The sequence below is a fragment of the Oryza sativa genome, chromosome 2 (assembly GCF_034140825.1).
Source record: "Oryza sativa Japonica Group chromosome 2, ASM3414082v1".
NCBI lineage: Eukaryota > Viridiplantae > Streptophyta > Magnoliopsida > Poales > Poaceae > Oryza > Oryza sativa.
In genome coordinates this window covers 3,694,941-3,761,308 of record NC_089036.1, presented here as the reverse complement: position 1 = coordinate 3,761,308, position 66,368 = coordinate 3,694,941, and the positions used below count along the sequence as shown (strand labels likewise).

The window sequence follows — 66,368 nt, the reverse complement described above, 5'->3', positions numbered from 1 at the left end:
GAGACCTTTTATATTAGATGGAACATAAAAATTATACTAACATGAATGAAGGCAAAAGGTATTGGTTTGACTCAAAAGTATTTGGGGCTAAACCGGTTGCCTCAAATTTGCATACCCCCCGGCTTGGCTTAAAGAATGATATTGAGGTAAACGAACATTTACCTCAAAGTACTGTTCAGAGGCTAACACATTACCTCAGAATTTAATTTGAACTTTGAAGGGAACCAACTTGTATGAGCCTTAGGATGCACCTCTGTTGTGTTCTTTGTTGTAGTGACATTTTTCATTATTGTTAGATTTTTGAGATTGTGCACACAGATATTTCTTGTCCATATGAAAATAAGCTGTTTGTCGCACCACTTGTAATTTGTTTTGTGATCTTGAAGTTTTATTATCTACTATCATCAGGCTTCAGTTTTCTTTATCATGGCCATTGACTATTTTCATGCATTTGACATGGCATATCAACAACCCAAATTTGCTTAACAGGTGCGATTCTAATATGAAAACAGATTATTTAAAGTAGGCCACCATATGCGGATTAAAGTTTCCAGTTTTACATGTAATTAGTTATCATGTTCTTTTGGAAAAGAACATATTATGCTCTAGATTTTCTTATCATGTTATGTCTTTGGTTACCAGACTGTGCATCAGAACAAATACCAGGAGGACCCACATGCTAAAGAGTTTGGCATTAAAATTGAGGAAAAACTTGTATCAATTAAATCTCGCATCCTACCTGCTCCTTGGGTATGTCTTAACAGTCATTTACATATGCTGATTGCGATGTCTGTTGCATGTGTTATGCTGTAGGTCTGACTTTTCTTTTTCTATCAGCTTAAATTCCATGACAGTGGCGAGACGACAGAATTCTTGCCACAACTTGGCATATGGAATATGATGCATAAGGTACTGAGGTGACATATATTGTGCATTTCTCCTTCCAAATTATTTGTTTTTCAGAACTGTTGTGATTATATTTTACAGAAGTTTCTATCTTTGGCAATATTGCATACAGCTGCAAATTAATTTTATGGTAATGCTTTGTTGTAGAAAATGATCAATGGTGGGAGAGTGAAAAGCTGGGCATGTGTTAACTTTTGCTGGAGTGTACGGGAGTATGCTGCTAGGAATTTCTGTTATGACCTTGGCTTTATGTGCCGAGAATCTGGGATGGTAGGTTCTCTATGACCCAAAAGGTGATTCCATTTTTTTTACCTCACAGTTATTCACAATTTTGACCTTTCATATTCCCTATGTCTCAATGTAGGTCTTTTCAGTTAAACCTGTGCTTCCTCTAGTGATTGCTAAACCTGGATGTGTAGAATCTGCACTCAGGACACTTCATGACGATGTCATGGACATACTTAGACCACAGGGCAGAAAACTTGACCTGCTGATTGTAATATTGCCTAACAACAATGGATCTCTTTATGGTATACCTTTTACTTTGTAACACATGTGGGCAGTTTCTTTATGTAATACATGTGAGCATTGACTGATCAATTAATGGTTTTTATTTAATGTACTTGTCATCCACAGGTGATGTCAAAAGAATATGTGAGACAGATATTGGACTGATCTCTCAATGTTGTCTTGCAAAACATGTTCTTAAGATGAACAAGTGGTATCTTGCAAGCGTTGCCCTTAAAATCAATGCTAAGGTTTGTTGTGCTGTACTATTTGCTTGACTGGTCATTCATCAGGTCCTTATTTATTCCTTTGGTTGTGTACGTAGATGGGCGGAAGAAATACTGTACTGGTTGATGCTTTAGAAATGAGACTCCCCCATGTTAGGGATACACCAACTATTGTATTTGGTGCTCATGTCACCCATCCACATCCAGGAAAAGCTAATAGTTCTTCCATTGCTGCTGTAAGTGCACATCTCACTATTTAAGACGCCGTTGCCTGGAGGCAGGAGTCCTGCTTATCTATAACTTTTAAGTGTATATGTGTGCTATATGTAGCAATTGCATGTTTTATGCAGGTTGTTGCTTCTCAAGACTGGCCCGAGGTTACCAAGTATGCTGGTTTAATCAGTGTGCAAGCGTGCCACCAGGAGTCAATACAAGGTCTTTTTAAAGTCCAGGATGATCCGGAAAGAGGAACCACAACTAGCGGAATGATCAAGTACGAATGATTGTGTTACCTTTTAGCATGTGAATACTATACTTGAAAGGTCTTTGTAGTCTATGTACATAAGTTTTGTCTTATATGCAGAGAGCATCTCATGTCTTTCTATCGAGCCACTAAACGGAAGCCCGGAAGGATTATATTTTACAGGTATTAATCTATGTCTGGCGAATTGCCTCATCTTTTCATTCTTTTCATTTTTTAGATAAGGGAGCTTTATTGATCACAAACGATTACACCGAGGTGATAGAATCATACAGAGAACACTCCTGGCCGGACTCATCTCTTCTATGTCTACATATTTGACATTATTCCACGACTGCTCTCTTCAGGGATGGTGTGAGCAAAGGACAGCTCCCTCAGGCTTTGATGCACGAACTTGGTGCCATCAAAATGGTGAAGTTTTTATCCCACATTTTCTTTCTGAACATTTTTGTGATGAGCACTGCATTCTATTTCTTTGAAATGATAAATTTGTGCCATAAAAACAGGCGTGTGCATCTATGGGACCCGATTATAATCCATTAGTTACATACGTGGTGCTCCAGAAGTGTCGCCATACACGTCTGTTTGCTGACTACTATAATGCGAATACTCATGATTCAACTGCAAACATACGGGCTGGTTAGTTGCCAATTTTTGTTTGCTGTACTGCCTATCTTGTCAAACCTAAAACCTTCTTCCTAACCCCTGTGAATTTGTCCAACTTCAGGTACTGTGGTTGATTCAAATATTTGCCAACCAAATCAGTTTGATTTCTACTTGTGTAGCCACCGCAGCACGCAGGTTGAGCTTAGTTCTTCTTTACCCAAATAATTCTTTTTCTTTTTTTTTCATTTGTAACACGCTCCTAGCTGATTCAAAATTTTCCCATTAGGGAACTAAGCGGCCCAGGTATTATCATGTTCTGTGGGACGAGAACGACTTCTTGGCTGGTTCTTTCCAAGAGCTCACAAACTACCTCTGCTACACGTAAGAATGCCACTTGTTATGTGTTTTTACATTTTTGAAATCCCTTGACCGGTTTAACGGACGAGTTGTCACCTATTATTGCAGCTCCGCAACTTGCACCCAATCCATATCAGTTGGTAAGCACGAGCCCCCACATTCTCCTACTATCATTTACTGTAGGAAATGTGCTTTTCCTCTAGCAAAAGCATATATGGTTACGATATATATTCACACCTTTTTCTTCTTTTGCACTCTGCAGTGGCCCCTGTGCACTACGCTCGTCTTCTGTCATCACGAGCTCGATGTTACATTAAACCACGCTCGATTGGCGATTCAACGAGCCACACCTCCTTGCCTTCTGAAGAAGATAGCAGCGCAGCCTCAGAGACTGGCAGTCTTCTTCCTATAAAGGATAATTTGAAAGGGGCCATGTTTTTCTGCTAGAACTGCTGCCAGCAAGATCTGCTGTCATTTTGTACGTGGTCTGTACAGTCCCACAGTTCTTGGTAGATTTGACTGAGCAGTCAAAACTCATTATCGTTCAGCGAGATTCAGGTGTAGCAGCTGTAGGATTACTGATAAACATTGTTCCTGTACCGATACTTTAGAAGAAATGAATTAATTATATCTTAGAACAGCATGAGTATGTTACAGATTAGTGGTTTCACATTTAACATTTTGTGAGTCTATTGATTTGTTATCTTTTTTATGTAGATGCGTCCTGTTGATTAGTTTTCCTTTTCATGGACTCAAACAAGCAAAAATAAAAAATGGGTTTGCCAAAGAAACACAAAAGTTTTCCTTTTTAATATAATGATGATGTGCAGCTACGCAGGATGCCCGTTCGAGAAAAAAAAAAGTTTCCCTTTTTATTTGAGGGAGAATGCTGATTAGTTTTCCTCTTTCCCTTCTTAATATTAATATATAATGATGTGCAGTTCTCATACGAGAAAAAAAAAGTTATCCCTTTTATTTGAGAGAATGCTCCTTCTCCTTGTACTAACATTGGGGAATAAGTTCACTTTGTGACCCTCAAAAGCGATCGAAATCTAATCCGTGACCCTAAACTACAAAACCGGTTATCTCGACCCAAACTCTTAAAACTGGTGCAATTTGACTCTCTCGGTGGTTTTGGAGAGTGGTTTCGTTGACGTGACGCCTACGTGGTGATGTTGACTCAGTCTTGGGTACACGTGGAGTTGACGTGGCGCTTATGTATACTAAATTGAAAAAATATATGCGGGACCCATTTGTCATTCACACCAAAATAATAATGTATAACTATTGACATGTGGGGCCCATATGTAGTCCTCTTTCTTTCTTCCTCTTCCTCCTCCCTTCCTATCCCTTCTCTCTCTCTTTCTCTCTCCTATTTCTCTTCTTCTTCGTCTGCAGGCGGCGGCGGGCGCTCGAGGGTCCGAGTGGCCGCGGCGGCGAGCGGGAGGGGAGGGGAGGCGGCGGTAGGAGGAGACGCCGATCACCGGGTGATGCGCCATCCCGGAGTACGACGCCCTTGATCTCCTAGTCCTCGGTCACCACGACGCGCTCCACCTGCGCTCGTCGGGCGGATTCATACCGCCGCCGCACGCCAGGTCGCCGCCGCTTATCCTCAAAAGAATCCTACCGTCATTAATGGCATTCCCAGCCTTCTTCTTTTTGCTTTGACCCAGCAAGCAAGAAACTCCTCCAGCGTCTAGTCACCTCTAAGTTGCATGCACCAGTCAGTCAGTCAGTTGCACCTAAAAGCCTGCCTAAGCTGATAGGGAAAGGTGGACAATTCACTTTATACACTTCAACACTCCCCCTCACGCGAGACCCCCTCAAGTCTCAAGTGTGGAATATTGGAGTGGGCTGCAATTATTTTATTTAATTGCGCGCCAGCCAGGATTCGAACTCGAGACCTCTGGCTCTGATACCATATTAAGTTGCATGCACCAGCCAGTTGCACCTAAAAGCCTAAGCTGATAGGGAAAGGTGGGCAATTCACTTTATACACTCCAACAACCTCAACCACGAACTTGAATCCGCTGCTCTGCTGCTGCTGCAACTGTTGCGCTTTTAAGTGTGACTACAGTGTCTGCTACTACTACTCTGCTTTGCCACTACTTGGTTCGCAGGAGGGTGGTGAGAGGGAGAGTGTGAGGAGCTGAGAGAGGGAGAGGGATTGGGATGGAGTTCTTGGTGGCTCAAGCGCTCCTCCTTCTCGTCGCCGTCTCCAACTCCCTCCTACTCCCTTCCTTGGGTCTTGTTGGTAAAGGTGGCACGTCCGATTCATACCGCCGCCACACGCTGCCTCCTACCGCCGCACGCCGCTGCTGCCGCCGAGCCGCCGCCGGGTCGCCTCCTCCCCTCCCGCTAGCCGCCGCGGCCGCTCGGGCCCACCACCGCCTGCATACGAAGACGAAGAGAAATGAGAGAGAGAGAAAAAGAGAGAGAAGGGTGGAGGAAGAGGAAGAAGGCAAGAGGGCCCATGGCCCCACATGTCAGTGGGTCCCACATTTTGTGTGAATGACAAATGGTCCCACACATATTTTTTTAATTCTAGTACACATAGGCACCACGTTAACTCCATGTGGACCGAAGACTGAGTCAACATCGCCACGTAGGTGCCACGTCAGCACCAAAACCGCTAAGGGAGTCAAATTGCACCGGTTTTAAGAGTTGAGGGGTCGAGATATCCGGTTTTGTAGTTTAGGGTCACAGATTAGATTTCGATCACATTTGAGGGTCACAAAGTGAACTTATTCCTAACATTGGAGCTCCTAGCTAGTCCCTTCTTTTTTAATGTCAAGAAATCTTGGCCCATCTTGTACAGAGCGACCCAGCCAAGTCCAGTGGCACAGCATCAGATCAGGAAATCTTGGCCCATCTTGTACATTGCAGCTCAGCTCAAGTAGAGGAACAAAAGTTAAGAGGAAGGAATAAGTTCACCGGAGATCCCTCAACTTAACAACAAGATTTTTTAAGGTCCCTTAACCACAAAACTAGAAATATGTACCCCTAAACTTGTACCCCTTAACAGTATATATGGGTGGTTTCGCTGACGTGACATCCTAGTCAACAAAAAATAAATAAATAAGTATGTGGGGCCCACATGTCAGCTGCGCATATTTCTTTTCTTTTCTTTTCTTCTCCTCTTCTCTTCTCTTTTCTCTGTTCTCTCTTCTCTTCTTTAGTGAGGAGGCCGGCAGGTAATTGTCTGAGTCAGCCAAGTCGTGCAGCAACTTGTGGACGAGCTACTCGAAAGGAGGGATGTAGTCTCGAGCTGCTCAAAAGGAATGATGTAGTGTCATGGTAGCGGGTCGAGAGGTCAGTTAGTGTTCCAAGAGGTTGAGGCCCTAGTGTCCCGGTTCCCTCATCTTACGGTAGCTCACTTGATAGAGTATGTTAGATAGGATTAGAATAGGTCCTTCCCTCCATCTATATAAGGATATATTGTATCATTCTAATTAAGCAATGAATCAAAATTAGTCTCTCCCAACCCTAAGTCCCTCTCTCATCCCTAGTAGCCATGTCGCCCGGTTATTCTCCCGATGGTATTTATTTACTACCAGGAGGAAGACTAACAACTGAAGACAATATCATAATGCAACGATCTATGATAATCGTTGGTTTAATTTCCTTTCAAAATAGTAAAAGAATCCAAGATTTAAAAGGCTTGCATCATGTTAGGTTTTACTAAGGTAGTTGTCTGAGTCAGCCAAGTCGTGCTGCAACTTGAGGACGAGCTGCTTGAAAGGAGGGATGTAATCTCGAGCTGCTCAAAAGGAATGATGTAGTATCATAGGTAGTGGGTCGAGAGGTCAGTTAGTGTTCCAAGAGGTTGAGGCCCTAGTATCCCTAGGGAACGGTTCCCTCATCTTATGGTAGCTCAGTTGGATAGAGTTTGTTACAAATGATTAAATTGGATCCTTCCCTACATCTATATAAGGATGGATTGTATTGTCATTCTAGTTAAGCGACGAATCAGAATTAGTCTCCCATATCCTAAGTCCCTTTTTCATTCCTAGCGGTCGTCACCGCCCGGCTATTCTCCCGGTGATATTTACCCCTATGAACCCTAACCAATAACAACTATATATATAAAAAATATATCACATTTTCCATATGATCATATTGCTCTCTTTGGTGCCAAAGTCCTTCAAAATGTCAGAAGATATATGTCATGCTTTAAATATGAATAAAGGAGACTCCTTTATGTCATGCTTAAGGAACGACACTATGACGGTGAAATGTTCAGCTGACTAACTTATTACGTGTGTGGGTAGCACACAAGAATTTAGCGTGTGATCCACATCCACTGATCCATAGAAATTTGTAACATTAGTTATAGTCTTGCTTTGGGTAGCAGATAGAGAGAAGATATATCTCGTTTTTCACGCCCGCTTCCCAAATTGCTAAATGGTATATTTTTTTGTTTTTTTAAAAAATCTATAGGAAAGTTGCTTTAAAAAATATCAATCCATTTTTTAATTTAAAATAATTAATACTTAATTAACCCTATGCTAATAGCTCATCTCATTTCACATATCTTCTCAATTTTCTCATTTTCTTTCCTGTCAAATACAACCTTAATTTGCAGCTGATTCCTGGTTATTGATCTCTGCCCACTCAGTTTTAGCTAAGATCAAAACTGATTGCTGGAACTAAGCTGATTTATTGCTCGTTTGCACAACAACCTAAGATCAAAACTGCATCTCTCAAAGGAAGATTCATTGAGTAATTATAAATCTTGCAAATGCAGTGGTTAATCTTCAGAAATGATGGTTAATAATAAGTTCCGGCCGTACAGTCGGACAGAAATTAAGCAGGCGTCTTGGAAAGAAGCATTGACCCTGGCTGCATCCGCATCTGCAAATATATTCATATTCAGACAATTTCGCATGGTCCTGTCCAGCCAGGCCGGCTTCAATTCTCTTGTCCGATGTGTATGCAGGGCGTGACAGTAACTGTAAATCTGTAATCGTGCAGATGTCGTCATCTCTTGCCAGGTTCAGACAAATTCAGAGCCACAGGCATGAGCAGAGGCTAGATTCATCTTCGAGTAAATCCTAAGCCGATATGATTTGTTGCTGTCTCTCTGCATATTCCTCACATTTTCTGAATATTTCACATGCTGCAAATCCATGGTCATTAGTGAAACATTGTCATTTACTTTTTTGAGAATAACATTGTCATTTACTTTACATTTGGAAGCATCAAGAATTCAGATCATGGAACTAGCTAAACTGTTAATAAGTTGTTTCTCTGGCTAGAAAATAATCAATCATTTTGTAGAGAGAGAGAGAGAGAGAGAGAAGAAGAAGCCTTTCTTCAGGCAGTGATTATGCATGTGCATAACTATGTATGTTTAAACATCTCTAACACTGAACCTCAGAAAGACTGGTCAGTTTGTGTTAAGCTGGACAGCTAGCTCTAAGTTGTAGGATGTGATTAGACCATCATCATTAGCATTTAAGACGCTCTCAAGTCCTATTTCCAAGCTTCATGTTAGGTTGTTAGGCCATCATTGTCAGACAATTAGTCTAGTCCAATGAAATTATTGCCCACTAAAGCAAGATGATTGAATTCATGCACAGCTTGTTTGGGAAATTCACTGCTCCATTGTTGACCTCCTATGTTTCTTTTATAATGGTAGGCAAATTTGTTTTCTGATCAAGTAACATTTCTAACTAATGCAATTATGCAGCAGATATTTTGCGTGTTCTAAGAAAAGAAATTAAATTGAGCGATTGATAAGGATGGAGAAGGATTCAGGGGGTGTTCTTCAGAAAGAAGAACAGGTCTTCGTGGAAAATTCAGAGATGTTCGCTATGGAGTAGGCGAGTGTACGTCAGAATGCAGATTGGTACCAATTTATTGTGCTGCAAAATCAGTGTTTCAGAGCAGCACAAAATTGCTCCTGCAAACGCCATATACCTCGACATGTACGCTGTACTATCTTTCAGTTTCATCAATGTATCTGTCATTCTGTCCCTGGACAAATTCAGACGCAAAACAAGATTTGCATCGACAATTTTCTGAACATTTAGTCTGTCTAACACTCTACTTCCATTGCTTGATCATCAGCACATATAACCTTGTAAAAATTGACCTAAGAATTGCACCAAGAATACTATCATTTCAGGGTTTTCATCTCCACCTTAAAATTCAGATTGATCATCTGCAGTACTTGAAAGATTTTGCACCAATAAACATAATACTGGTATCATCTTCAGCCTTTTTCCAGCTCCAGGTAAAAATTGGCAAACAGCAACATGATTGATCACCACCTGCACTTGAAGAAAAAAAAATCAGATAAGCAGTACTGGGACAGTGAACACACCAAGCACTAGATACATACATACATGTATTGCAGATTTGCAGTAGGGGGCAGTGGTTGTGATGGCAAAGAAAGGCAGTGTCACGAGGTGTGAGAGGTAGGAGAGGGACCATGTATGTATGCTTGTGACAACCATATTGCACACACCTCGTGCCACTGTTTTTGTCTCTCTTCTTCCTTCTCCTTTGCCCACTGCTGCTATATTATCAGTAGTAGTAGTACATGCCAATGGCCACTTCTCCATTCCTCTCCTTCTCCTTCCTGTGTGTATTACTTGTCTGTCTCATGTTCTTGCAAGAACGAAGTTTTGCTGGTGTGAGAGAATGAAGCTGCCAGCATGATCTGGTTGTCAGGCATGAGCCAAATCTATCCATGGTGTTGGTGGTACTGAAATTACCGCGTTTTCGAGGTTTTTCGTCGTGTCAACTTGCGAAGGGAATTACGGGTTCTTGATGAGCATTGGTGATAGGAGGTGTGGGCTTGGTTAGTAGAGGTAGAATTATGATTGTTCTTGTGAGTTTCAGTAAGAGGTGGGAGTGATTGGAATTTGGCTCCATCAGATCATGTTGCAGCTTCACTCTCTCACCACCAACAAAAGATCCGAAGGAGATTGTGCAAGTTCTCCATTTCTTTGTTGTCCTATGATGGATCATGAAAACAAGGTAGATTTGCTATCTCTCACCTTGTTGTACGATTTCGTTTGTTTATTAGATCTTTATTTCATTATGGTGTTTCTCTTTCTTTTGAGAGTTTGATTTTGTCCTCTCCTTTTCATAGAACTGCGTGATTTTGCTTTTGTTCTACTTTGCAAAAGCTTTGCCTCATGCAAAATTCTCTCGCCTTTTTCACTGCATATAACATATGTATAATTTACAGAAGTATTGATCTGCTTCAGTTGCATGTAAACATTTTTTTTTGAAGTGTAAGTTGCATGGAAATATCTGTTTCTTAAGCAGCTTAACCCATTAAATCAAGCTGATCCTTAGTGGAATAGAACTATAGAAAGGAAGGAAAACCAGTGATCATTTGTCACATACACAGTTTCAAATGTTGTTTATTTCTTGTCCTCTTGAAATCATTTTGTGCAGTAATTCTGCTAAATGTCTTCCAACTTTGCTACAGTTACGAAATTCAAGTTCCTAACTTTTGCAATAGAATATTTTTATTGGATATTAAACCATTTTTTTTCTCACTTCAGAAGTAGAATTGTGGTACTTTTGTCTAAAATGTTAGCTTCTTCAAAGAACAAAATGTGTGTGGTGAATGCAATGAAAGTTAATCCATGATTTAACATACCATGAAGAATGTAAAGCTACCAATTAAATGGTGAAAGAACAAAATATAATTTTGAATTGGCAATAAACTTGCAAAGTACTATATCTACTGTAAATTAAGTAAAACCTGCACATTATTAACAGTGCTGATAAAATCTTGCGGAAAATTCCAATTGGGGACTACTGAGCATGCAAAATACTTAGACGACGCAATTATTGTGAAATACCTGAGGACACAGAATCAATGTTCATAGTCAAATAGCACAGACAAAAATTTGCAAAAATGATACATATATCCAAAAAGGCAGGTCATTTCCACAAGTAAAATAAGCACCCTGAAATGAGATGTCGGTAAATAGTAGCATGGAAAGAACATGCTGCTGAGCAAAACTACAATTAGGTACAGATTAACCTAATATGTTCATGTGCAATTATATTCCTTGCCTCCAAAAGGCCATGCAACTCATGGACTGCATTCACTAGTAAACCATAAAATTAGATTATGATGTTTGTGCTTGACAGAGACATACATCATGCTACTCCTTTAGGCTCCCTATTCAGTCACAATTGCACGCACGTTCCATGGAAGTCGACTCTTGCATTATGAGCTCAACTTGATATTTTTGTAATCACAATTTACTTCTGGTTCATTTTGGCCATATTATTAGCACATTAAATTGATACTAATATTGCATTATGAGCTCAACTTGACAATTAATTTTAATTTTCACAAATTACTTGTGGCTCATTTTGGCCATCTAGATCATGTTTAAGTGGTGGGGTAGCAATATTTTCAGCAAAGCTGTGCAGTTGGCTGAAAAAGTAACACAGTTTCCATTAACTTGATGCTGATTAATTAACTTTAGGGATTTGTATTGCTGAAAATGGATAAAAACATCACGTTGACTAAAAATATAAGAGGGCTGTAAAGCTTGATTTGGTGGTACATATGGTAAGGAAAATTTCTTAAAGACATGTCTTTCGCTGGTAAGTAAGTAGACAAAAAAAATGATATCGAAGTAAAAGAGCCATGGAGTAGGAATTTATGTAAGAATAATATCAAAAGAAAAGTAAAACTCGATGCTTTTTTTCTAAAAAAATAAAGGTCAAGCTCGATGAGAATAAAGCCCTTCGCAAGTGGAATTTGAGTAGCATGAAAATTACTAGCATACAAATCTTTATGTCGATTTGGAAATCTAGTGTGGAAGAGTCAAAGTATTTTTTATATATTACACGGGTTATGAAGCCTTTTTTATGGCAGATACTCGCCTTTGTTAATGAAGAGTCAAAGTTTGCAGACAATCGGATGGTGGGGAAAAAGATTTCAACTATACCATCAGAATTCAGAACCTGAAGGCAACACATTCCAGATACTTTTGTGAGATTTTACATTGAGCAGCTCGCTTTTTTTTTTTCATTTCTCCTTTTTTCCTCCGACTTTTGTGCATTCCCTAAAAAATGAGTTCACAACTCATTTCTCCTTTTTTTTTTCTCTCGGACTTTTGTGCATTCCCTAAAAAATGAGTTCACAAAACACAACAAAAAAAAACTTGATCTCCATTATGGTTCCTGAAGAGAAATATCAGAGATGAATAGTTAGCAGAGCAGCTAAATTTTGATAGTTTGGATCACCAATCACCAATGAACAATGGTTAGTTAAGCTCCAGGCTTCACCAAGTAGTAGTTGCTTGGATGATGGGCCCAGTGAGGGGGCAGTGTCCCTCAGCTCTTACCAACTTCAGGTGTGTAATCGACATTTAACTTATTATCTTCAGTTCTTATCAACCTCAGGTGTTTTTTCATGCAAGCATGACCTCAGTTGTCCATTTCTTATTCATTCAGGGCGCACCAGGCTTCACCTTCTGTTATAGTACTGGATATAGGTTAACCGGATAGGTTAAACTTTGTATTGCTGGATCCTTCCTGTAAATCCTTGGCATACCTTTGATTGCTTGCTCGAATAAAATTATACAACTATGATCGATAACAAACTGCAATTCAGCACAGAACAACTACAACCATCAATCACCATAGGTTCAGTCGGTGATCCAATAACAGAACAAATTAAATCATGCATATTAGAATTCACGTTGTCAACAATCGAACAAGCACACACGAACACACGGACACGAAAGTGGAGGGCAATCAACTTTATTGATGTTTCTCTCTCTGTTACAAGTATTACTTTGCCCTCAACCTCACTATTGTATTTATACCCACAATAGGATGTCCTATATGGATACATACATATATATTTAGTATAAGCCCACTTCATTAATAAGGAAACAGAAGAATAGAAGGAGGAGGTACCGTGATCCTCACGATCACGGTCCTACAAATCCGACTCCTTCGGGAGATCGGTTTCATAACACTCCCCCTTGGGCGAATACCGCGCTATACATATGCCTCATCAAAACTCCTTCCAAAAATCCAGTGGGAGAAAAATGAATAGGAGAAAGAGTACATAGTACACGCTACTTATATTGCACTGTTGTCTCATTAAAAACCTAAATGTGAGAAACTTCAAAGAAAACTCACTAAAGGGAAAAAGAGTACAACCATAAGCTAATCTACTGGATAACTCTATCATTCTTCAAGAATGATGTAATGATCTGCATGATCAATATCAACGGAACACAGTCAGGGAAGTGCTCCCCCTGATTTGTGCAAATCTCTCATCCTCCTCATACCGATGCCATGCACAAGCTTCTCAAAAACACTAGTTGGCAAAGACTTAGTAAATAAATCTGCGAGATTTTCACTAGTCTTGGTGAGAGTCACCTTGATTTCTTCTTTCTTTTGCAATTCATGCATATAGAAGAATTTAGGCGATATATGTTTTGTGAGACTCGTCTTCACATAACCCGTTTGTATTTGTGCAACACAAGCTGAATTATCTTCATAAATAATGGTTGGAGTTGGTGTGATATTCAGCCCACATCTATTCAGTACATGTTGTATCACCCTCCTCAACCACATGCATTCCTTGCTCGCTTCAAATAATGCTATAATCTCCGAGTGATTTGTTGATGTCGCGACCATCGTCTGCTTCGTCGACTTCCATGAGATGGCTGTACCACCACAGAGAAACACATACCCAGTCTGTGACAATGCTTTATGGGGGTCTGACAAATATCCAGCATTAGCATATCCCGCCATGGTCAAATCTTGATTTTTTTTCTAAAGAATAAACCGATATCTTGTGTGCCACGTAAATAACGGAAGATTTGCTTAATGCCATTCCAATGCCGTTTGGTAGGAACCGAACTGAACCTTGCAAGTAGGTTAACAGCAAATGCAATATCAGGCCTGGTACCATTCGCGAGATACATTAAAGCTCCAATGGCGCTTAAATATGGACATTCAGGTCCCAATAATTCGTCGTTATTTTCCTGTGGTCTAAATGGGTCACTCTCTACTGCTAGAGATCTTACTACCATGGGGGTTCTCGTCGGATATGAATCCTTCATATTAAATTTCTCCAATATCTTCTGGATATATGCAGACTGGTGTAACAATACCCCTTCATGAGTGTGCTCAAGCTGCAGACCTAAGCAATATTTAGTCTTACCTAATTCTTTCATCTCGAACTCCGTCTTTAGGTAAGAACTAGCTTCCTTAATCACCTGTGTGGTCCCGATGATATTCAGATCATCCACATATACAGAAATAATACAAAATCCATGTTCTGATTTTTTTTTATATAAACACACAGGGACAGTCATCATTCTTGATGAATCCTTTTCCTTCTAGGAATTCACTGAGCCGGTTGTACCACATCCTACCGGATTGTTTTAACCCATACAATGATGTTTGCAATTTAACACTGTATATGTTGCATTTTGTTTCTTCAGGAACTTGAATCCCATCGGGAACTTTCATATAGATTTCAGAATCCAATGACCCATATAAATATGCGGTCACTACATCCATCAACTGCATTTCTAAGTTCAAATTGACTGCCATAGATATTAAGAACCGGAATGTAATTCCATCCATTAAAGGTGAATAGGTTTCATCGAAATCGATGCCAGGTCTCTGCGTAAACCCTTGTGCTACTAATCTCGCTTTATACCGAACTACCTGGTTGTTCTCATCCCGTTTTCGGACGAACACCCATTTATATCCTACAGGGGATATCCCTACGGGGGTACGATCAACAGGACCGAATACTTTTCTTTTATTGAGCGAGATTAACTCTGCCTTTATTGCTTCTTTCCATTTGACCCAGTCTGAACGCTTTTTGCATTCTGCCATGGACTTTGGTTCTGGATCCAGATCAATGATCTTAGCGATCTTTTCGGCAAAGTATATGTCGACAATAGTAGTCTCTCTATTGTATGTTTCACCTGTATCCACATAACTGGTGGATATTTCCTCTATTCTTTCACATTCCTGATCTTCATTGTTTCCCGCAATGTTTAAGTCAGGAATTTCCGGTCTCCCAGTGCTAGTAGTAATTGCGCGCGCATTCTCACTGGGTTCATTGCCATCCGGGCATATCACTGCAGGTGGCTCATCTACCTGGTGAGCTCCTTCACTATTCTCTGGTGCTGTGGTATTCTATCCAATCTGTTGTTTCATAGGACGTCTCCTAGAAACTTTAGTTTGGTTGTGTGCAACCGGTGGTCTCCCCCTCTTCCTAGAAGTTGGGGTAGATGTAGAAATTAATTTGAAAACCGGTTCCTCTGCGTCATGAGGTATTTCTACTCTTTCCGGTGCATTCACAACAGGTATATGAGATTTCATGATCCCCTTTGGGTTAGTGAAGGCTTCTGGCAGATTATTTTCAATTCTTTGCAAATCAATTATGGTCTGAACTTCCTGGTCAGATTCCTTAGTACGTGGATCTAAATGTAGGAGATTTTTAGTTTCCCACTCAATTTCGCGGCATTCGACCTTCTGTAGGTACTTTCCTCCCCCTAATGCCGGGAAATGATCTTCCTTAAATATACAATCAGCGTATCGACCCATATGTAGGTCTCCTGTCAATGGTTCTAAAAATTTAATGATAGACGGAGATTCAAATCCTACATAGATTCCCAATTTTCTATGAGGACCCATTGACGTACGCTTAGGTGGCGGTATAGGGGCGTATACAGCGCATCCAAATTTGCGCAGATGGGAAATATTTGGTGCATATCCACGTGTAAGCTGCATAGGGGATACAGCATTGTATGCAGTAGGTCTGATTTGAAGTAACGCCGCTGCATGCAAAACAGCGTGTCCCCAACATGTAGTTGGTAGGTTGCTATGCAGTAGCAATGGCCTAGCGATAAGCTTAATCCTCTTAATTAATGATTCGGCGAGACCATTCTGAGTGTGGACGTGTGGTACAGAATGTTCCACTTTAATTCCCAAAGCCATGCAATATTCATTAAATACCTTAGAGGTAAACTCCCCGGCATTGTCCATTCTAATGGATTGTATCCGGTTATCCGGGAAACTGGCTCTGAACTGGATTATTTGGAAAATAAGCCGCGCAAAAGCGTAGTTTCTAGTAGAAAGTAAGAAAACAGTGCTCCATTGAGTTGATGCATCAATTAATACCATAAAATACCGGAATGATCCGGACATGGGATTAATTGGTCCACATATGTCTCCCTGTATTCGTTGCAAGAATACTGGTGATTCTGCGTTCACCTTTAGATTAGAGGGTCTAACGATTAATTTCCCTGTTGCACAATCAGTGCAAACAAAATCTTCTTGGTTTGGGAAATCGTTAGTTCGTAAATTATGGCCATTTGAAGTTGAGATGATTCTTCTCATCATCCCTAGACCTGGATGTCCTAACCTGTCATGCCATATTCTGTATGACTCAGGATTTTTAAATATTGTTTTCAGTGCAACATTTTCGGGTTTTATATGAGTGTAGTATAGGCCAGATTTCAAGGAAGGGAGTTTTTCAACAACAGTCTTACGATTTCCGTCTAATTTCGTTATGAGAAGAAATTCGAGTTTATTCTCATCTTTGGTTTCTACATGATAACCATTAGCACGGATATCTTTAAAGCTTAGTAGAGTACGACTGGACTCTGGATATAACAGAGCATTATTTATAATGATCTTGGTACCATGTGGGAGAACTACTGTTGCTCGTCCCACTCCAACGATGTGTGCATTGCTTCCGGCAATAGTAGCGATTTGACCAGTCTTTCTCTTTAAAGTCTGGAAATACGTGGTATCTCGAAAGATAGTATTGGTGGTACAACAGTCTACCAGACACATCTCCTCTTCCATTGCCATAGTACGTAACACTGTTCTATCATAAAGCATTTAAATATAATCAATTCATGACCATATAGAAAAAATTAACACTTTAAGATAGAAAAATAAAAATCTGGAAAATATATTAAACTAAAAGAGTTCACTCAATTATTAAGATAACCATTGCTCTGAAGGAGCTTACAGAAACTATAGTTCTGCTAGGAACACAAACTAAATGCACACTTGAAAAATCACCTAACTTTAGTCTATTACATAGTCTAAAATTTAAAGTAACTTATAATGTAGGAAGCTAAGATATAAATTGGAAGACTTAAATGTCCCCATATAACTGATCAGAGTCCATGAGATCATCTGAGAGCTTCAGCTCTGCGTCTGCTGCATTTTGTTCCATCTTATCATTGATGTGCATTGCAACCACTGCCTTCTCATCGACATGCTTGTCGATATGCATGGCAGCCATCTTCTCCTCTGAGTGCTGGATCTCAACAGTGAAGTGTGACTCATGCTCTGACTTCTTCTTCCCGTGCTTCTCTTGATAAAGCTCAATGAGATGCTTAGGGGTGCGGCAAATGCGAGACCAGTGTCCCCTAGTGCCACACTTGAAGCATACCTGATCTTGCTTTCCATATTCACCACTAGTAGAGCCTTTCTTAGACTTACTGTGATTTCCTTTCTTCTTGAAAGACATCTTGTTAACTTTACCACCATTTTTCCAGAAATTCTTCCCTTTGTTCTGGTTATTTTGGTTTTCCCCCTTCTTAAAGGAGCTAGCATTTGCTTCGGGTGTTGCTGAACTTTCATTGGGGCGAGACGTATGATTTTCAACAAGTGTCTCATCTTCTCCTTGCACTTCCATGAGCACGGAGACCAGTTCAGAATACTTCTCGTATTTAGCCTGGCGGTATTGCCTCTGAATATTCACATGATTGGCATGGAAGGTGGACAAAGTTTTGTCTATCATGTCAGCATCAGTGATTTTCTCTCCACATAGCTTAAGAAAAGTGACAATGCGGTGAAGAACTGAGTTATATTGCTCCATATATTTGTAATCCTGGAAACGTAAGTGAAGCCACTCACGTTTTGCTTTTGGGAGCAAAGCCTTTACTTGATGGCCATAGCGATCCTTCAGTGAGTCCCAAAGGACCTTCGGATCTTCCTCAGTCATATACTCATTCTTGAGAGTAGTATTCAAATGGTGCCTCAGGAAATGCAGTGCCTGATTTTTCTCGGCTGAAGTTGGTAAATTATTAACTCCTCCAGCTGATGTTGCAATAGTTGGGTCCTGAATGCAGTTCAGGAGTTTCTTAGCACCAAGCATGATTTTGGCATCCAGTGCCCATGTTAGGTAATTCTTGCCGCTGACTGCTAGTTCAGCAAAATCTCTCTTAGCAATATCAGTCATTTTTCTACATTAGTCATGCAAAATTCAATAAGTACTGCAAGTAAGAGCATGACAAGTGTGCAAATAGTAAATTGTCTGGTTATCCAAATTTAGTACTGTGTCAATATATTCCCATAATTCTCCCAACATTTCTCAGAATTGCTGTACTATTTATTTAGGTACCAAAGTAATTACTGAATTACTAACCCATTAAATAGTATCCTGAAAAAAAAATAAAACAGCTAGGAAAATAAACCATAAATATGATGCTCTCTGGTGTGTACTAAATTTCAAATTATGAGAGTTCATTTCCTAAAAACCATGTCTTTAGGATTCTATGGTTGATTCAAAAATTAACTAATAAACAGTTAATATACAGAAAATTGAAAGTACGGAATAACAAAAAATGTGATATTCTCTGTAATTTCTATAATCCCGAGGGACTATTCCGCTAAAATTCCAAATCCGCGTGTATCCTGAAAATTCAAGGACATATTCAGAAGTTTGCCTGTTTGGGGCCAAATTTTGATTCGAGCCCGACTCCTTTTATAGGCCTAATTTATACTCGGCCTACCTCTATGTACCGGCTATTCAAAGGTTAACCGGCCCGTCGGGACCGTCGGCCTGCTAATGGCCTTGGCCCATATGCGGCCCAACAAGGGCGCCGCACCTTATCCAATCGGGTGGCTAGGGTTGAAACCCTAGCCCCCAATTCCACCGATTCGATGGCGGCGGCGGGTATCCTGGCGGCTCATGCGGGCTAGGCGGCGAGGTTGATGGGACTCATCGGCGCGGCGGGGTTGACGACAGAGGCGGAGCGGCGGTGAGGCTACAAGTAGCACCAACGCCGGCGTGGCTGGTTACAGGCCATATCCGGCATCCGGCAAGCGCAGCTCCTTGCTGTGCGCCGGCGGAATTTGGCTCGGCATGCGGGCCGGCGAGGTGGACAGCTATCGGCGGCGGGAGGCCACGGCGGCTTCGACCCCCGTCCCAGTCGCGTGCGGTAGCGCGGGAGGCGTGCCGGCGGCAGGGGGATGCGGGCGCGGTCTCCTCAGCGTCTCTGCGGGCGGCGGCCGTTTACGGCAAGTGCGGGCGGTCGATTGAAGACCCGTCGGCTGGCTTTTCAAGGGCGAACCAATGACGGAAAGCCGATGGCACGATTCTGCGGCCATTGGTGAAGGGGGTGGCCGGCGACGCGTGCTGGCGGCGGCGAGGGCACGACGGTGCATGCGGGCGTCATCGACTCGGTTTCGTCGTCGTCAACTTCAGGAGGACGGCGGCGCTGGCATGAGGATTTGGGCCGATTCGTTCGGAATCGGCAATCACGTTAGCTAGGTACGCGATTCTTCTCATGTGCATCGCGATTACACCCTGAACGTAGCATCGCCCTTCGAGGCATCACTAGTTCTAAACCGTCATTCTTGCGGCGGCTTGTCTGATCCATTCGCGCGTCTAGGGCGTACGGTATCCGTGTATTTGTTTGCAAGAAAAGAAACCCAGCGCAAAGGCTGGGAACAGATCTAATCGGACTATAGCGATAACCGCTTCTCGTTTGATAGATCGGTTGTACAAGGGATAACCCCATACGCCTGTCGCGCATGGGGTGGAGAGCCGCAAACTCTCCTGCTACATGCGCCATAAGGGACAAATCCACGTAGTACAACCCATCGATCGAACGATTAGCGGAGAAATAAAAATAACAGAAAACGATCTAGCAAGTTTATCGTTATCCCTATAGAACGAGATTAGGACAGATCGATGTTGACAATATACCTTGGCTGAAGAGCACCTCGTGCTGATAACGTATTAGAATTCACGTTGTCAACAATCGAACAAGCACACACGAACACGAAAGTGGAGGGCAATCAACTTTATTGATGTTTCTCTATCTGTTACAAGTATTACTTTGCCCTCAACCTCACTATTGTATTTATACCCACAATAGAATGTCCTATATAGATACATACATATAACATATATATTTGGTATAAGCCCACTTCATTAATAACATATATATTTGATATAAGCCCACTTCATTAATAAGGAAACAAAAGAACATCCTATATGGATATATACATATATATTTGGTATAAGCCCACTTCATTAATAAGGAAACAGAATAATAGAAGGAGGAGGTACCGTGATCCTCACGATCACGGTCCTACAAATCCGACTCCTTCGGAAGATCGGTTTCATAACAATGTATACCATTTTCGTTTTATATTACAAATCGTTCTGATTTTTTATCTAGTCAAACCTCCCTAGGTTTAACCAAATTTATAAAAAAAATAACATCATCTACAACATCAGATTAATAGTTTCATTAGATGTAACATTAAATATATTTTGATAATATATTTGTTGTGTTAAAAATGTTGGCATGTTTTCAAGTACTCCCTCTGTCCCACAATATAAGGACTTTCAAGTTTTTGCTTGCGACGTTTGACCATTCGTCTTATTCAATTTTGTTTTGCAAATATAAAAAACAAAAAGTTAAGTTGTGCTTAAAGTAACGTAGATAATAAAGTAAGTCACAAATAAAATAAATAACAATTTAAAAAAATTTGAATAAAACGGGTGGTCTAACGTTGCAAGTAAAAACTCAAAATCCAAACGGAGGGAGTAATAGATTAGCAGATTTCTGCGTAAAAAAACAACCCAGATAAATGCGCACAGCAAACAATCATACGTAAAATCAAAGATAAACCACAGCGGATCGGGCAATATCAACAGATGATGCCATCATAGGGATGTGATAACCGCATATCAAAATATCGATCCATGAGAGTATGTATGTCAGTTCGAACCACTTCACTCGCGGCAGCGAGGAAGTCGAAAAGCTTATTCACGACTCATCTAGCAAAACTTGACGATAAGCCTATCTCAAGTTCTTCATACAAGCATTGACATTGCAAAGTTACACCGAGAGGTCTGAAACAAAAGTGCAGACTGCTGATGGAGACAAGCCGAATTAGCTTACGCTTCATCAAGGGCAAGAACACCTGGGAGGGTCTTGCCTTCCAGCAACTCCAAGCTAGCACCACCGCCGGTGGAGATGTGGCTCATCTTGTCGGCCAGCCCAGCCTTCTCGACCGCAGCAACGGAGTCACCACCACCGATGATGGTCGTGGCGCCCTTTGTGGTAGTAAGATCAGCCAACTTCTTGGCAATTGCCTGATGAAAGACGAGAATGTTTAGCGACAGAAAAAAGAAAGAAAATGCAGGAGATCAGCGGATGTGAGTCAATTGTACTAACATCAGTGCCTGCTGCAAACTTCTCAAACTCAAAGACTCCCATAGGTCCGTTCCAAATGATAGTGTTGCAGGTGTCCAATGCTTCGCTGGAAGTCTTGATGGCATCTGGGCCAACATCAAGACCCATCCAACCATCGGGGATAGCGGAGGCAGCAACAGTCTGAAAATGATGGTATAGTGGACATCAAAACAACGGACATAAAAGTTTGTAATAATTTAGTACTATGCACCATGAATATTACTGGATGTTGCCATCCACAGGGACAAACATTTTCGAATTTATGATATCATGATGGAGGCTGAAATGCCAATATATTAATCGATCATTACTTGTATGATGCTTGAAATGAAATACATCAACAACCACCTGTTATTTTAAATTTAAAACTACTTTAGTTTCCTAGTAAGGAGCAAAATGTAATTTGCAGAACTGTGTAAATGAACAAACCTTGCTTTCAGCATCTGCGGCAAACTTGTCAGCCACTACAACATCGGTAGGAAGTAAGAGAGAAACACCCTTCGCCTTCGCCTTCTCAATAAGTGAAGTTGCAAGCTCAAGTTTGTCTTCCTCCACAAGAGATTTTCCAACAGCATATCCCTGGGCTTTGTAGAATGTGAAGATCATACCACCACCAAGGATGAGGACATCAACCTTTGCCAACAGAGACTCAATCACCCCAATCTTAGTTGAGACCTTGGATCCACCAACGATGGCCGCAAATGGCTTCTTTGGGTTTGCAACAGCTCCAACAAGATAGTCAAGTTCCTGAAATAATTAACCATATCAGTACAGTTGTATTTTTTATTCTGAAATAAGCATTATGCAACATATTTTGGAGAATACATTGAAGATTAAAAAAATATTAATTTACTTATAAACTTCTCTCTAATATTCCATGTTATTTCCTACTCCTAAAGTAACAAACTCTTCGGTGGACTATTGGGTGGTTGCCAATCCTAAGGGTGGTATTGCTTCTTTGAAATGAATACAAACTAGGTTGGTTGAGGATTGAGGTGAATAATGTATATGAATTCAATTCCTAATTATGAGTTATTACCACGGGACCTATGTATTACTAGGAATATATATTTAAGCAAACATTGACCAGGATGGAGACTTCATTTTGGCAATACCTTCTGCATCAGGAAGCCAGCAACAGCAGGCTTCAAAAATTTGGTCACTCCCTCAGTTGAAGCATGAGCTCTGTGTGCAGTGCCAAAAGCATCATTTACATAGAGGTCAGCGACAGCTGCAAGCTTCTTGGCAAACTCAGGATCATTCTTTTCTTCCTCCTTGTAGAATCTAACATTCTCTAGGAGTAGAACACCACCTTCCGGCAAAGCAGCAGCCAATTTCTCAACTTCCTCACCAATGCAATCATTGGCCATCACAACCTATTTATGCACACAAATAGATCAGAGGAATACAAGAGCTGTTGTCTAGTTCAACAATAACAAAAATTAACTGTTAACAGCTATCATCCAATGGCATACATCGACTCCAAGTAGCTCAGACAAGCGTGGAACAAGAGGCTTCAAGCTGTACTTGGGGGTGACACCCTTCGGACGGCCCTGGAGGTTACAAAAGTGAATCATGTTAGAATGAAAAGCAACAGTTAAGAGCTTACAGTTGATTAGTAATCCATTCTGTTTTGTTCACAGTACGCACCACAAGCATTATAAACTCTTCTGCATATAAAAGCTACAACACAAAGTTGCTTATTTGTCAACTTGTTGTACAATATACAACATAACCGTTTTGGTTTGGATACTCCTGAAATTGATATATTCTACTGGAGGTTCTCATGGCACAAAACTTTAGCCCAAAAAAGTGAAGTTTTGGTTATCAGACCACTATGCCATCATGTTATCCAATCCATGAAACAACACTCACAAGAGAGAAATGGAACAGATATAAGTGCTTGTGAGTGAAATGAAACAGATATAAGTGCTGGATGAAATATACATGTGAAATGCAGAAGCACAAACTTGACATGTCTCTGTGATCAGGTTTAACCACTATTTCCTACCTAACAAACATTTAATGATCAATTATACAAAAATTTGATGATCAATTATAGACAAGGAACTTGCATTGTCTGAAAACAACAGAAGACAAGACAATCATCATCAAACCCATTAATTACCCCATTACACTAAAGGTCAAACCTCCATGCTGAATACTTTTAATGTTCATTATATTATTATGCTAGTACAACTCTTATTAGTCATCCAAAATTTAAAAACGTACTAATATAATGGAAGAAATAGATAGTCATGGTACCCAACCAAAATGGAAGGCAAGCACAAAGGTCAGCAAGAGCATTAAACAATGCACTGGTCCAAGTCATCACAATCAAAGTTCATTTCGGGCACTGATCACAATAAAGAACAAACAGTAGCACATCTGGAGTACCTCGTCTAACAGTTCATTAATTAAGTCAAGTCCGTTATGTCAGTCTGTCATAATGCAAATCTATTTAAACAACACAAACAAATAAGAGATCGATTTTCATTTTAAAAATTGGGCCGCCTTTGCCTCGATCATATCGAATCCTACGTTGATCACTACAACCCTGACAAAGTTACTCATATCTACACAAATGGTAGCTTCCGATCCGAATTCCTTCCAGTACTAGCGACCAAATATCATCCACCCCTAGAACCCAAAAAAATCTAAAGTAGCATGCCACTTTGCAGATCGAAAGCGCGGGAGGGTCAAGGATCGATGGCAGGGGGTGCTCACTGACCAGATGGCTGGCGAGGATGACCTTGGCGCCCTTCTCGAGGAGGAACTTGACAGTGGGCACGGACGCGCGGATGCGGGTGTCGTCGGTGATCTTCTGGGCGTCGTCGAGCGGCACGTTGAGGTCGGCCCGCACGAACACCTTCTTCCCCCTCAGATCCGCCTCCCCCAGCGTCCCCACGCTCCTCTTCGTCGCCATTGCTTCCCCTCCCCTGCACCAAATCCGGCCCCGCGAGCGTCAAACGAGATCCCGCGAAGCACACAGCAATCCTCCGCACCCGCGGATCCAAGATCGAGCGCGCGATCGGAGGAGGGAACTCACCTTGGATCGGATCGGATCGAATCGAATCAGCGGCGAGAGGAAGACGAAGACGAAGGTTTGGATTGCGATGTGATGCGGCGATGGAGGAGGGAGGTATTCTTTATAGAATAGAGGGGGGGAATATTCGCATCTCCGCGTCGCTGGCATGTGGGGCCGGGAGGCGTGGGGCCCAGATGGCAGTGGGTTTGGTTCAGGTGGGGTTTGGCTTGGAGCGGGGGTAAGAGAGAAGATGCGGCGCCTGCGGGTTTGTGGTGGGCCCACGGATTGGGGATCGACGGCGAGGATTCGACGGTATTGGGACGAGGGAAGGTTCTGGAAAGGTGGGGGCGGCGCGTGGAAATGGTGAGGTGGGCGGTCGTCTTCTTGTTGCCCTGATCAACATGGCTGAATTCTAACGAAAATGGATGGATGGATTAATGGACAATTGGGTTTTTTGGGCTCATGTTGTTTCGCAGCTTGCGTGCTTGGAATCGATGCTATGTTCTTCCAAACTTTTCCAGTCGAGACGCCTCTATCATATCTTTTTAGATTAATGTAGTAGTACATCATATGGAGTACATTTCACCGTGAACAAGGGGAATTCATGCGTTGAGGAAAGGGGATTCAACCCTATAGCAAGAAGAGGTTTAGTGTAAGTTTTACATCACTTGAATACATTCTTTGTATTAACGTGGAGTGCCATATCGGCAGCCATCCACAGTCAAACGAGGAATGGATCTGCTGTGATACGTTAAACCAACAATATACTCGCAAACATGTAATTTATAATTTCATATATCTAAGTTATATAATGGTTTAAATTTAAGGACTTGGTAATTTATTTCACATTTTTAAAATAAAATTTCTCCTTGATCATCTGATTGCCATGGCAAGGTGACTTCTAACACTTGCAGGAGCACGAGAGCTAACCCCGAACAAAAGTTAAAAAACAGTCTCACATAATAAAGAACAGGGTAACAACTGATTAAAAAATAAATTTAATCACCACCACACCACCTCCTGGTGTTTCACAAACCATTAAAGGAGTCAATTGGCATCGATTTATATTGTGGAAGCTTCGATATCTGTAGTTTTACTGTTGTGTTGTTCATGGATGAAAATCAGAATCGGGCTTCGGGCTATAAGTGAGGGCGAGTAAATGGACTTTCTCCGCCGAATTGAATCATGAATACTATGTTGGAATAAGTTCACTGGAGATCCCTCAACTTAACAGCGAGATTTTTTGAGATTCCTTAACCACAAAACCAGAAATCTCGACCCCTAAACTATACAAAACCGTTCAGTCAAAGTCACTAGGCAGTATATATAGGTGGTTTTGCTGACGTGGCATCCTACTTAGCAATTTTTTTTTAAAAAGTACGTGGGACCCACATGTCAGCTGCACGTTTTTTTCATCTCCTTCTCTTCTCTTTTCTCTCTTCCCTCTTCCCTTATTCAGTGAGGAGGCCGGCGGCGGGCGGAGCGGCGATGGCGGCGTGCTTCCGCTGCGCGCCGTCCACGACGGCGGCATCCGGCCCGCGGGGCCCAGCCATCTTCCTCTTGACGAGACGGCGCTGTCCATCGCCGTGCACGACGCCGTGGCCGCCTCGACGGCGAGGATCTCCTCCTCCGCCATGCAGCTGGGCACCTGGCCGACGAACAGCTGCACCCTCTCGCCGTCACCATCCTCCGCATCTCCGGCCATCACCGTGATCTCTCTCTCTCTCCCGTCTCTTTTCCTTTTCTGATGGCTATGCAACCTCATGTCCGTCCTCTCCTCGTTCTTGCCTACGCCTTTTGCCTTTCTATATCGGACGAGCACTAACCACTGATTGATTGATTGATTGATCAGTATCAGTGTCTTGAGTACAAGTTAATTAATCGATGAGTAGTGCCAAGTCTTGATCTCGAGTAGCAGTGAATGTTTTTTTTTACGGAAAGTAGCAGTGAATGTGATTGAATCATCTGATTGAGCGAAAAGCAGCAGCAGCATTGATGCCTCCGCCTCACCGTCCAGTGCGACGACAATGTCGTGCTCGGCGCCGGACTCCAGGAACCGCGCCCTCGTGGACCAGCACCCACACCCGACGAGGAGACACTTGGCCTTCCGCGTCCGTCCCTGACTCGGCGGCAGCGCGGGACGAGGCGGTTCCTCGCCACTGGCGACCGCCACGTCGACCTGGCGTGGGACCTCATCCGCGCGCGCTTCCCGGGCTCGGGTTCACCCGAGCCTTCCCGTGGTGCCGCCCCGCAGCTGCAACAGCTGTGCGGCTGGAACGGCGGTGCCGGCCTCTTCTCCTCCTCTTCCTCCTCCGGTGAGTATAGATGGACGGACTACGTCGATGTCGTGCGTGCATGCATGTTGCAATCTTGGCGACTCAGTTTCGTGCATGGATCTTACGAAGGTCAGGGGAGGACGGCGATGATGGCGTGCCATGACGTCGAGATGCCATTCCTGCGGGGGATCGACGTGAACTGGCCAACCCCATCGGGGGAGACGACGACGGCGAGGGGGGGCAGCTTCAGCGAGGAGGACGAGGAGCCCGGCGCGACCTCCCCCAACAGCACACTCTCCAGCCGGCAGCGACGACGAGGACTCCGGCGGCGGCGGCGGATCTCGTGTACCACGGCCGGGGCAGAGATGGGAGTAGCAGCAGCAGGAGGAGGGAGAAGAGAAGAGAGAAGAGAGAAAGGAGAAGAAAAGAGATGAAAACAAGATATGCAGGCATGCAGCTGACATGTGGGCTCCACGTGTTTTGTTTAATTTTTTTTTCTGACTAGGATGCCACGTCAGCGAAACCACCCATATATACTGTCTAGGGACCTTGAGTGAACGGTTTTGTTTAGTTTAGGGGTGGAGATTTCTGGTTTTGTGGTTAAGGGACCTTAAAAAATCTCGCTGTTAAGTTGAGGTACCTCTGGTGAACTTATTCCTACTATGTTGGACTCAAGGCCCAAGTATGTTCCGAATAGATGGGCCAAAAGGCCAGCGAGGGCCAAGTTTGTCGGCCCGGCCCATGTAAACCATCGTCGTGGTCACGTGATCTCGTCGGTCAGAAAGCGGCGCAAATCCGCCACAGGCGGCAGCTCTCCCACCTCCGCACCCTCACCAATGGCGACCACCGCCTCCTTCTCCCCTCCCCTCGCCTCCCCCTCCAGGTGGTCCCCGCCTTCCCGGCGCCTCCGCCTCCGCGTACGGGCGGGCTCCTCCCTCAAGGAGTGGGGGGACTTCGAGGACGCCGTGAGGAGCAGGGACCTCCCCCGCGCGCTCCGCTTCCTGCAGTCCGTCGACGTCGAGACTCCCCCGGCGGCGGCGGCGGCGGGCGCGGCCGTGGCGCGGGTGGCGCTCCCCGTGCCCCCCGGGAGGGACTGGGAGGTGCTCGACGCCTGCATCGACGCCGACGACATGCGGCTCGTGGGGCGGGCCTACCAGTTCCTCGCCGACCGCGGGGTCCTCGCCAACTTCGGCAAGTGCAAGAACATCGGTAAGCCCGAGTCGCGGGGGCCTCGCTTTCCATTGTTGTTGGTCATTTTTGGTGCGTGATTTGAGGGTCCTAAAATGTGAATTGGTTGCAATTTAAGAGATAATTTGGGTGCGGGATTCAGTTTGTTACTCCCTCCGTTTCATATTATAAGTTGCTTTATTTTTTTTCTAGTCAATTTTAAGTCTGGCAAAGTTTATAGAAAGATATGGCAACATTTACGACACAAAATAAACATATCATCAAAATGTAAATGTTAGTTTTCATAAAACTAATTTTGTATATACGAAAGGGCATATAGCCTAGTGGTTATAGTGACCTGAGTAGTACCCCAAGGTTCTGAGTTCAAATCTCCTGTATTATAGGTATTACTAATTTTTTCTATAAACTTGTTCAAATTTACTAGTTTGACTAGGGAAAAAGTCAAAACGATTTATAATATGAAATGGAGGGAGCAAATGGTTGTAGAATGGCACCCTAAGATTGATAATTGATGATATGATGTGCTTGTATTGAAGACTCGATCCCACAATCTCACTTGCATTTAGAGTTTATATGGATATTTTTTTTGTTATAAGATACCATATAATTCAGACTTTCTTTGGCATTGGTGTTAGTTACACTGACCACCGTGAATGTATTTCTTTTTTGTTGCAGTTCTGGAAGGGCCAAGAGAAGTCACACCAACTGTTTTGAAGGAGATGACAGGTTTGGAAGGTGAGAGTTGCAATAGCATCCCATTTCGTATGGATGTTTTTTCAGACAGTATTGGATTGGAGTCCTTAAATGAACTGCCACACTTCTTTTTCCTAACAAATGCATACTGCAATACCCCTTATTAGTCATTAGCAACACAACTACAGCATGTGATAGAGCAGCTTCATGGGACTTTTCTTTCTTCTATTATGAACTGTGGCTGTATTCTGTAGAGCTCTCATTTTTTTTTCTTTGATTACTTTTCTCAGCTATAAAGCTCGCACCAAAGAAGTGGGGTCTCTCAGGAAATTCTTCGTATGTTCTAATTGGATTTCTTGGAGGTGTATCTTATCTTCTAAATCAAGGAGTAGATGTACGGGCTAACTTGGCTGCCATATTGGGGTTAGTAGCAGCAGATGCAATGTTTCTTGGTGGTACCTGTGTTGCTCAAATCTCATGTTTTTGGCCTCCTTACAAGCGCCGGATCCTTGTACATGAAGCAGGCCATCTTCTTACTGGTATTATTCTCCTTTAGAACCTTTTCCACTCTTCTGTCTCAAGTTCATGTGACTAACACAAAACTTTAGATTGGTACTTTCTTCTTTCGTTTTCCTGTATGTGGTTTTTATTATTTCTGACTCATGAGATTCTATTCTGTTGACCTAACACTTCTCACTTTGAATGCACGTAGCTTATCTAATGGGTTGCCCCATACGAGGAGTCATTTTAGATCCATTTGTGGCATTACGAATGGGCATTCAAGGCCAGGTACAATTATCAGTAGTTTTCCTTTATTGTATAGGGATAACTATTACATTTGTTTTATTCTCTTGTCAATTATCTACATGTAGTAGTGTAACTTCTTTCACTTAATTTCCAGGGCCTTTTTTCATTTTTTTTCCCTTTATTTTTTTTAGTGGGATGTGGTTCTGGTGATTTCACTCGGTAACTTGCCGTTTCTATTATAAAAGCTCATGCTATCACTTTCGTGAGAAAGTGTAAATCCACACAGGCAGATATGAGAAAGTTGTACCTGCTAAACACTCATGTCTCTGTATTCTGCTACTCTTTGTTTTGTGGGCTTACACCTTTTGCACTTCATATATTACCTTATTGCTACAAAGGTCTGCAATAGAGTTTGGTCTCCTTGATTAATTATCCATCATATTGACAGAGCAATCAACAGTTCCCTTTTTCGCTCTAGGATTTGAGTTCAATATTAGAAGTAAAGTAAGGCGTGTAAGCTACATGGCATTACCACTTTATCAGATTTTAATAAATAGTAACCTGCCATCAGTGACTATGGCTAATTTTGTAAGTAGTAGCTATTCCATCCACATTTCATGCTTTCTGTACCTCCGGGAATGTTTATAAACAAGAGTGAGTTGTCATGAGGTGGTATGTTTCATTCTGTCTGGATTATGCTTTAAAGTTGTCCTGAAAATATATTGATATTCTACCATGTTAGTAGATTATTAGACTCTCTCTTTGCTTTGCCCTGTAGAGATGGGTTATCTATTCTAACCATTTTATTTCCAAAGGATCTGAGCTATGCTGTTTAATTATTATGTAGACCTTCACATGTTACTTAGAACTGAAGTGGCGGTGTTTCATACTAACGTTGCAGGCAGGGACCCAGTTCTGGGATGAAAAAATGGAAAAAGAACTTGCTGAGGGCCATCTGTCAAGCACAGCATTTGACAGGTACTGAAAATAGGTATCGTGCTTGAATGTCGTTACTTGGAGTTCTTCGATATAATTTCTTCCTCATCTAAGCTAAATTCGAATGCTTAAATTGCAGATATTGTATGATTCTATTTGCTGGAATTGCCGCGGAAGCACTCGTTTATGGCGAGGCAGAAGGGGGAGAAAATGACGAGAATCTGTTCAGGAGTTTGTGCATTCTTCTGGATCCCCCACTCTCTGTTGCTCAGGTTTGTATCACTCTGTTTCTTAATCTTTTATCTCATCTTGATTGAAACCGATGTAGTCAAACACATATTTCTCAATTTGCTTATCAGATGGCAAACCGAGCTCGTTGGTCAGTCATGCAATCTTACAACCTCTTGAAATGGCACAAGAAAGCGCATAGAGCTGCCGTCAAAGCACTGGAAAGTGGACATAGTCTTAGCACTGTTATCAGGAGAATAGAAGAAGCCATCTCCTCTGACAGATAGCTGGACAAACTGATCATCTACATTGTTCCTATCAATCAATATTTTCCACCAGCTTGCATGATATGCATAGATGGACTTGGTAATTTGGTTCTTTTGTAGCGGCAATGAAAGATTGGTAGACAGCAACTAGAATTTGAAGTTGTGAATATCACAGTGCTCCTGGCAGTAAACACTCCTTTGATGTGGGTTAAGGAGGCCAAATCATGTGGGGATTTATCAAATCACCTGCTACGAGGATTTTTTAGCTGGAGAGAAGATACACAGCTTAGCTGGTATGAAGCTTTATGAGTTGGAGAGAATTGTATGATCATGTGATTCAGCTACTATGAAATGTACATAGATAGGACATATTGACCCATCAAGAATGTAAAAAGAACACATAGGTGTGGAATATAAATAAGCTGAAATTGTACCATGACTGTTTTCTTCCATTTAACAGCGTGAAACTCCCTCTGCTTCATGTTATAAAATGTTTTGACTTTTATTTTTCTAATCAAACATTCTTAAGTGTGATCAAAGTCTATAGAAACATTTAGCAATCTCTATAACATCAAATTAGTTTCATTAAATCTAACATAAAATATATTTTGATGGTATGATTGTTTTGTGTTAAAAATATTGCTATGTTTTTCTATAAACCCGATGAAACTTTAATAAGTTATGACTAAGGAAAAAAATCAAAACATAAAAAGAGGGAGTAACTGATAACACGTTCGAACTCTCAACAACGAGGCCTATCTTTTGGCTCCATCGTTTGGGCATATTTGCTAACAAAAAATAATTTGTAAATAAAACTTTTATATATGTGTTCTTATCGATCTAAAAGCAAAAAGCAAAGGTTGAAAAACAAACTTAAAATATGATGGAGCAACTTGAAAGATGAAACTACTGGTGATATATAGGGCATCACATATATCAACTCTAAATTTAGATGAAAAAACCTCAAAATCAACTCTAAATTTGATGTTAAAAATTTAAATTTTGGCCGATAAGTATAAACATAAGCGATAAGCGAAAAGATGAGGCTGTTTATTTTTCGGATTTTCGCTGTAACACGTTCAATGCTCCATGTAGAGAGAGAGACTTGTTCACCTAGATGGGCTTATAGCGAAAAAAAAAGCCCAGTTGGCCCATTAGCTCAGTGTGACCACAGCTAGTCAGCAACCACGAGCCATGGAGCCAGCCGCCGCCGCCGCCGCCGTCACGGCCGCCGTCGACCTGTCCACGGCGGCCGCCGACCTCGGCAGGGTGCACCTCCTCCCCTGCGGCATCAAGCAGAACGGCGCCGCCGCCGTCTCCGACTACTTCAAGCCCAAGGACACAGGTCAGTCAGTGCCTCGCCGCAAACATCTCTCAGTCTTTCTCTTCTTGGTGGTGGCCGTTTGGTTGAGGAATCGATGCGCGCAGGTGTGGAGGTGGAGGGGATTAGGGTGGAGGAGGCCTTCTTCCGCGGGAGGAAGCTGCAGGGCGCCACCATCTCGCTCCCGGATGGCTACCGAGGTGTGTTTCTTGCATTGGTTTGATTCATTTTTTAAAATCGATTCATATAAATGTGCGTCAAATTACGAATCAGCAGCAACGATTGGATTTTTTTTAGAAAAAAAAACAGAACCAGATTTTGGTATTGTACCAAGTAATTTACACATCTAGGCACATCTAGTAATGACATGATGATCTGTAGTAGCAAGTGTAAGTTGAACCGAGTGTGTGCAGGTTATGTATTGATCAAGTTCGTGGTGATTCTACCAATTCTTGTGTAGGTTATGTATTGGAGAAGAGGAGTGGAGGAAAGGATATGAAGAAGCTGGAGGGGGAGGTTAGCAATTTCAAATCCCGTGCGGAGTTTCAAAACATAACATATTGGAATCATGATACCACACCATCGGCAGAGGATCCCCTACCGCGGTGCTTTCATTTGCTAACCGTTGCTAATGCTGTAAGTTTTTTTCTTTTTTACAGGATTTGTTGATCATTTCTTCAGTTCGTGCGCTTTGTTGTTGTGCTTGTGTATGCTACTCAATTTTTCGGTGGATTACGCAAACCACCTAAGCTAGGGACATAACAGAAATAATTGGTGAAGTTTGTTCGTTTGATGCTCTATATATCACCAGTAGTTTCATCTTTCAAGTTGCATTCTTCTCAATCTTGTCTAAATAATGACATGCTGGCCTCCTTCATTATCCAATGCCTCACTTTTTTTTTAAACAAAAAGATGCAGTGATGTTTGATTCTTTTCTGTAAAATTTAATTCTTCGTTTTTTTCACGAACGCCTTCTTCTGCTTGTCTTACATTTGATGAACATGTTGTTAATTTGTTTTGCCAATCTTCCTTTCATTTGACATGGTAATACGTAATAGGACATCGTAATTATTTTCTGAAAGGACGATTGTCTAACTAGAGTTTTTGCCTTTCTGTTCATCCAGATGCACAAGCCAGTGACCGCTGAAGAGATGGCTTACATGTCCGCAATGCAGAATCAGAGCAGTTAACAGAGATTCATGACATGATGAAGCTGCAATTTCACATGATATGACTGCAGCATTTGTAACAAAAAAGCTACTAGCTATTCAGTAGTTTCCATCAGCTGAACCATCCTGACTATCAACCAATCTAGCAAGCAATCTACTATTTCAGTGTCAAGTCCCAACTGAATCAGAGATTAGTAGCTGTGAGAATTTGAATGCCGGATACTCTGCTTCCGGTGACCAGGCTTATGTTACATGCAAGAAAATTCGCATCAAATGTTCTAGTACTGTTTTTGAGTAATTTTAGCTTAGGACTCTGAACCTGCATCGGTTACTCTGTACTAGTATGTCAGTAACCTGTAATGTTTGAACAGTGATCCAGACTGTACGCTCTACTTGACGTGTTGTAATGTTTTGGGGGAAAACACTATCATCCCTTAATATGTTGTTCAAATATTCTAAACATATGCTATATTTCATCTGAGTGCTATGTATCAGGAAGCATTGCGTTCAGCTCTGGTTGACAGATTGTATGTTAAACCAGACTTATGACTAAAGTACAACAATCAACAATTTCAGAATCAAATTATTTTGAAAACAAAGCATCTGCAAAATTACATCAAATTACAAAGTTACAACATAATTGGCCGCAAAAGCCTCTTCCAGAATTCATTGGAAATACAAGGGATTACAATAACCGTGGAACCACGTTCTAAATTCTAGCTCACCTTGCTAAAAGAAGCAAAGATACAGATCTGAATGAGACAGCTCAACATTGTGGTACAATCCTCTAGTAGAACTAGGGTACAAAAAAAAATCAAAATAATCCACTCAACACTCTAGTTGGCCAATGGTGGATTTCTATTTTCATTGCAAGCTATCAAAGAAGCCAGGGCCAGCCTTTGCTTTCAGCTCGTGGCCAGCATCTTTACCCATCTCAACCATGATATCGAAATCATAAGGTCCAGTTCTCGAAGTCTCATATACTGTAAGCAGCATCACACACCAAAAAAAAGAAAACATTTTAATTCCATGATAAAATATAGCTGTTTTGTATCATCATAGATTTTATTGAACAAAAAAGGGTACCTGTAGATCCATCAGGTGAAGCCAATAGCCCTCGGAATGAACAATTCCCATCCTTGTCACGAGAAGCATATGCCGCAATTGGAGTTCGGCAGTTGCCATCAAGAACTGACAAGAATTCTCTTTCACATGCAACAGCTAATCTGGTATCTTCATGGTTCAATGAGGACAAGTAATTCATCTGCAGAAGGAAGGACAAAAGAGCCTCATTATCTAGCTTCAGTGCATAAAAATGAAACAGATCATGCAAGCAGTTGGCACATTCTGCATAGCTGTACAGGAGGCCAGGCATTAAGAATATTCTAATAGATTTTATTTTTGAGTCTATCAGGTGTTAAAATATTCAAAATATGCAGCATGATCAGGATAAAGAGCAACAAACAAATGGATCAAGGCTGGAGTAGGTAAATGAAAATGTGAAGCGTTGGTTGACAAGGTCATCAGATTTGTGAACAATCATCTGTCATTTTTTAACAGCATGATGTGCCACAGCTGAGAACAGAAGAAAAAAAAAGGCTAGAGGTGCTTGAACTTGTCACCTTACCAGAATTAAAAGGTAGCACAGTTCAGATTTGGGTATGGCATTATGAATGCAGACTCTATGATTTTCTTTAATCTACTAGCAAATTAAAACATTAGATCCCTACCATTGTGTCATCACTGCTTCTGCAAGCTATTCCAATAGCACCTTGAGCAACTGCTGGAAGCATTTCGTCCACTGACAATACAGATGTCGCAGTTTCTGCCATGTTTAAGCGTTTTAGTCCAGCTAGAGCCAACAATGTAGCATGGACATCTCCTTCTTTGAGTTTCCTCAATCGTGTTTGAACATTTCCTCTGAAGTTAACAACCTGAAAAGCATTCACTAACATTAGAACCTAGACCTACATTAACCAATGTGAATCTAGCATTGCATATCCTGAACTAGTCATATTTTTACGAAGTTGAAATGGAACACCACCCTTTCACAATAGAAATCTACAACGCATACTGTAACTGTCATTAAAGTGGTCATTGTACTTACTTTGAGTGATGGATATTTGTAGAGAATTTGAGATTGTCTACGCAGAGAAGCACTTCCAACAACACTGCCAGCAGGAAGCTCCGCAAGGGAACTTGCAGTCAAGCATATGAATGCATCTCTCACATCTTCCCGTGGGAGATTACAAGGCAATATCGTGCCTTCTGGTAAATATGTTGGAACATCTTTCATCGAGTGGACGGCAATGTCAATCCTTCCCTGCAAAAGTGCATCATCGATCTCCTTGGTGAATAAACCCTTGCCACCTATATCTGCCAGGGGTTTGTCCAAGATCATGTCTCCTGTGGTCTTAATGATGACAATCTCAACGGCCCCCTCCTCGGCTAACTCTGAGTGTGCAGCCTTCAGCTTGTCTCGGGTTTCATGAGCTTGTGCCAGTGCAAGAGGACTGTCCTATACAGCCAATAATTTGAATTACATACTTGCATATCTCAAATAAGCTACTCTATCACAAGAAAAAATTGTTAAAAACAAAGAAAAGAAAGAAAGTCCCTTTTTCGCAACCATAAAGTCACTTTCAAGTCAATATTGAAAAGAGAGCAACCATAACAATTCTTGTGAATTCCTCATAAGAGTTTAATGTGGATGCAAAATTTACACGAGATCCAAGTTAAAATCAGAAAAAAAAAGCATCTAATGTCTAGAATCGTGCAAAGAATCACATGTAACTTCCAGCTAGCTCATAAAGCGCAAGAACAATACAACCTGTCGTGTTGACCAACAATCGTACGGGAAACATCTAAAAGTCCAACTTTTGCCAACTGAACAAAAGTCTATTCTTTAGCACTACTAATGTTAACAATGGCATGTTATCACTGATCCAAAATTCCATCAAAACGAAGCTAAAGGCACATATCTTGGTAAACGGCCTCAATTCTCTATACCTGAATTCTACCAGTGCTCGCAATGCCTGACATCTAACGACGCAATTGGGTCAGAGCCACATCTCAAACACCCAAATTCCCAGAGGAAAACAAGATCTCGCAGCCACCGCGACCCCAAATCCAAACCAATTCAGCACCTAAAATACGCGAATTTTACCGCTTATCCACACGAGCAGCACCCAGAATTAGAGAAGGAGAAGAAAAAAAAAGGGTTGGATCGATTGCGATCACCTCCCGCGGGTGCCAATCCGGATGAGCGAGACCTTGGCCTGCGCCTCGGCCTGGACGGCGACGGCGGCGCGCACGGGGCAGCACCGCCGCCGCGGGCGCGCGAGGCAGGTGGGCGAGCCGAGGAGGGAGTGGTGGGCGGTGGTGGCGGCGCATCTCGGCGGCGGCGGCATCTCCGGGGAAGATGCGAGCGAGAGGGAGGGGGAGGAGACCAAAGATGGGATTTTTCTCTCGTATTCTAGTCGAGCTGGGCTGGGGTGTGTTTATGCTGTCTTGGGTTGGGTGTTGGGATGGATGAGGATAATGTGAGACGTCCGGATTGGCCAACCGCAGCTTAACAAGTTCCTGTATGCTACTGCAGCTGAAGCACAGGGAGAAGGAGATGAGAGATTGGAGGGAGCCAGATTTACTTGTGGCTTATTAGCACTTTTTTTAAGGTCTATGGCCGTGTTTAGTTGTTGGCCAAAATATTTTTGACGTATGCGGACACATATTTTAAGTATTAAATATAGACTAATGAGAAAAACAAGTTACAGATTACGCATGTAAACTGCGAGACGGATCTATTAAGTCTAATTAATCCGTCATTAGCAAATGTTTATTGTAGCACCACATTGTCAAATTATGGTGTAATTAGGCTCAAAAGATTCGTCTCACAATTTACATACAAACTGTGCAATTGGTTTTTTTCGTCCACAAATATTTGATGTGACGAAATTTTTGAAAGTTTGAAGGGAATTAAATACAGCCTATGTTAACAATGGATAAATTTAGATTTTACATTGGATTTTATTTTCTAAAAGCTTTACATGGGAGTTGAAACAATAGTTATAGCTCTTTATATGATATTCGGTTTGCTACGTGTAACATGTGAGGTTGTATTTGTTTGCTCGATTCGCCTTTTCAACACCCTTTTACTGTAAGCAGCTTCCTAAGCTACTAAATAATACATTTTATTAAAAGAGAACTTTGTATGTAGAAATTTTTTTAGACAAAAAACAAAAAAAAAACCTATTTCTCAAGTTTGTAATCGTTAATACAGTAATATTTAATTAATAATACACTAATAGTATTTCTTGTTTGGCGTGTGAAAAAAAAAAGAAGCAAAAGCTAAACTAGCTTTCAAACGGACCCTACTAGTATGCACATGTGGTAATTTATATGGTTTAGCTCAACATATATTTAAGTGAATGTATGAGGTCAAATGTATGTTAAAATTCATTATGAGCTTGATACATCAAAACATACATGAAAATACAAAGAGAGCTTATATACCACTTGCAAAAAGCTTACGGACCTTTGATTTGTAGGGAAAATATAGAAAAATTACAGGATTTAAATTCTAGTGGAAATTTGTTTTATTTGGTCCCTTGAAAAAAAAGACTGGGATTCTAATAGTCATTATTCATGTGTTTTTTGTTTTTCATATTGTTTATAGGTAGAATTAAATGGAATAAGATTGTGATTAATTGAGAAGAGAAAGTTAATAAAGAATTTAAATGGTGAAAGGTTGTGATTAGTTGGGAGAAGATATAGGGGGGATAAATAATTATATTTTAGGATAAATTTTGAATGTTAGAAGTGGTTATATTTTGAGATGGAGAGATTACTTATATCTCTATAAGAGAAAATTCAAGAAATATCATTACCAAAGTCCAAGAAATATCATCAATAGGTGCGGGTTCCACGAAATATCATTGTATAAACGATTTTTATCCTATAAATGCTATCATTATTAGGGTTTGATCCATCCTGCTATCGTTAAATGTATTGTTCATCCTACCGCACTTAACGGTGCACTGCTAACGAAACCCTAGCGGCGAAGATATTTTTACAACAAAGTCACTTGTACAATGACATTGCATGAAGCTCACCATTTATTGATGTAATTTCTTAGAATTGAGCGCTTGTCAATACTTATTTTTTTTTCTCAATTCATACCTATTCTTGACTGTCTTTTTTTTTTCTCAACGTGCGCTTCAAATGTCTCCTAGGCCTAGTAGGGACGTCAAACCAAAATGAAGCTAAATTTGTATCCAGAGGAGAGGAGGGGAAACCTCGGTAAGTCTATGTAGAAACTTTTTTTTTTAAAAAAAGCACCATTTTGAAGATAGCCTAAGAATTAATAACGAAAAAAAAACTAGGGAAAAAAAAGATTTGCAAAAACCAACGACCCTCCATGGTCAGTCTGTCCGCCGCCGTCGCTCCGGCCGCCGGCGTCGTGCCGCCGCCTCAAAAAGCCCAAGCTTTCGCCGTAGCCGAAGCGCATGCCCCGACCATCCCAAGAAGGCACCTCCTCCTCGCCTCTGCTGCCTCCACACTGCCCGCGGCCGCGGCCGCGGCCTCTGCCTCTGCCGCCGCCGCCCCTAGCTTCGCCGAGATCCCCGGCTCCGGCGGCGTGAAGGCCCTAGACCTCCGGGAGGGTCCCGGCGAGGTCCCGGCCGACGGCGACCAGGTAAAGCCGGCGCCTTTCTGCGCAAAATAAAGTGATTAACCTAGTGCTAGTGGAGAGGCTGGAGACCTTGGAAATGCATACCTAGTAGGAGTACTTGGCAGTGAGATAATCATGGTATTAATGGATTCAATTCGCTTCTTATGATGAATCTCTTCCTCTAATGTGATGGTATTTCCAGTATGTTTGGATCTGTCTGAATGTGTGGTTGAAATTCAGATAATTTATTTTTTTTTGTGAAAAATATGTAAGGAAGTTTCTTATGTGTACTTGTATATATGAACTATGAAGGTTGCAATCCATTACTATGGAAGATTGGCAGCGAAGCAAGGATGGCGCTTTGATTCCACCTATGATCACAAGGACGAGACCGGTGATCCGATGCCGTTTGTATTCACCGTCGGAGCTGGAAATGTGAGATAATGTCACAACTCACGAGATTTTCATCAGAACTTCCTTTCCAAAGAATTGAATCGCATAGATTGCTGATACTACACTACAGTCTGCAATTTTATATGCCATATCTTGAATACTTCCAATGTGAAGTTGCTTGCTGAAATTTGCAGTTACAATATTTTGATATTACCTTGTTCATAAAAAAGTAACATGACGTGGGAGCAGTGTCAAAGGAATTCCTGAAACGTCAATTATTCAGACAACTGATATATTTTCTCATTATTTAACTTCGGTACTTTAAAATAGTGTAATTGACTCACAACTCACAAGTGCACGCATGTTATCAGTGAAGTAGAAGAGGTTCATGCTTTCATATGCAGAAAAAAAATCCAGTGGCGAAGTAACAAAGAAGAGAAACTACATCATCCTATGAGGCTATGATGTGCGTAGGTTTGATTTTAGGATGGTAATTTATATCCTGATTTGGGGTCTATTATCAGTTCATATTATTTGTAAAACTCACTTAACAGCCCATTAAAACCATCTGTTCTTAAGATTCTAGATGCTCCTTGCGATTTTTTTTATGGTATTGTCAACTTGGTCAATGTCTCCCTTTTATCTGTCATCCCTCCGGTATGTTTCTTGGGATGTTTGTTTTGTAATGTTTCAGGGTGGTGATGATTTGCCTAGATCTTATGCATGAGATTTGCAGGTTATACCTGGTATTGAAGCAGCAGTGAAGTCCATGAGAGTTGGTGGTCTTCGCCGTGTCATCATTCCACCGTCACAGGGATATCAGAACACATCACAAGAACCCATTCCTCCTAATGTAAGTATTGTTCTAACAAAGTCTCGTGCTATCAAGAATCCTGGATTTCTATTTTCTATTCTGGGCCACCTTTGCTTAACTAATTAAAGCTTTCCCAGTTTAGGCAATTTCTACATGTTCTTTATTAGTTGGACTTGTCAAATAGTCAAAACTAACCTAGAAGTTGTCCCTTTTTTCCTTAATAATGCAGAGTCGCAGACATATGAACGTTCATATTTTAATTCTTTATCTACGATTGAAGGATTAACTGAGAAGGCTATGGAAAAAAAAAACTAAACTTTTCTCTGCTGCTTCGTGTGCAGTTCTTTGATCGGCAGAGATTATTTACTACTATATTTAACCCAACACGTCTGGCAAATGGCGAGGGTTCCACTCTCGGTACACTCATCTTCGACATCGAGCTAATCAGCATAAGGCAGCATTCATAACTGTTCAGCACTGCCAAGGCTGTAGATTGATCAACACCCTGATAGAAATCTCAAGGAAGCTCTGATCATCCTTCTGTTCAATCCCTTCTGTAATATGAAGAAAACATAGTGATGGTCTCCAATTCTCCATTCCTTGAGCAAACTCAGGTGTATTATAACAGATTTTGTGGTACAGAAAGAAATTACAACCAGAAATCAAGTTGTACACATGCTTTGATTGCAATTCAAATTTGATGTAAATTTGGCTTTTGATGGATCAAAGAGGGAGTAATTTTGCACCCTACAGTGCAGTAAAAAAGGCTTTCTTTCCCATCAGTGGTGAACAATTTCTCCCATTCTTTGTTCACATGATCATATCATGTCTGCATTTCATCATCTAATGCCTTTTTCAACTGGCTGGTTGTTGCTCTTGAAGAGTAAATATTAAATGAGAGATGCCTCTACAATAGAACACATGCTGTTTGGTATTAGTACACTCTTAACTACAAATAATTAGTAGTAGTCCTTCTTCGATGCTGCAAAAAAGAAGATAGAGATTCTGTTCAGTGTGCACCGGTACTGATTTTAGATTTTCTTTCCTCTCCATTTGGTTGTGAATTGTGATTCAATCGTTTTCTTTTGTTTAAAAAAAAATGAAAACGTGGATGCTTTTCATAATTTAGCCATGTTCGTGCAGCTTGAGACCAAACACAGTGTGTTTCTCTGAAGTGTCCTAAAAGCATTAGCATCAAGAATCCTTAATCAAAATACCTCTCTGGCTGATGTGAAATCCTGTGGCTACCTGCAAGTTGGTTCGAAACAAATCTTGGAAATGAACCACATGGAACATTGTCAATCACACGCAACACACATGGCATGCGTACAAATATACAGTTACTCCAAATATAAAAAAAATACCATGATTTTACAGGGAAAAGAAATGCAGGTCCTTCTTAAAAAACAAAACAAATAAAAATCTTCCCTCTAGAACAATGCAGAAAGTAGCAGGAAGAAACGAAACAACTACTCCCTTCATCTAAAAAAACTCAACCACGATGGGATGCCCATCCTAGTACAATGAATCTGGACTACCATTTATTCACATCCCTTTTAGGTTGAGTTTTTTTTTTACGGAGGAAGTATATCTTTTAATGGCAAGTGCGAAATAATGCAGGAAGTAGGAGAGATGGTGACAATAGAAGCCGCCCTCTGACGTGAAGCAAGGTGTCCATCTAGATGGAGCGCTCCTTCGTTACATAATGTTTTGTGAGATAATCGGCCTTCCTAATCTACCATCCTCCTTTTCTCTTTTTTTACATACTTTGTTCTGTAGAATCACTTTTTTTTCTAATCTTAATTAAAGAAAAAGCACTTTGCATATCCCCGAAAAAATAAAAATAAAAATCCCAATGCAAAGCTATAGCCCTTGCAAAATTGTTGCTTTGACTCTACTGATGGATCACCAAATTTGACATTTGGAGTGCAAGTTATACAACTTGCAACCAGTCAAACACTCCTAGAAGTACATTAGGAGAATAGTTAAAAAAAAAAGGTAAAATGACCAAAATGCCCTCCTTCCCCTCCATTTTCTTCTGTTGCCTTGCTTTGCTTCTTTCTTTCTTTCTTTCTTTCTTTCCCGCATCTTCTTCTCCATCGCGCTCCTCTCCTCTCCTCTCTGCTGCCGATCTGCTGCTGCGCGAGCCAGAGCTCCTCCTCCTCCCGCGCGCGGCCGGCAAGAACCAGCAAGGTGCGGGATAGCCACCTGAAGTTGGATTGGTTGGTTCCTTTCAGTTAACCCTTCTAGTTTTCTGGATTTCTTTGATGCGTGCTTGTTCTTGTATTTGTAGCAGAACTAGCAGTTTCTGTTAAAAAGAAAAAAATTGGGGATTCAGTTGAACTCCCATGCTCCAATGTTAGGTCTACCCATCATCTGTACAACTTTTTTTGCCTTGTAGTTCCCGGAAAAATGGTAATTTTGTGGGTGTCCTTTTTGTCCGGTCAGGGAGTCCGTTCCAAGTTGCAAGCTCAGATCCATGGCTTCATTGGTACAGTTTTTGTGTGGTATAATTCTTGGACGGTTAGCTAAAGCTTGGGTATTGTTCAGAGAGTTCGTAGTTTCCTCCAGTAAATCGGTAGTGCAAGGAGGCGTGTGAAATTTTTGCTTCTCTGAAAATATCAGATTTATCTCGTTTGATTAGTAGTGTTGCCGTGTGAGGAACGGGCCTTCCAGTTACCCAGTTGACAATTGTCTCGTTTTCTTGGAAATTAGTTGCCTTATCATCTGGCATTCTGGTGCATCGTTTCTACTACTTCAGTTCTTTGCGTGTCCTTACTGGTTTATACCAATGAGACAATCAATGGCATTTGTAGCTCAGCGAGTTTATTTTGCAACAAATATGCTGGATACAAGAAATCATCTGGTGGAGCCAGATGTGTAATATGTTTTTTTTTTTGAGCTAGCAGCTGTGTAATATGTATGCTCCAATGTTGATATTAGAATATTTAGGTAGGTAATTCCAGCATAGAAGCCATTCAGTGTTGTGTCTGAACACTTTGCTGTTTGCTAGGAGTACTTGCCATCAGTTTCTTTAATATTGTACTTACTGTCCATGTTATTATGCAAATGTATGCTCTTAACTGTTGATTTTTTTTTATATTGCAGCACTGATTCTTTCCTTTGGAACCTGCAGCCAATCCATATATTTTCAATGCTCCCTCTGAGGTAGCATGTCTGAACAACAGGATCATGCTAGCAAAAGTTCTTGCTCAAGTCTTAGCACCAGTACTCAGGAGAGTGAGGAGGATGTGACAGTTGGTACCCTTTTAACTGAAGCAAAGAACAGTGGACGGAGTCTTGGAAAACGCCTTTCCCACTTAGATTCTATCCCGGTACTAGTCTATTTTTTTGAATATGTCTTTTTTGATAGTTTTGGTGTCTTTGACGGGAGTTATTCGGCTATTTAGCTATCTAGCATGAGAACTTGCCTAGTAACGAACATACTATTTTTGATATATGCTCCATATAACCTCCATGATTACTCTGCAAGTTATAGTGCTACTGTGCTAATTCCCCTGTACCAAGTTACTGATATATTCATTGGCAGCACACTCCTCGAGTTAATGGGCAAATTCCTGATGTTAATAATGCAACAATAGACCATGAAACATTACTGGAAAGGTATTTGTGTTGTTTTCTTTACTTTTTCCCTGATTCATGTCTCCTTCATTTACCTGACTTTCTTTTTTTTTTCTCAGATTGGGCACTTATGGCTTAGCTGAATTCCAAATTGAAGGAGACGGAAATTGTCAGGTTACTATTTTTTTACTTGCTTGTATAATTACCATAGGTATAATTTAAAAAAACTATTTAAAAGGCATTTCTACTACATTTGGAGAAGTCATCTATCTCATTATTGACTGTATAATATGATATTCTCGGCAAATTATATTATTTGGATTTATTCTGAATTTAGTTACTATAATAATCTAGCACATCTCCTTTCCTGTATAAACTTGCGTGATATATTTCCATAATGTCCTCTTTCAAAAGAGTGTTATGATCCTATTTCAGTTCATCTGCAAGGTCAAGTTTTCGATGTGTGTCTCCAACCAGTCCTTATTTCTGTCATGTGTTTTCCCCTTACAGTTCCGAGCTTTGGCAGATCAGATATTCCGCAATCCTGACTATCACAAACATGTGAGGAAGTCAGTCGTGAAGCAGGTAGTTCCATAACTCTTTCACTAATTCCTTAGCAAAACTTGTTTGTTTTGCAAATAAAGAAGTCTCTAACTTAGTTACATCATCAATCTAGTTTCTTGATATGTTCTATGCTGAATTACTATCTCTCTGGTTTAGCTAAAGGAATTCAGGAAACACTATGAAGGCTATGTACCGATGGAATATAAGGTGTACTTGAAGAAAATGAAAAGGTTCTAGTTCTTAACAACAACACACCTGTCATGTAAAACTTTTAACTTGCTGTTTATGTCCTTATTTAAAGCATTTTATTTACGCAATTGTAGATCTGGAGAATGGGGAGATCATGTGACCTTACAAGCGGCTGCAGACCGGGTAACATAGCACTTTCAAGATGGCTGATTGGTTTGTTATGAGAAAATACCTTCTAACTGTAGGTTTTGACATTATTTATCTTGTGACTTAGTTCTAACGATAGTTTAATCCGATGCTTTCTTGTTCACAAAACTCTGTCAAGTTGTAACCTAACAATATATTGTTCTAAAAAAAATTGTTTGTTTATTTTATAGCTATTATTTTTAGAGGAACCTGTGCTATAATTTTCTAAGTGGAATTGGATGATGGGGTTCTTTTTTTCCATTATTGGTTCCTTGTGTCTATAGTATAGTGATCTTTCTGAAAACATTTACGTTACTGTTCCATTCTTGTTGAGTAAAAGATACAAGTGCCATCTCCTATCATCTCCGTTCTTCTCAAATTCTCAATGAACAGCTCAACACCATGTTTTTCATATTTAGTTGATTATACTCCTGATGATTAAGCAATCCCTAAGCCTGCAATTCACATTTCTCTCTAAATTTTGAAATTTCAAATAACATGTTTTCAAAATCATGTTCCTTGACAATAACAAGTTGCCAGTACTCCATTGTTATAATATTAGTAGGCATCATGTACTAACACGGTTTTATCTGTTAAATTAGTTTGCTGCCAAGATTTGCCTGCTGACATCATTTAGAGACACATGCCTAATCGAGATAGTCCCCAGAGGTGCCACTCCCACAAAAGGTTAGAGTTGAGAACTTTGATATCTTGTTTGAGATCTTTGAGAACTTTGAGGTCACATTTTCTATTTTGTGTTGTCATGATGTTTTTTATATTATTCAATACTTGTGATATCCTTCATTCTGTAAATCTTTGCCTGCTTTTAGCAAACTAAATCCATGTACGCAGTATCCGCATGGGTTGGTAAATGTAAATCCCAATATATATTTTTGGTGTTTGATCATTCCCTTGGTTCCTTCTGCAGAGCTTTGGTTAAGCTTCTGGAGTGAGGTGCACTACAATTCCTTGTATGCAACTGAAGGTGAGTGTTGTTTTCTGTGATCTGTACCTTCTTTCTCTTCGGGCAAGAAAGGTTCCCTACTTGCTATTTTCACAAAACATTTCTATTCTTCTATTCGTTTTTCATTGCGCACACGCACTACTCGTGTGTTATTTTGAAGGGAAAAAAATAATGGTGTGGTTATTCTGCTAGTTGGTATCTACTATCCATGTATTTCAGCAATTTCTGCTGGGATAATTCTGCATTAATGATTAGTTCCCTCATGCTCATAATATATTCTTCACTTTCAGATCTTCCAAATCGCAAGACCAGAAAGAAGCACTGGCTGTTCTAAGTAGGTAGATAGCCTATGGCAATTCTTGGAATTGTACCTGCCATTGTTCTTCTCACTCAATCTAGTAGCAGCTGTAACTTCATTTCACTTCGCTCATTTTCTGTCATTGCTGATGCTGTAAGTTGTAACTCGGGAGCAAACTTTGTAAGCTTATGTACAGTGAAATGCTGTTTGTTCATCTCCTTTTCTGAAGGCCTGTTTCAGTAAAAAAAAAAAAGAAGAGGGAAAGATCCCAAAATGTATAAATATATACATCAGGTTTCAACATGCAATTCAAGTAAAAAAAAAGGTTCGACATGCAAGTTTTATTAATTTATGTTACAAAAAAACATCTACAGAAATTCACGCTAGAATCACTGGAAGAACAGCTCGATCATGCCATTCTGATACTTTGTCTGATCAAATAAACAAAATGCCCCTTCTCTTTAAGATGATAGACTACAGTTAAACCTGAAGTATCAGTGGTAGACTATTGTTCGAGTTCCAAGTTCCAACTCGTCTCTTCTCAATTCTAAATTATCCTTGATGAAAATGGGCCAAAATAAGTTTTTTCTTCTGTAACACCGAATATTGCTCATTTTCAAAGTTAAATCAATCTGGATCAACCAGCCCTCTTTCTTACCACAGTAAGATTTCAACTAAGTTGTGTTGAGACAATACTAACCCAAAGAGAATATTTCAGGGAAGCTATCACAGTACTCGTGATCAAGAGTTTGTTAAGTCGGAACACTGCAAACAAATAAATACACCTCATGCAAATGCGTGCGAAAAGTGACACCATCAAATTCCAGTATGAAGCTGCTCTTTTGAAACCATAACATTAAAAGTTACGGAGGAAGACAAAGTAACACACAACATTTAACTTTACAAACTAAAGACTGTTCAATACAAGTCAATGTTCTTCAGAGAACAGTTTTTGTATACACTCACAAAGGTCTGCAGACAATTCTTGGCCAAAGTCTCTCTCAAGTGTGGCAGCCAATATCAACCTTCTAACATGTTCCTCTGTTTGTAGCTAAAATTCTCCCAAGAATTATCCTTGTGTGTGTGATCGTGTTCAGTCAAGTGTTTTATGTCATAAGTCAGTGGCATGAGATATTGTTCGTTCCGTAACTCAAGTTTTGGAGGCTTGTGTCTGACATATCTGTCATCCATCTCTGTGGCCCGCCATCGTCTCCAATAACATTGTAGGCATAGGATGAAAGCCCGACATTCTCTCCACATGAGCTTGCCTCTCCCATGTTATATAGCCTTTGTGTTCTTGACAGCACCACAAGGTTGGAAAATGTTGAGAAGCTATTGCCTACAAACACATCCGCTCTCGCACATACCTCAAAGTCAATAGCGGACTTTATAAGATAAGGTTGCCTATTGTAGATGTCAGTAACTCCAAGTCTCTTCTTCTCAAAAGCAACCATACCCACCCTCCAACCGCTAGTTATTGAATCATCTTCTAGAAGGCTGTCAGCTACTGCAAGATAAACCACAACTGGCCTACGTAGATCAGTGATCTGTGAGACCTTATGAATGATCTCTTCTTTACTGCTGCAAATTTCCTTTGAATTGGAACGCTGCTCCCATTTCTTGCAATGGATCATCCAATCCTTTTCTATTCTCATGTGGACGGCAATGTATGGCACTGGTGGATTCATTGTACCATCTTTCACGTGCTTATTATGAGAAATACCAGCCTCATGTCTTGCTTTTATGCCTGCCTCTCTAATCTTGGATATGGCCTTAACCACTTCAGTTTCTATCTCCGGAACTAACGCAAGGCAATCGAAAATTCTGGCATAGTCTTTCACTGGCCAGTGATCAGGCCACAAAAATGGATGTTTCCCGATGATTTCAATGACTTCAGAGTCATCTGCCTCACCCCTTCTGTACTGTAGTAGCTGATCCAAGTCTTTCTCCACGGTCCACCTCCTACCACTTCCCTTTTGGAGTTTGAAAGGCTTGGTTTGATTAGAAACTTCTGAATAGCGAGCTAACCTTACGAACCCCTGGCAACGGGCGTTGAACTTGGTAAAGTCAAACACCTTGTCGAAAGTGATTGGTCGCAGCAAGTCAACCTCTTTGTAGAAAAGCGAAGCACTCAAACTAGGCATGAGCAGAGACCGGTTCAGGAATCTCGCAGTCAAGCACGCCCTGGCAAACGCAATCTTCTGATTGTTCAATCCCCATATAATCTGTGGAACCTCAATGAACTTGCCTCGCCTAATCCCAGGCAGCAAATCGGCTGTCGGATCGTAAAAACCCTCCTTCTCGGACGGGTTAACGGCGAGAAACGGGGATACGATTGCCCTCAGCACAATAAGCGCAATCACTATAAAAAGGCCTTTGCAAACGACAGGCCGCGTCGGCAAGCTGACCTGCTTGAGATGGTTGAGTTCTAGTATGATGTTCATTGAAGCAATGGTTTAAACCAATCTCTCCTAGAGTGAACCTTTTTACCACCCAGCATTGCATGTAGATTATCCCCTTACCACCTCATTTTGAGCATGACAAACACATATCTCCCTGAAAATGCAAACCACATTTAGGATGGATGAACCAGAAATCAACCAATCCAATCAGAATTCACTACTTTCTTCAGGGCCCACCAAATTTTCCTGGGATCAAAACTAAACTGGTATCAGTACGTACTAGGGTTAACGCAAAAGGCGAAGAGAAAAGCGGATTCCAGATCTACCAGACAAGCTAGGGCTAACGCAAATTCGACAAGTGCGGGGTAAAAAAACGGATTGGATGCTCACCAGCGAAGCGAGGATGCGTCGGAAGCAGCGGATGCCGGCGCAGCTGCTCGTCCCCGCGGGATGGAGATCGACGCAGGCGACCCGGGGAATCGAGAAGCGATCGAGCAAAGGACCCAGCGAGCGCAGGGGGGAAGGGGCTAACGCTGGGCGGGGGCCGTGGTCCACGACGTGCCGCCCACGAGGGCCCTCTCGCCGGCCGGAAAGCCGCCGCCGTCGCCGCGCGGAGGTCCGGCTCGGCGGCGCAGATCGGAGCACGATCGATGGCGGAGGAGGGTAGGTGCGTGCGTGCGTGCGGGAAGGAAGGAAGGAGAAAAATGGAAGCAAGAGAGAGAGAGAGAGAGGAGGAAGAAGGGTAAGATGGTAATTAGCCCATTTTTAGTCTTGACTTTTTTTTCTTTTTGAAAATTAAAAGATTGTACTGTAATGTTATTTGGCATTTAGGGGCGGTTAAGATTGATGCCATTTTAAACATACCAAGGTCTTATCGGATAGCTTGTTTGGCTGAGGCTTGGGCTTAGGCTTATCAACCAAACACAGTGAGGCCCGCAAGTAAGTTGGATCATTACCCACAAGTAAGTTGGATTATTAGGGGTGGCTAATTTGTGAACTCTCTAGTGGTTATACATACTAGAAGATAAAAATCCCAATACCACAAACTAGGAGATACAAGCACCAGACATAGAAGATTCCTCGTCCAGCAAATTAATCAATTAAGCCAACAGATGGAATGGCTTTGTTTGAATTGAAAAAGGCTTAATTGGCTGATCAGCCTACGAATATACTTACCGATGAGGATCTTTTTTTTTAAAAAAGTTGCCAAAGATGTGTATACACTTAGTTTCTTGCCAAACTTTGATAAATAGATAGGAAATCCTTAAAAAAAATTGGTAATATTGCCAATTTACCAAAATTTTGGCGCTGCTAAAATTTGGTAAGTTTATTTTAGCTACACTATAAACAACCATTTAACTATTTTTCACCCATACTCCCTCGATTCCTTTGTAGTTGGCAGCCATGACTACTTCATTTGTTCCAAAATAGTTGGCACTGCAACATTCCTACTATGCCATTTTCCAATTTTGCCCTTTGTGGGTCCAATCAGAAAGTCTTTCATTTTCACTAAGGGCTTGTTTAGTTCCAAACTTTTTCTTCAAACTTTCAACTTTTCCATCACATTAAAACGTTCCTACACACATAAACTTACAACTTTTCCATCACATCGTTCTAATTTCAACCAAACTTCTAATTTTGGCGTGAACTAAACATACCCTAAGAAGAGTCTATAGTCTGCTCCATCTTTCTCCATTCATCTCAACTGGGATTTGAGCAGCCCGGTAGGTTCTCATGGTTAGACACATTTTGGTGCCTGGTCATTGCATTTTCTATCTAGAGCTAGGGGCATTTTAGTAATTATCCAGATCAACAGTTTATTGCCTTGTGATATGTGCATTAGGCATGGCTGCCATCTATAAAGGAATGGAGGGAGTATATCAATGACATGTGGACCTCCTCATGATGTATATATGATATTTGAGTTCAATGGTAAATAGTTAAATATCTCGATGATAGAACCTTTGGTGGTCTTGGTCACAATTCTCATGACTAGGCAATGGCAAAGGACTGGAGTAAATAAGGAAAAAAAATGAATGACTCGTGGTCTTAGTCGTCATTCCCCATGATTAGTCAATGGCAGCTTCACTCATTTCCCCATAATTGTGTAACGCCTGTTAGAGACTGAAGGATTTGCAGAGTGAAGGAGAAGAAAAATCGTTATGGTTTCTATAAAGACAATCCCAAAAATAGCCATGGTTTCTATCCTTTGGTGGTAAAAGAATTGGGAGTAAATGAGATAAATCGCCATGGTTTCTATAAATCTTTCAGTAATCTTGGTTTCCATGACTGTGCAACGGCGGCATCGGTGACTAGAGGATAAGAGAGTGAAAAATGAGAAAATGAGGAAGGGGGATGTGCCCTCCCCCCCCCCTCAATTATATACTGTTTATGTTACTTCACTTCAACCTTCACATCAGATGGTTAGAACAAAGCAATGGATGATACTTTCAATGTGTGGAATCTGTTTTCTGATTTAGAGAAGCAAAACAAGAGATGACACTTTCTGAATCCTATAACTAGTTTTATTAATTTGATGATACTTTCTAAAATAGACGATGAGATGAATAGATTGAACTTAGAGTTGGAGTACCATTCTCAACAGCCATCCGAATTACAGAGATATCAAGATATTGATCATGTAAATGATGCTGAAGTGAAACTACCCTAAATTTTTATTTACCATGACACGATGTTAGCAACCTAGTTCTTGTAAGTTCACAGTGTTGAGTTGAACGACTAGTCATGCCATTCTGTTGGCTTAATTTATGTATTAGAAGATTGATTTAGATGCATATCATTACAATAGAAAACACAATTAGACAAATAAATAAATCATTTATCTATTCATATATACATGGTACAATGTTGTTCCATACATCAATTGCATCTCATACAAATGATAATAAGTGTTCTATAAACATAACCAATTACTTTAGAAGGTTTGAAAAAAAAAATTCAAATTTTAGGCAATAGAGAAACCTTATAAGTTGCTTCATGCTAGGTGGGTTCTGGAAGGAGAGGAGAGAAGGATGTCCACACAATTTGTATACAATATTAACTTGTTATTGTCTAACAGTTTTATTACATTCTCCGATTAATCGAATAGGCTATATTGCAGAGTTGGACAAATATTGTACATTTGTAGGGGTGTGCACTGTGTGCGTGTCTTCTCCATGTAGTAGGAACAAGGGAAAAGCTTTTTCTTGATAGGGAAATGAAAGGAGCTATTTTCTACATATTTTCCTGTCAAAACACACATAAATTATTGTAGCATTTAAAATTAAAAATTAGAGTTACCATCTCAATCTATATAAAAACCTAGGAGAACTGGTAACAGGAATTGGATGGAATTAGCGAGTTAGACCAGCTAGCGGTGGAGAGAATAGATAGATCAAGCGAATTGGTAGCGGTGTCTAGATATGGAGCGAGGAGAGAAAATAAAGTTAAACTTTTTGTGAGAAAAATACAATATTAGCTCGGTATATCTTTAAAAGTAGCTCAAGATATGACGATCAGTTTCTCGGATGTGCTTTATAAGGATGGATTGTATATGTACACGTTTATAGGGCCATAGGGGTGTGTGCGCATGCACATGCATTCATATTGTGTTTCTAAAAAATATAGTTAAAATATTGGTGGAGAAAATATAGACTTTGGGTGTAGCTATATTTATGGCGTCATACTTTTCATCAAAAAATAGTCGGCATGTATTTACATTGTAAGTCACTAAATTACATATGTAATTTTAGTGTATTTACAATGTAAGTCTCAAAATTACATATGTAAGTACTAAAATTACATATGTAAATTCGAAAATTACATACTAATTACATATGTAAGTGGGGTGTAAATAAGGTGTAACTACTGTGTAAGTGGCTGAAAAAAAAATCGACTATAGCATATAGCGCCATATTTCTAGCAACTCCGTAGATTTTCTAGTCTCACAACATGATGTGTGTCCTCACCGTGTCACATGTCGTAGTAAGAGGCCTCACTGACCAGAGCGAACGAATTATCAGATTGCTCACAGCAAGCAGAGACCAGAACGAACGAATTATCACAATGTACAGCATATGAAAGAAAGCCATTGCCAGATTCTTCTTTACAAGGGAAAGAAACTCTAGTGCTTTACATATCAAGAAAAAAGAAATGTGTAATTAAGCAATCACTAATCCCATATTGAAACACTGTTCTTGGAGACTGAGAAACTGTTCCTCTTCAGATGGTTGTCATCTACAGCATGCGAAAAGGAGCTCCTTTGCAGTCCATGTCACTTCTGCAAGATCTTGCAATGACTCTACTGTGTCTTTCTTCAGTGGGTAAAGCTTCTCCAAACATTCTGTGACAATGAAAGGTTGCCTTAAAACAATGAGGCTTGAAGCGAAATTGTGATGCAATCTTATTACGAGAAATGGAGCTTCCTAGTTACATGGCTATGGAAACAACAGTGTTCTGCTCTTCTTAGACAAGTTTATAATAGTCCACTGAAAGCATTTTTTTTAAAAAAAATTCACAAGAGCAGTAAAATTTATGTACAGAAATGACTGTGTACCGACTGTATCAAGTTTGAAAATTGTAGCCTAAAGAAAGTGTGAAACTGTATGAGAAAAAAATTAAGAAATTCCATTTCAAGAACATGTTGGAGATGACCAAAAGAAACATACCTGGATGTCTCACAAGGTTCAACAGTGACAGTGAAGCAAGCACCCTCTCTTCCAAAACTCTGTCATAGCTTAGGCTATCTACAAGCTTAGTCGCAAGAATGGAGCAAGCTAAAGGCTGGAACGTGTTGCACCCGTGCAGCGGGGAGAGTGAGCTGCTCATCCATGTTACAGTGATGAGGCACGCTCGAGCCAAACTAGGGATTCCGTCAGATATGCAGTTTGACAGCGCTGTGAGGAACTTTTTGTTCCCACTGTTTAGCAACATGAGCGCAAGTTTCTTCAGCCGTTCTTCAACTATCTTTTCTTCTTCCTGGTAATTTAGACAGCATAGAGATTAATAGAACCTAGCTTCAAGACCAAATTATAAGGTATGAACTATAGAATTTAGTTTTTTTTTAGCATGAGAACGTACCACCCTTGCACTCTTATCTTTGAATATCTCTGTTCTCCGGAAGGATTCGGATAGGGAGTCATCTAGTCCCGCTCTCTTTAGTAGCCATGCTTCCGCGATCGGTTCCCCTGAGGATGAAAACCTCCCTGCCAAGAGTAAGAGAGCTCGAGCACACTGTTCTTGCAACTTTCTGCTGTGTGAACCATGCTCCAAAGCTGCTACCATGGCATCAATCGCTTCCTCTCTGTAAACGCTGTACTGCGAAGAATCTCCCTACAAGAATACTGTTATATGGGGAATGTACAAATACGAAACATGTGGCTCGGCAAAGGAAGAAAAGATTTGTCTTTCAAGATGTTACCAGGAGATCAAGCTGGAGTAACATGACAGCTGCTAGAGGATGTTGGGCAATAGGAGCTTGTTGGAGATAGACCAATAGAATATGCATTGTATTCAAGCAGCCACCATTTTTCAGCTCCTTGAGGAACTCCAAAATCTGGGTTGTTCTGTTTTAAGAAGTTAAGAAGCAAGTTCAATACAAAGGATGTTTTAGTAGACATGAATCTAACAGTATGCACCATTATCTAAAAAAATTCTAACGGTGTACACCTTATCAGAAGTGTATAATCGTTGTACCTGTTAAGGCAGACTAGTTCACTCAGCAAGTTAAGGGCAGCAGAACTAGCCTTCTTCTGATTTCCTACTAGAAGTTGAACAATAGGTTCCTTCTTCAGATTATCAACTAAATAGTGTCGACAACTGCCATCTGCTTGGATACATGACGTCAAGAGAGAGATGCATTTTTTGCTCTCACGGGAATCACTGCCATCGATTCTGTTCATGAGCAGGTCCAAACCACCAAGAGCAATCATCTGCTTTGCATTCTCAACATTTCTATCAACGTCAAATCCCATAAGGAGCTGATCTAGGAAATATAATGCAGCTACTTTTGGAGCACATTTCACAGAAGACAGAAATTGCACCTCATCCCCGCACTCCAATATGTGCAGTACAAGTGGTATCCAGTCCAATGACAGCATTTGCTTAGCTTTAGGCTTCATCAAATAAAGTACTATAGCTGCCTTAAGGAACAACTCTTTGCTTCTCAGAAGTCTCAAGAAAACTTCAAGTTGTGGATCTGCATTAAGTACAATCTGTCTATTCACCTCATTGCTTAAAATCAACTCTCCGATAATCAAAATTGCACACTCCAGCACTAGATCATCCTTGGAAGTGAATGTGACTTCGAGAAGCCCTTGAATAAAGGATGGACATGACAGCCAAGTTCCAAGGTTTGGATCTTCTCGCAAATTTGAACATGCTCTGGCAACTTCTTGCACAGCATATTCGCACTGCGTAAGACTGTCTGAACTAGATACCATGGAAACTGCTCGTTCTAGATTCATTGTTAGCTCACTGCATTCTAGGTCTTTCTCGACAGACACGGCTTCCTTCTTTGGTATCTTAGGATGGTTGATGACGTTCCTGGTTAGATCTCCACGACACGAGAAAAGTCGGAGAGAATAGGATTTCCGTGGTGTTGGTGCTGTTTCTGGAATATTGCCTTCTTTCCGAATAACGGAATGCTTTTCTTGGAGCCCCATGTTACTCTGTCTACTCAAAACAGGCACAAATTAAATAACTTCAAGGGTATATACATTTACACGGGGTTGAACTATTCAGCTTCTATGGCAAATGAACATCAGAACTTATTAGCATGCTTCAAACATTAATGTCAAGGAATGGTAAATGCACCAGGTAGGCATAGGCTCTAAAGCTGTCGCAATTATATCAAAATGGGGCTGTTTCTCCTTACACCCGTTTGGATCTCTGAACTAAGATTAGAATTAAGAATTGAAATTGTGTTTCATATTCAAAGGCTGTTTTGATACTCTGAATTCAACATTTGACCCAATTTCGCATGTTTTGGTAATAAGTTATAACTAGAGACTAGCCCATCATAATTCAGGTCCAAGAATGAATATTATGCATCTAGTTTCACCTTCTCTGCATTTAAAATCATTGTAAAAGTGTCCCACTAAGAGAATAGGTTCAGATTGCAAGTATGTTTTTTTACAACATAACTCCCTTTTGTATTTGCAGCCACACTCTAGTCTAGTTTACTACAAAAACAATCCTTTTCTTTTTTGAAGAAAATGACTACAAAAAGAATCTACACGGATGAATCCTTGCCTGCTGCTTGAATTCTGCAATACTTTTGTTTCCTCTATGCTAGATAAGGATAGAATGCTAAGATATTAAGTTTAGGAAGATAGCAAAGACAAAATTATGTATTTCTACAGAAAGTGCACTTCCAATAGAATGGATAATCCAACCATATGAACAGCAAGATTCAGAAAAACGGTAACAAAATTTGAAAACCATTGGCACATTCTAAACCAAATTTACTTACTGGCGTACTTACTTGGCAAGAGTAAATCAAGTGAGGCACAAAAGACACGGTGTTCAGTTTACTGGCAGCTAGATACCGAATTAGGCCTAGGCGCCTAGCACTTAAATAACTCGAAATGCAGACAAAAAATTTTATTGTCCCCACACTAGAGAAAACAAAAACAATTCATGGAGCTCAACCAGCTGTCTCCTTGACACCAACTTAATTATCAGAATGCAATGAGTGACCATAATTTGTCTCATGTCTAAAACATGCTGGTACTAATTTGAGACTCCAAGAGAATATAAGCACAATTATGAGGCTAATCAGTGTACTGAAAGCAAGCAACTGTTGACTCACATGAGCAATCCTCCCCATCTTCAAGCAACCTGGATTATCCTCCAATTCAACATCAGTCTCAAGAACCAATTGGGACATCTCGTCATCTTCCAGCTTCGTATCTTTGACATCTTCCTGCTCCATCGCCGTGCCGAAAACCGCATTGTACCTGCAAAATTCAGATAATCTTGATACAAAATCACACAAAGTGATTCATTCCAAAAAGAGAGAGAGAGAGAGAGAGAGAGAGAGAGAGAGGAAAGATTGCAATTTCTTTCACCCACAGGCCTCTGTTGATGGAGCTTCTGCGCAGGGAAGAGGAATGCTTGTCCCAAGCATCGAAATCTCCGGGCATGGAGGGCAATGGCACGGAGGGGGGAGGAGGCGCCTCGGCTCCTCCTGACTTGAGCCACTCCTTGTAGTAGATGGCGAATTGGGCGGTGCCGGAGTTGAGGTGATCGTTGTACAGCCGCTGCAGGGTCTTCATCCGGCGGCTCCGGTCGTCGGGGGCGAGGTCGGCCTCGGCGGTGAACCAGACCTTGAGGTGGAGGAGGTGGGGGAGGAAGACGTGGTCCCAGAGGTCAGGGAGGAGGTTCTTGCGGGCAAGGTAGGGCGCGTCGACGAACACCTGGAGGAGGTGGCGCGCGGAGACGTGGTCGTTGCGCTCCATCTTGTAGACGACGGAGAGGTAGAGCTGCGCGCAGGCGGAGAGGTGGGAGTTCGGGACGCCGCAGGTGTGGGCCTCCGCCGCCGCGGGGGCGGAGGTGGGAGCGGCGTGGCGCGGCGGCTGCGGCGGCGCGTGGAGCGAGGCGACGACGCTGAGGAGGCGGATGGAGTTGCGGAGGGAGCGGATCTTGGCGTCGCGCTGCTGCGCCTGCGCGGAGGCGGCGTCGGCGGCGAGGCGCTCGATGCTCTCGATGCCCAGCTCGAGGTTGGCCAGCACGGCGTGGCCGGCGCCACGCCGCGACGCGGCGGGCGCGAGGCACGCCGCGCACTTCTCGCGCAGCCCGCGCCTGAACCCTTCGTCCTTCACGAACCTCCCCACGTACCCCGACAGCATCGCCACCACCGCGCCCACCGCCGCCGCGCCTCCTCCCCCATCGTCCTCCTCTTCCGGCGCCACGCGTTGCGGCGGCGGCGACGCGTGCCTGCCCGACCGCGCCCGCCGCGGCGCCGCGGCGAGCGCGTGGGACTCGCAGCGCTCCTGCTCGAGCAGGTCGCGGAGCGAGGACGAGGACGAAGGCAGCATCGGCGGCATTGGTGGCGACGTCGTGGTCATCGCGGCGGCGGGTAGTCGGCTTCGGCGACGCGGCGGCCAAGCGGAAGCATCAGCTCGCGTCGCGCGCGCGCTCTCGTAAATGGCGAGAGAGAGGAGAGAGGGGGTTAAAGCGTGGGCGGCTGGTGGGTGGGGCCCACCTGTCAGTCTCGGGCCCACGCGCGCACGCGCACGCGCGACGCACGCAGACGCAGCAACGCCAAGGGGAAGGTGACGGCCACCGGCTCGCTATTCCGTTTTTTCCCCTTAGCCTGAGCGTGTTCGTCTCTGTGCCAACTGCCAACACACAGGGTGTGTTGTTTTCCTCCCATTTCCTAACTCATATTCCATCGTAAATGGTGTTTTTTTTTGAAAAAAATATATTAAAAAAATAAAATTATATTAATTTATTTTCATATTTTAAGTTAATATTTAATTAATTGTGTGCTAATCATTCACACCGTTTTATACCCAACACTTACGAAAGAAGGTAGCCTCACTTGTCTGGTTACTCCAAGTGATTATAGAACTAGTATTTGATAAGTACTCTCTTCATTTTAAAATATACTCCCTCCATTTCATATTATAAGGTGTTTGACTTTTTTACTAGTCAAACTTTGTTAAGTTTAATCAAATTTATAGAGCAATTAAGCAACATTTAAAATATTAAATTAGTTAATATGTTTGTCTTATGTTAAAAAACTAATATATTTTTCTAAACTTATTCAAACTTAAAAAGTTTGACTAGAAAAAAAATCAAACGGCTTATAATATGAAACAGAGGGAGTAGCAATTTAGCATGGGATGGGAAACATCCTAATACTATGGATCTCGATCTCGACAGAAGGCATATTTCAAATTCATATCATTAGTATATATCTTTTCACATACTAGATTTCTATAATTTAGAATGGAGGGAGTACCATATTTGATAGTATAAAATCCAGACTTAAGATATACTTTCAAATTTTATGCTAGCGACTTCTCAATATTTCTGCACTGTACAACCTGGAATTGAACTGTTCTATATGAATATCACCTAATATGTGTTATGTGTTTGTTTCTGAATTCTTGTACACGAGTCTAAAACTAACTACAATTTGAAATCTGAGGCGGAAGCTATGCTTGCTAGCTAGGACAATGTGCAGCTTTTGTCTTGGTTTCTTCACAAGCTAGCACATCCAAATCCTAGAAGAAACAAGCCTCTCCCAATTTTGAACTACAACTTGAACATCACGGCATGCAAAAACGTCTACGAATCTCCAAAAGATATGCCTGCATGCACGTAGGCACAAAAAGAACGCATACATTAACAATTTAACACCACATACCTCCATCGATCGACATGGGTCAATCGATTAATTTAACCACAGTAGAATTAATTTAACCACAGCAGAGCCATCCAAGTTAACATGTGAGGTTGGTTGAACTGTCTCAAGTCACCAATTTGAGCTGATTAACTAAGTGACTCGATGCGTGATTATGTGTGTGAGTGCTAATTAGTTAAGTGCCAAAGCCAGGGACAAGCAGCAAGTTGACAAACGCTGCAAAGGTAATGACCCTTTTGCAGATCAATATGCCTAGATGCTGATAGGCTGTTGGTGCAGCCAGGGAGACCATTTGGCATCTTGCCCAACTCAAATGGGTGTAGCTATTTATTTGTTCCAATCTTGCGTTTTGTCTGCTTGCTTGCTGGAGATCAGGTTTTTGCAAGAGCACTCACTCTTATCACTCACCCCATGCATGGAGAGCCAAGGAGAAGACACATTGGTCCCATGCCTTTTAACTCAAATGTAAAGATCCATAGTGACCACTACTACAGTAAGATAAAACAGTAGCACTATTCCATATCAAGTTACTACCTCCATCTCAGAATAATAAGAGATTTTATAGTTACATGGATAAAATCTCTTATATTCTACGACAAAGTAGTATTTCTGAACAAGAAACTATTCAGTATAGAATATAATGTAGTACTCTGTACATAATAAGTATATTGGATTAGGGGTGGGCATTCGGTTTATATGGTTTATTCAGTTTTGTGAAACTTCAGTGCGGTTCAGTTCGGCCTTTGGTTTTTTTTATTAGGGATGAAAGATTCATGGATCAACTTGGGGAGAAGAGTATTGCAAATGCAAGATCTGTAACCAGTTGATACATGGATGCAAGTTGCAACGAAAACGACATGGATTTAGTGAGAGAGGTGCAGGGTTTTGGCCAAAGGAACAGTCGTACCCGTGATCCTGCAAGCTGCAAACCATCAGGCTATCAGGAATTCAGGATTACAATATCTGACCATTTGAATACCTGCATGCTGCTACTCCTCCTCTCTGCTCTAGCTAGATCATCTGGCTGGTGACACGGTGACACGGTGTAGTTGTACATTCACTGCCTGTGGTTTTGTTTTGTGGTGGTTTGATTTGATCTGAATGTGACAGAGCCTGTCCAGAGTCTTGCCATGATTGGGATTTGGGAGCCCACAGTTTTAATCTCCACCCACCGGCTTGGATTGTTCTCTTCATGCCACTGTAAATCGTAAGCCTCCCTGTAGTTTACTGAACTTCTTGATCCCTTTTTTTTACCTCTCTGCATGCGTTTTGGTCTGACAAGGATGATCTGTCCGGATGATGTAATTTAATGTGCCATTTTTTGTGATCTGGACTTTACACTGCAACCACCCTAGTAGTTAGTTTGCTCGGTAGAGGAGCAATTGCCATGTCCAATTGTTCATCAGTGTGTGTTCACCACAGCGCAAGACTGTAACCTGGACCAATGCAATGCAACATGTCCTTTCCACTGCCGAGCTGTATCCATCAGGTTGATTCAGGAAGCAGATATGTGGCTGTGTCTTGAGGTGAGATTTCCTGAGAGCGAAACTGTTATAAACATGTGGTCAGGTCAGCCAGTTACTGTGAGCCTGTGACTGAAACTTGAGCTCTCTAAGAAACCAAGAACAGCTTTGAGTTGCTGTGCCTTGCTGTGTCTGCTGCTACTCGACGAAAATACCTCAATGATTTGGCGATAATTGTAAGCACAGCTGCGTTGATGGGGAATGTGTCTAGCATCTCCAAGCTCTATTTGCTCCTTTGTAGTACAAGATTCTGGCTTGCAGGTTCTGCCACTAGCAGCTTAGAGGAACAGTCTTACAGTCTGGCTTACTGTGATAATGCATTGAGACTGGATTACTACCTTTGATCCACTATTTGCTGATGAGTTGCCTAAAAAGTCAAAAAAGAAATAATGGAAATGTATCAGGTACTAATAACAACCAAAAAAAACTCGCAGTTCTGGTTGTCCTAGATAGTTTCCTTATATTAGAAAAACAAGAAATCAAAAGCAGAGACAAATAAAGGTATACTTCTTTTAATAAAAGAATGGCTAGACGGTAGAGTGTAATACGCAGGAGGGAGTACACGAGAAGTTTTCTTTCATTGATACTACTATCAAACTCCAGTCGGCAGTTGATGTTCACAGCAGATAAAGTATCATCTTCTTTACAGAGGAAAACAAAAAGTTGCAAACGACAACTTAAGTTGACAACTTGGCAATAACGGTCCGAAATGAAATTTGACGAGAATGTAGCTCAGACACCCTATTTGCGAATGCTGTACAGATGACAAGATGCGCAGCTTGTAGCTAGAGTCCATATCAGATTAGCCAAAGCTGGGGCCCTTTCAAAAAATTCACTGTTTCAAGGATGATGATGATGATGCAAATGCTACGAGGATGATGGTCTTCTTGCAAGGGTCTTCAGTTGGTCTCTTCATCAAGTTGGATCAGCTTTCCGCTGATTTTCCTGGTGCAAGGATCATGATGTCAATATTAGTAGTAATTTCAAGTAACAGTAGGTTGCAGAGTATGATTAGAGCATAAGCAGGAGACCTTTGATGATGCGGTTTCTCATCGGACAGAACTTTCATCAGCCTTTCCTCAAAAGGCGTTGCGTGCCAACTGACTTTCTGGTCCTGATAACAGCAAAGCAACAGTGTAAGTAGGGCAAATAAGTAGTAAGTGCAAGGTATAGAGAGCATCGGATGAAAGTATTCACCTCCTTGTATTTGGTAGTTGTGTTTGGGATACCGTTACCATCCCACACCTTTGGCAACACAGGAGTAGGCTTGTCATTGTCCCAGTTCAGACCAGAAGCTGTAAAGATAGGCAGGTCTGTGAAAACACTATTCTCGTAGCATCTTTGCTTTACCACCTTGCCCTCCGTGTCACTTTGACTCCCACCAGCTGAAGATGGAGGCTTAAGCCAGCAAGAAAGGCTTGCAACACCCTTCCTCTCACTGTCTGCGTTGTATTTCAATTGATCTGCATCATCTAACAGCTTTCTGCTGTCATTCTCACTCTTATGTTCCTCCGGAGATATCACTCCTTGATCTTGCCCTGCAGTAATGTCATGAAATGAGAAGGAAGCAGGAGTTATTCGCGCTGTTTGCGTAGCCATTGAATTTGTGATGGACTCTTGAGGTTTCGCGCTACAATCTGTGCTCAAGTATCTTCTCTTTGGAGGATTGAATGACAGGATAGGTGAAGAGTCGTCTCTTAGTTCCATCCATTGTAATTTGTTCTCGATAGGTCTGAGGACAGGATATATGAATTGCTTGTTGGTCCTTGCACGCTTCCCAGACCTTAAAGACTCCTTATATGCAGTATTCAGTGTACCAGGAGTTTGCATATCACCTCTGAGAACCAGAGGGGTTGGGTGAGGTGAATCGCTTTGTTCATGTTTCAAAGCACTATGCTCATCACAGTTGAACCTGTATCACAAGAAAGGAAGAATTGGTTATGTGACCATGGTAGTGACAGTAGTATTCAATACTGTTATATTCATGAAAACTGATGGTATTTGTTTACCCTTCAGATAAGTTTTCTTCAGACACCGCTGCTCCTTTAAGCTCCTGCATAATGCATGATGTGTCATTAGTCATTACAGTATGTGTTAAAAAATAAAGATATCATAAGCCGATTTTAGTAAACAAAGATGCAGAAACACACTCCTTACCCCATTAGTTTCTTCTTCAGTGATTTGGTTTGACCCTTTCAGCATTTCTGGTGGGGTTTCTCCTATCGCACCACATGATTTCAGATAATTTGCCTGGTTATAGAGAGATGCTATGAAATTAATTTCAGTTGAATTGATTATAATGTCCCCGCAAAAAAAAAGAATTGATTATAATGTAACATGTATTGATGAAGTTCAACTGTTAAAGCAGAACCGTGAAAGTTAAAACATGGTATGGTCCATGTAGTGTGCCCAATGAAAATGCAAACCACATGTACATGTAGGACATCCATTCAAAGTTCTTTAAGCATGTGCAAGGGCGTTATACTAAATAGAAGATGTGATGAATGTTGAAAGTTTGCATCAATCTCAAGATAGATTTGATCGAGGCAACAATATATCTACATAAACCAATATCATGCACATAAACCTACAGACAGCAAGTTGGGCATCAGTAAACTCTTTTATGGTACTTTGAATGAAAACTAGACACTGACAGCTCAAAATCAGTACAACATTATATCTGAAGAATATAATCTTAACTGATCGAGTGATCATCATAGAAATATAATCTACCGACCTGCAAAAAGCTCACTGCCTTCACTCTAGTGTAACTGTAGCATAATATATATCTGGATACTAATATTGATAATCAGAGAATTATCAACTACTCCTATTTATCTCATCCATCTATAGGAGGTTAGTGCCAAAAGAACTTGACATGGTAATGGACTGGACAGCTGAACACTGATTTGTGACCTAACACACATTTGCAAATTCTTAAAGTAAAAAAGAGTAAAATAATTTGCAGTTTAATTTTGCCTGTGAGGATAGGTGCAGGCATGAAAATAGCTTCAGAAAGATTTAAGGTGTAATTTTAGCGGTAAATTCTATGCACATCGAGTGAAGCGCGACTATATTAAGAGCCAAATTTTGGACCTAAACAACAAAATTGGCAACCAATGTCGTTTTCGCATAACCTACAACTCAAGGAGAGAGCATAACCAAGCACCTACAAAGCTGCAAGGGAGTCCACTGGAAGAGCACATCAATACTACATAGGTGACAACACAATGAGATACACTGTAGATTACACAATCAGGTCCAATTTTGTTACTCCTCACCAACCATGAGGATCAATTTTGATATAAATCACTCTAGAAACATTGGTGCTTCGAGATATGCCACCAAGTTCTGATGAAATCGCCACACAACAGTAAAAACAGGTAGAGAAGAAAACGTTGCAGCTACCTCTCGCCAGAGCTCCTCGTCGACGCTTCCGCCATTTCCGCGATCCCCATCCAGCGTCCCGCTCGCTTCAACCTCTGCAGAGAAATACCAAATAAACCTCCGTACACCCTCAGCTCCGATCCGATCGTACACAGCGAAAACAAAAAAAAAAATTGCAAAGGGCATCCAGTTGAAAACGGAAGAGAAAACCCACTCGTCTCGTCGTCCAGGAACGCCTCCCCGATCCGGCTCTCCCGCACGAGCGGATCCTGCAACAAGGCAGCAAAAATCATCACCACACACACACACACACACAGAGACGAAGGGGTGTCGGATCGGGGAGCCGACGGGGGGGAAGGGGGCTGTGGCTTACGCGGAGGCTACCGGCGGGATCGGATCCCGCGCCGCGGAAGCAGGAGAGGAAGCAACCCATGGTGCGGCCGCCGCCGTCGCCACCGCCGCCGCGGAGGAGGAGGATGAGGGTTTGGAGGAATTGGAGGCGGCGAGAGAGACAGGAGAAGAATGGGGAGAGGAGGAGAAGCGGAGGGGATTTTGAATTGAATGGAGACGAAGAGGGAAAGTGGATGGGGAAGGACAGGGGGAGATTTGGTGGTGGGCCCATTTTCTACTTCTTGTTGGGCCTGGGCTTTGGATGGGCCGAGTACGATCGTTAGCCTTATTAAATTTATTCGAAAATTTAGTAATATTAACAATATCAAATTAGTTTTATTACATCTAGCGTTAAATTTATATTTTTAAAATAATTTATTCTGTGTTAAAAATACTACTATGTTCTACTTATATACTCTGTTAAACTTTAACTATTTGACTAAGAAAAAAGTTAAAGCATTTTAGAATATGAAATCGGGGAGTACAAGGACAAGAAAATTCCTCACATACCCATAAGTTTTCACTCAATCCCTTATATGCTCCTGAATTTTGCTTCATCCTCTGCATACCTCTGAGTTTTTATTTTGATCCCTTCTATACCCTTGCCTTGAGTTTGACTCCAAAAATAACTATATTACCCTTCGCTTGTACTTTATGCTACCTACTTTAAAAACATAAGTCTCGTTATAAAAAATCTTAATCTATAATAAAAAATCAAAAGAGACGTGATTATTGACACCAGATTTCAGAAAAAAAAACAAATTTTAAATCATTCTTAAAATATGAAACTCACAAAAGGTTTTAGTCGAAATTTGAAAAACCAAATTTGTTTCTTATTTGGGATTAAATTTCAGCAAAAAAATTGAACAAATTTCATCAAATCTAATTTGATACTTATTTTTAAAAAATCTAAGTTTTAGTTTTCAAATTTATGATAAAGTAATTATGTCATGTTTGTTTTTATAAATGAATCAACTTTTATGTTGAGAACCGTGTTTTTCTTCAATCAACTCTAACCAATAAGTAGACAAAGGGTAATATAGACATTTTTTTGGACTCACGGAATAGGCATATAGGGGATAAAGATGAAAAGTCGATGGTAAGTAGGGGATAAGGCAAAATTTAAGGGCAAATAAGGGATTAGGTGAAAATTTATGGGTACATCCGTACATAAGGGATTTTCTCTACAAGGAGGCACAAGTATATATTTTAGAGCTAGTAATAATTCAAAACTTGTTAAAGATGGTAAAATAATGTTAGTTATAAATATGTTATTCTCTTGAAAAATAAAAACAGATTCCAATGGTTATTTTCTTCTTTTTTCTAAAAAATAAATCGGTATTTGGTGTACCAATTTCGTTGAATATAGCGGAAGATAAATTAGTTGTTCATGTACAAGATAATTGTACAAAGAAGGAAAAGACTTGTGTGTAAATAAAGTAGATCTCTAGTCTAGATAACTCAACCGATGAACAAAACCTCTAGTCTAGATAACTCAACCAGTGTGTTGGCGCTGTCGGTGTGTGGGTGGTGATATTTTTTTTCATTTTTTCTTACGACTTTACAGTTTTGTAATCGTAATTTTTTTCTGCTCTGTCAATAGAACTCGTTCAAAATTTAGCTCGTCCAAAAGGTTAGCCTAGCCCAAGCATCATATATATGTTAAAGAATTTGTAGTGTTAGGGGTGAAGGAATTAATTTAGGACGTGAACGGATGACCATATATATAGGGAGAATTAATAATACGGTTCACCTGACTTGGAACCACTTTGATCGATGCCCTATATATGACAATATGAGAGCTAGCTAGCTAGCTAGCTACAACTCTTTCGTGCACACTGTTTTTGGCTTTTGATCGTGTAAACAACTAAACAAGCGACCAATATCATGGAGAAACATGTGTTTGCATTGCGGCATCCACATGCATGACATTAGCCGTTGACACTAATCTTGACAAGAATGTAAAGCACTCATCGATCGTGATATGTATACTAAGAAAAGTATTAGTACGACTTCCGTACGGAATAAAAAGTACTCCCTCCGTTTTAAAATATTTGGCACCGTTGATTTTTTTATATGTGTTTGACCATTCGTTTTATTTAAAAAATTTAAGTAATTATTTATTCTTTTCATATCATTTGATTCATTGCTAAATATACTTTCATGTACACATATAGTTTTACATATTTCACATTTTTTTTTAATAAAACGAACGGTT

General features: G+C 41.1%; 11 protein-coding genes and 1 long non-coding RNA gene across 20 annotated transcripts in view; 6 read left to right on the top strand and 6 right to left on the bottom strand.

Moving 5' to 3' along the window:
* The window catches only part of LOC4328436 (protein argonaute 17-like), a 7,080-nt gene extending 3,256 nt beyond the window's left edge, over positions 1 to 3,824 (top strand). The window contains exons 9-22 of one of the 2 annotated variants that reach the window (XM_015768524.3): positions 643 to 750; positions 838 to 909; positions 1,054 to 1,176; positions 1,271 to 1,436; positions 1,543 to 1,664; positions 1,739 to 1,876; positions 1,991 to 2,133; positions 2,224 to 2,286; positions 2,469 to 2,532; positions 2,628 to 2,760; positions 2,849 to 2,922; positions 3,014 to 3,108; positions 3,193 to 3,224; positions 3,347 to 3,824. In XM_015768524.3, coding sequence (XP_015624010.1) covers positions 643 to 750; positions 838 to 909; positions 1,054 to 1,176; positions 1,271 to 1,436; positions 1,543 to 1,664; positions 1,739 to 1,876; positions 1,991 to 2,133; positions 2,224 to 2,286; positions 2,469 to 2,532; positions 2,628 to 2,760; positions 2,849 to 2,922; positions 3,014 to 3,108; positions 3,193 to 3,224; positions 3,347 to 3,531 — 1,518 coding nt within the window. In that variant the 3' untranslated portion in view covers positions 3,532 to 3,824. The remainder of the gene's footprint in view (positions 1 to 642; positions 751 to 837; positions 910 to 1,053; positions 1,177 to 1,270; positions 1,437 to 1,542; positions 1,665 to 1,738; positions 1,877 to 1,990; positions 2,134 to 2,223; positions 2,287 to 2,468; positions 2,533 to 2,627; positions 2,761 to 2,848; positions 2,923 to 3,013; positions 3,109 to 3,192; positions 3,225 to 3,346) is intronic. The other variant, NM_001409344.1, reaches the window with a different exon arrangement.
* Positions 3,825 to 9,345: 5,521 nt separating this feature from the next.
* LOC136355348 (uncharacterized) lies at positions 9,346 to 12,684 on the top strand. The gene is made up of 3 exons (XR_010739552.1): positions 9,346 to 10,071; positions 11,945 to 12,425; positions 12,526 to 12,684. It is a non-coding gene; the product is annotated as an uncharacterized lncRNA (long non-coding RNA).
* A 4,537-nt stretch (positions 12,685 to 17,221) lies between these two features.
* LOC107279959 (uncharacterized) lies at positions 17,222 to 18,313 on the bottom strand. The gene has a single exon (XM_015768841.1). It carries the CDS (start codon positions 18,311 to 18,313, stop codon positions 17,222 to 17,224), a length of 1,092 nt encoding a protein of 363 aa, XP_015624327.1.
* Positions 18,314 to 21,018: 2,705 nt separating this feature from the next.
* On the bottom strand, positions 21,019 to 24,689 carry LOC4328435 (phosphoglycerate kinase, cytosolic). The gene is made up of 7 exons (XM_015770374.3): positions 24,616 to 24,689; positions 24,298 to 24,505; positions 23,042 to 23,119; positions 22,682 to 22,942; positions 21,996 to 22,313; positions 21,549 to 21,707; positions 21,019 to 21,466 (listed from the first exon to the last, which is right to left on the bottom strand). The coding sequence occupies exons 2-7, from the start codon at positions 24,490 to 24,492 to the stop codon at positions 21,269 to 21,271; spliced, it is 1,209 nt and encodes a 402-aa protein (XP_015625860.1). The 5' UTR covers positions 24,493 to 24,505; positions 24,616 to 24,689; the 3' UTR covers positions 21,019 to 21,268.
* A 2,967-nt stretch (positions 24,690 to 27,656) lies between these two features.
* On the top strand, positions 27,657 to 31,364 carry LOC4328434 (uncharacterized). The gene is made up of 7 exons (XM_015767981.3): positions 27,657 to 28,079; positions 28,734 to 28,793; positions 29,042 to 29,290; positions 29,464 to 29,540; positions 30,400 to 30,476; positions 30,574 to 30,706; positions 30,794 to 31,364. The coding sequence occupies exons 1-7, from the start codon at positions 27,707 to 27,709 to the stop codon at positions 30,947 to 30,949; spliced, it is 1,125 nt and encodes a 374-aa protein (XP_015623467.1). The 5' UTR covers positions 27,657 to 27,706; the 3' UTR covers positions 30,950 to 31,364.
* A 720-nt stretch (positions 31,365 to 32,084) lies between these two features.
* LOC4328433 (uncharacterized protein C12B10.15c) lies at positions 32,085 to 33,899 on the top strand. Its single transcript, XM_015771773.3, has 4 exons — positions 32,085 to 32,273; positions 32,357 to 32,449; positions 32,710 to 32,885; positions 33,374 to 33,899. Exons 1-4 carry the CDS (start codon positions 32,123 to 32,125, stop codon positions 33,437 to 33,439), a joined length of 486 nt encoding a protein of 161 aa, XP_015627259.1. The 5' UTR covers positions 32,085 to 32,122; the 3' UTR covers positions 33,440 to 33,899.
* A 70-nt stretch (positions 33,900 to 33,969) lies between these two features.
* LOC4328432 (porphobilinogen deaminase, chloroplastic-like) lies at positions 33,970 to 36,962 on the bottom strand. Of its 3 annotated transcripts, none has more exons than NM_001409341.1 (5): positions 36,659 to 36,962; positions 35,526 to 35,931; positions 35,149 to 35,352; positions 34,505 to 34,682; positions 33,970 to 34,401 (listed from the first exon to the last, which is right to left on the bottom strand). In NM_001409341.1, the coding sequence occupies exons 1-5, from the start codon at positions 36,826 to 36,828 to the stop codon at positions 34,283 to 34,285; spliced, it is 1,077 nt and encodes a 358-aa protein (NP_001396270.1). In that variant the 5' UTR covers positions 36,829 to 36,962; the 3' UTR covers positions 33,970 to 34,282. The 3 variants fall into 3 exon arrangements, with proteins under 3 accessions (NP_001396270.1, NP_001396271.1, XP_015627258.1); NM_001409342.1 differs by having other exon boundaries at positions 35,526 to 35,936; positions 36,659 to 36,872; XM_015771772.3 differs by lacking the exon at positions 36,659 to 36,962 and adding an exon at positions 36,428 to 36,475 and having other exon boundaries at positions 33,989 to 34,401; positions 35,526 to 35,936.
* A 1,835-nt stretch (positions 36,963 to 38,797) lies between these two features.
* LOC4328431 (peptidyl-prolyl cis-trans isomerase FKBP17-1, chloroplastic) lies at positions 38,798 to 41,052 on the top strand. Its single transcript, NM_001409343.1, has 4 exons — positions 38,798 to 39,110; positions 39,399 to 39,521; positions 40,216 to 40,332; positions 40,635 to 41,052. The coding sequence occupies exons 1-4, from the start codon at positions 38,835 to 38,837 to the stop codon at positions 40,758 to 40,760; spliced, it is 642 nt and encodes a 213-aa protein (NP_001396272.1). The 5' UTR covers positions 38,798 to 38,834; the 3' UTR covers positions 40,761 to 41,052.
* A 1,325-nt stretch (positions 41,053 to 42,377) lies between these two features.
* On the top strand, positions 42,378 to 46,290 carry LOC4328430 (OVARIAN TUMOR DOMAIN-containing deubiquitinating enzyme 11). Of its 4 annotated transcripts, none has more exons than XM_015770856.3 (10): positions 42,378 to 42,486; positions 43,430 to 43,628; positions 43,844 to 43,917; positions 43,995 to 44,049; positions 44,386 to 44,460; positions 44,596 to 44,669; positions 44,763 to 44,811; positions 45,417 to 45,501; positions 45,743 to 45,799; positions 46,069 to 46,290. In XM_015770856.3, the coding sequence occupies exons 2-10, from the start codon at positions 43,467 to 43,469 to the stop codon at positions 46,110 to 46,112; spliced, it is 675 nt and encodes a 224-aa protein (XP_015626342.1). In that variant the 5' UTR covers positions 42,378 to 42,486; positions 43,430 to 43,466; the 3' UTR covers positions 46,113 to 46,290. The 4 variants fall into 4 exon arrangements, with proteins under 4 accessions (XP_015626342.1, XP_015626341.1, XP_015626339.1 ...); XM_015770855.3 differs by having other exon boundaries at positions 43,402 to 43,628; XM_015770853.3 differs by having other exon boundaries at positions 42,378 to 42,515.
* A 607-nt stretch (positions 46,291 to 46,897) lies between these two features.
* On the bottom strand, positions 46,898 to 49,190 carry LOC4328429 (O-fucosyltransferase 23). Of its 3 annotated transcripts, none has more exons than XM_066307779.1 (2): positions 48,869 to 49,190; positions 46,898 to 48,736 (listed from the first exon to the last, which is right to left on the bottom strand). In XM_066307779.1, the coding sequence occupies exon 2, from the start codon at positions 48,518 to 48,520 to the stop codon at positions 47,195 to 47,197; it is 1,326 nt and encodes a 441-aa protein (XP_066163876.1). In that variant the 5' UTR covers positions 48,521 to 48,736; positions 48,869 to 49,190; the 3' UTR covers positions 46,898 to 47,194. The 3 variants fall into 3 exon arrangements, with proteins under 3 accessions (XP_066163876.1, XP_025879026.1, XP_015626337.1); XM_026023241.2 differs by having other exon boundaries at positions 46,898 to 48,724; XM_015770851.3 differs by having other exon boundaries at positions 46,898 to 48,632.
* Positions 49,191 to 52,519: 3,329 nt separating this feature from the next.
* LOC4328428 (putative E3 ubiquitin-protein ligase LIN-1) lies at positions 52,520 to 57,623 on the bottom strand. The gene is made up of 7 exons (XM_015768106.3): positions 56,552 to 57,623; positions 56,289 to 56,436; positions 54,173 to 55,146; positions 53,898 to 54,042; positions 53,558 to 53,809; positions 53,146 to 53,455; positions 52,520 to 52,820 (listed from the first exon to the last, which is right to left on the bottom strand). Exons 1-7 carry the CDS (start codon positions 57,544 to 57,546, stop codon positions 52,711 to 52,713), a joined length of 2,934 nt encoding a protein of 977 aa, XP_015623592.1. The 5' UTR covers positions 57,547 to 57,623; the 3' UTR covers positions 52,520 to 52,710.
* Positions 57,624 to 60,932: 3,309 nt separating this feature from the next.
* Positions 60,933 to 64,273, bottom strand: LOC4328427 (protein JASON). Its single transcript, XM_015768803.3, has 8 exons — positions 64,134 to 64,273; positions 63,975 to 64,029; positions 63,782 to 63,855; positions 62,531 to 62,623; positions 62,383 to 62,426; positions 61,571 to 62,285; positions 61,405 to 61,487; positions 60,933 to 61,318 (listed from the first exon to the last, which is right to left on the bottom strand). Exons 1-8 carry the CDS (start codon positions 64,191 to 64,193, stop codon positions 61,273 to 61,275), a joined length of 1,170 nt encoding a protein of 389 aa, XP_015624289.1. The 5' UTR covers positions 64,194 to 64,273; the 3' UTR covers positions 60,933 to 61,272.
* Between the last annotated feature and the right edge of the window lie 2,095 nt (positions 64,274 to 66,368).

Coding starts and splice junctions, on each gene's coding strand:
- LOC107279959 (XM_015768841.1), bottom strand. CDS start 18,313: ATGACTGATATTGCTAAGAGAGATTTTGCTGAACTAGCAGTCAGCGGC.
- LOC4328435 (XM_015770374.3), bottom strand. CDS start 24,492: ATGGCGACGAAGAGGAGCGTGGGGACGCTGGGGGAGGCGGATCTGAGG. Junction 21,708..21,995: donor CCGCAGATGCTGAAAGCAAG/GTTTGTTCATTT, acceptor CATCATTTTCAG/ACTGTTGCTGCCTCCGCTAT. Junction 21,467..21,548: donor AGTTTGCAGCAGGCACTGAT/GTTAGTACAATT, acceptor GTCTTTCATCAG/GCAATTGCCAAGAAGTTGGC.
- LOC4328434 (XM_015767981.3), top strand. CDS start 27,707: ATGGCGACCACCGCCTCCTTCTCCCCTCCCCTCGCCTCCCCCTCCAGG. Junction 28,080..28,733: donor CGGCAAGTGCAAGAACATCG/GTAAGCCCGAGT, acceptor TTTTTGTTGCAG/TTCTGGAAGGGCCAAGAGAA. Junction 30,707..30,793: donor CCCCACTCTCTGTTGCTCAG/GTTTGTATCACT, acceptor TTTGCTTATCAG/ATGGCAAACCGAGCTCGTTG.
- LOC4328433 (XM_015771773.3), top strand. CDS start 32,123: ATGGAGCCAGCCGCCGCCGCCGCCGCCGTCACGGCCGCCGTCGACCTG. Junction 32,450..32,709: donor GCTCCCGGATGGCTACCGAG/GTGTGTTTCTTG, acceptor ATTCTTGTGTAG/GTTATGTATTGGAGAAGAGG. Junction 32,886..33,373: donor TGCTAACCGTTGCTAATGCT/GTAAGTTTTTTT, acceptor CTGTTCATCCAG/ATGCACAAGCCAGTGACCGC.
- LOC4328432 (NM_001409341.1), bottom strand. CDS start 36,828: ATGCCGCCGCCGCCGAGATGCGCCGCCACCACCGCCCACCACTCCCTC. Junction 34,683..35,148: donor GAAGCAGTGATGACACAATG/GTAGGGATCTAA, acceptor TTCCTTCTGCAG/ATGAATTACTTGTCCTCATT. Junction 34,402..34,504: donor TTCACCTGATGGATCTACAG/GTACCCTTTTTT, acceptor TGCTGCTTACAG/TATATGAGACTTCGAGAACT.
- LOC4328431 (NM_001409343.1), top strand. CDS start 38,835: ATGGTCAGTCTGTCCGCCGCCGTCGCTCCGGCCGCCGGCGTCGTGCCG. Junction 39,522..40,215: donor TCACCGTCGGAGCTGGAAAT/GTGAGATAATGT, acceptor TGAGATTTGCAG/GTTATACCTGGTATTGAAGC. Junction 40,333..40,634: donor AAGAACCCATTCCTCCTAAT/GTAAGTATTGTT, acceptor CTTCGTGTGCAG/TTCTTTGATCGGCAGAGATT.
- LOC4328430 (XM_015770856.3), top strand. CDS start 43,467: ATGTCTGAACAACAGGATCATGCTAGCAAAAGTTCTTGCTCAAGTCTT. Junction 44,050..44,385: donor AAGGAGACGGAAATTGTCAG/GTTACTATTTTT, acceptor TTCCCCTTACAG/TTCCGAGCTTTGGCAGATCA. Junction 44,670..44,762: donor TACTTGAAGAAAATGAAAAG/GTTCTAGTTCTT, acceptor ACGCAATTGTAG/ATCTGGAGAATGGGGAGATC.
- LOC4328429 (XM_066307779.1), bottom strand. CDS start 48,520: ATGAACATCATACTAGAACTCAACCATCTCAAGCAGGTCAGCTTGCCG.
- LOC4328428 (XM_015768106.3), bottom strand. CDS start 57,546: ATGACCACGACGTCGCCACCAATGCCGCCGATGCTGCCTTCGTCCTCG. Junction 54,043..54,172: donor GAACTAGTCTGCCTTAACAG/GTACAACGATTA, acceptor TTCTTAAAACAG/AACAACCCAGATTTTGGAGT. Junction 52,821..53,145: donor GAACCTTGTGAGACATCCAG/GTATGTTTCTTT, acceptor TCATTGTCACAG/AATGTTTGGAGAAGCTTTAC.
- LOC4328427 (XM_015768803.3), bottom strand. CDS start 64,193: ATGGGTTGCTTCCTCTCCTGCTTCCGCGGCGCGGGATCCGATCCCGCC. Junction 62,624..63,781: donor ACGAGGAGCTCTGGCGAGAG/GTAGCTGCAACG, acceptor CTCTATAACCAG/GCAAATTATCTGAAATCATG. Junction 61,488..61,570: donor CAACTACCAAATACAAGGAG/GTGAATACTTTC, acceptor TGCTGTTATCAG/GACCAGAAAGTCAGTTGGCA.